At 33.2% G+C, this 72,089-nt stretch overlaps 2 protein-coding genes across 4 annotated transcripts in view; both read right to left on the bottom strand.

The window, feature by feature from the left end:
- LOC148950981 (uncharacterized) overlaps window positions 1-14,484 on the bottom strand; it is a 226,722-nt gene extending 212,238 nt beyond the window's left edge. The window contains exons 1-2 of one of the 3 annotated variants that reach the window (XM_089090082.1): window positions 14,399-14,484; window positions 5,646-6,597 (exon numbers count right to left, since the gene is read on the bottom strand). In XM_089090082.1, coding sequence (XP_088946208.1) covers window positions 5,646-6,472 — 827 coding nt within the window. In that variant the 5' untranslated portion in view covers window positions 6,473-6,597; window positions 14,399-14,484. Of the gene's footprint in view, window positions 1-5,645; window positions 6,691-14,398 lie in introns of all 3 variants that reach the window. The other 2 variants (XM_089090083.1, XM_089090084.1) reach the window with 2 other exon arrangements.
- Window positions 14,485-24,738: 10,254 nt separating this feature from the next.
- MED28 (mediator complex subunit 28) lies at window positions 24,739-71,884 on the bottom strand. Its single transcript, XM_089090081.1, has 5 exons — window positions 71,857-71,884; window positions 67,252-67,349; window positions 64,526-64,708; window positions 38,497-38,763; window positions 24,739-26,754 (listed from the first exon to the last, which is right to left on the bottom strand). Exons 2-5 carry the CDS (start codon window positions 67,300-67,302, stop codon window positions 26,590-26,592), a joined length of 666 nt encoding a protein of 221 aa, XP_088946207.1. The 5' UTR covers window positions 67,303-67,349; window positions 71,857-71,884; the 3' UTR covers window positions 24,739-26,589.
- Window positions 71,885-72,089: the final 205 nt, after the last annotated feature.

The following is a 72,089-nucleotide window of genomic DNA, read 5'->3' as shown; positions in this document are numbered from 1 at the left end:
ATTCTTCAGGCAAAAAATGCTAAATTCCACATTTTTGTATGTAGGAGCTTGAAACTTCTACAGTAAGGTTCTCTTACATTCTGAATCTAATGGACTGATTTTTACCAGGATCACTTGATAATGTGGGGTGTTTCCCTGTTTTTCAAAAATTAGGGAAATTTTCTCAGGCTCGTAACTTTTGATGGGAAACATTAAACTTGATAGATTTCGTGTATTTGGAATAAGCATCAAAATTTGGTTATTTTGATGCATCTATTATTATCAAGACTCCGTTTCTTAGAGTTTTGGTTACTATTGAGTAGCATCGCTCGTTACTTACAGTTCGTTACCACGAAACTGCTTGATGACTATTATTGTAATTTCTGTTAGTTTCAGGCTTCATTTATTTATTGATAGTGATTACTGTTAGTCTTACGCTTGAATTACTATTAACTATTTCTGCTCGTCTTTGACTTAATGTAGCTCTTTACTTTTCTTTGAAAACCTTCTTTTGAGGAAAATTTTCTTCTAATTACCGCCATAAAAGAATCAAAGTCATAAGGCAGGAACACAGGGATTTATTTTTAACCGGGCTTGACGTTTTGTGAGAGGGGGCGGAAACTTGAGATGTCGTAAAAAATGTGCGAATAGTGTCAAAATGTAATAAAATAAACGAAAGGTTTCTAGATTTTGATACGGTCCACCCTCCAACGTGCCTAAGGGATGTCCTCGACCTATTTCGAAAATTCCCAAGGCCAACAAGAAGTTTCAATATAAATTTCTGCTCTTAAATATAAACCTTTATTTTCTCCAAAGTGGTGATTTTAGGAGACCAGGCCCCGATCCGACTCCCATGAGTAAGTTCTGGTAAGAAATTTTTTCAAAGGCTGGGTGGGATACTTTCTTCAGAAACAGGATGATAGGTAAGCTATGTAGAAATACTGGAAATTATAGAAAAAAAAATGGTAAAAATCATAATATTTCTAGGAACTGATCCAGGTCCAAAGGCCTCCAACTATGAATGTGTTTGCACAGAAAGCAGTTTAGCAGACGCATTATTTTCTAGAACAAAGGGGTAGTGAACCGATACAAGTACATTTTTAAACCAGCATTTTTCCTTTTTTTTCAAAGGAGGGTACTTATGGGCCAAGTATCAAGAAAGAATTCTCCCTACACTGCCCATGAGTGTAGGTGTGTGTTCTATGTGTTTATTTATTGAAATTGTGATACAGATGCCCATCTTAAAAACCAACCTAACCTAAAACAATTATAAATACTAAATTGAACCTGGTGAAATTCAAATTAATTCAAATAATCCTTTTTTGCCCACTGATTGACAATCAACTAAAAGTTCATTAAGAATTACCACAAGCTTTAGTTGCCAGCTCCGTCCCAGTATAGAATTTAACAAAGCTCATTTTTAGAAATGTACATATAAGATTCGGGAGATATCGAATTTTATCTTACACTCTTCAGATACAGAACCAGAAGGCTCGGCCGACATTTACTTGGCGGAGACCGTTGCCCACATATTTTTTTTTTGCAGCAGCTTCACTAACACTGACGGCCTGCATATAAATCTCAAAGGCATCCAAAGCCATAGGGCCATATAAAATTGAAAATACAATTCAATCAGAAAATTATAAGTTGGTTTACGATTAAATAAAAAAAGAACCGCAAGAGATTCCAGTACAAAATCACTAAACAAATTAAATTAGTCTTTGGCTTAATTTTGAGTCTTTTTTTCGGAGAAAGGTGGGAGGGGGAGGGGTGGTGTATGCTTATTTGATGCCTACAGTAATACAGATTGAAAATATTTCCATGATGACACTTCAAACAAGGTTCACAATACCTTCCTTTCAGCTAAAAAGCTGGAGGGTTGGGGTGTCGGAAAGACCAACAGTCTCCAATCATAGAAATTGAAAAACCATCTTCAATTCCAGTTCAGAAAAATTCCGCATGCCCATATTTCAACTAAAAATTCCACGGGGATAGAGGGGCCAAAAAGGCAATGTTGGTCCAACAAAAGCCAATTGGCTTTTCTTTTAAAATCATCAAACCCATCTTTAAATTTATCAAATAGTTTCTAGTAGAGCACGATTATTTATTTGAACTGTTATAGAATTAACTATTTAGACATTTGACCCTAAATATTATAAATAAATAAAAGAATATTCAGGAAAAAAGTTAATCATTACAAAAAATCTACTTACCATCCTGTTAAAAACATATTGCTTTTAAAACTTCAAAAACATCAACAGGGTATCCAAAAAACTTTAATATATCTCTGGCTGGAAATATTTTCCTAGCGATAACGATAAAGGTATTGTCTTAAGAAACAGAAAAGTAGCCAATTTATCAAATACTTACTACTACCTTGTGGTGTCGTCTCATTAAAAAACATCTCATTCCATTGTGAGACGGAACTAAAATTATGTACATAACAATCAGACACAAGTGCCAAAATCTTCTAACAATATTTCTGATATGCCCTAAGGTTAAATCTGTCTTAAAGGGGGTTTAGGGCCATTGGGTTGCAGGGGTGCCAATTAAGGGGAAAGAATACCTGTCATCCTAGATTCTGAAAAATAGTTCTTTTGTATCTGCCTGATGTAAAAATTAAAAAATCCCTTTCCCCTCCTACACTTTTTATGAACTTAACCCACTATTCGGTTGAAGATACAGAAGCCAACTCAAGGGATAAGATTCTAACCTTCATATTTTTCTTCTCATTTGTAACATTAAACTTATAAGTAACATTAAAACTTAAAATGAACAGAAATTATCCCGTATATGAGGGTGGCTGCCCCCTCCTCAATCTCTTGCTCTTCACGCTAAAGTTTCTTAGTACTTTGAAAAAGCTTATTATTCCAACTAAACGGCCCTTGTGGTTCAAGAGTCATTCTTAAGGAATCGGGACAAAATTTCAAACTTTAGCGTAAAGAACGACGCATTGAGGAGGGGGTAGCCCCCCTTATATACATAATGAGTTCCTTTCGTTTTAAGTTTTTATGTTTCTCCTTACTTTCAATTGAAAAAGCTGTTTTTTAGTCAATTTCTTATCGTTTTTTAAATCATGTCGGAAATCCCCCCCTCTGTGGAAATTTTTCCTGGAAATCCCCCCAGAAGAAGGCTTCTCCTGCCGAAAATACCCCCTCGAAGAATTTACTCCACGGAACCCCCTCCCCCACGAAAACATCCCCCCGACAATTGGCACGTGGCAGACTTTTACATGTGGACTCTTATTGTCGCTTATCTTCTAACCGCAGACAATTTGAGCCTTTTCTTGATGTCATGACGGTTCACCATAGGTTTTATACAGCCACCCTGGGAAAAACACAAAATATTTCTTAAAGTTTTGACCTATTTAGATCGTTCTTGTGGCCAGAAATGTCAATTTACCAGTTTCAAGAAGAAGAAAAAAAACTATGTAGCCAATTTTTAGGCCGGGCCTCGGCATGGTTACGCGATAGGCTTGTATATATTGATTCTCATTGTCACTTATCTTGTAACCGCAGTATTTATTTGTATTTATCCAACACCCTCCCCCTCCTAGAAAGAGTTTCTTCTTTTTCATATAAAACACAATAGAAAATAATTAATAGATCGCGGTCACATTTTTATTTGAAAATTTTGTCTATGTAATGTTATTCAAGGATCTATTTCAATTTACTCGCTCACAGGGTGGGAATAAATTAGTATGGATTAATCGACATAAAAGACACACTAATTCGCTTGCACAAAGCAATTTAAATCCCCCCTCCTCCTGAAAAGAGTTCCTTCTTTTTCATGATAAAAACAATATAAAACAATTAATAGATTATGGTCACATTTGTTAAAAGATTTTTTTTATATGTATTGTCAGTCAAGCACCTATTTTATCTTACTCGCATACAGAGAGGGACTAAATTAGTATGGATTAGTCGACATATAAGACATACTAGTTCGCTTGCACAAAGCCATTTACAAAGACTGATCAACTTGGGTCACTCATATTCATAATGCTATCTTGTATAACTTTGGTTTTGCTGTCAACTCGTTTGAACGATGCAATTTCTGTCGATTGGTCTGGTCTGTTTTCATGTCTTATTTAGTTCTTAATACATTTATGTTTTTTCAATGAAATGTCATATCCAGTATTGCAAGGGGGTGGGGGCGGTACCCGTTTTGACTCCCCCCCCCGAAATTTTTGACTGAGTCGAAAATTAGTAAAACCTTTGTAAAAATTAGTAAAATTGGTCGAAAACCGTGTCGAAAATTAGTAACCCCCCCCCCCTAAAAAAATCCTGGACCCGCTCTTGCAGTATTGTCACTTGCATAATTTGTTGGGAGATGGAGCTTTTTCGTAAAGACCTCCTTTTCACTAATTCAAGTCTTATGACCATATTTTCAATTTTATCACTAATCTCTGTTTCTAAATACTGTTGCGAATTTGGATATTAATTTTCTTAGTAACTATTGTGACTCTTGTTCCGAGGCTTTTTGTGCCTTCTGATTTTCCCTCTTCTGTAAAATTCGTGTGTTTTAATACACCAAGGTGCTTCCATAATTTCCAAAATTTTCGGGATTTGCCCAAATGACCCCAAAAGAAAATCAGATTTTCTGAGATCTCCCTGAAAATCAACGTTAACAAATATTAAAGATTTGTATTTCGTGTTAACGCTCGTCTACTTACGAATGTATATTTTGAGGAGATTCCGAAGATCCCAATTTTCTTTTAAGGAAATTCGGAGAAACCCAGAGAAATTCAGACATTGAGGAGGCACTGATGTACCGCTTTAGGAGTTGCCGCAACCAAAATCCAGATAGAGTTTCTAGTTTTAACGTACATAACAGTGAAATTTTCGGTTTTAACTGGTGTGCAAAAATAGCTCAGAAATTCACAGGGGGTGGGAGGGGAGCTAAAGAAGGGGAAAATGTCTAGCTCTAATAGTTGAAAAAAAAATTGGATTTCACTCTGTACTACTACACATTACCACTTATATATATATATATATATATATATATACTCGTATATATATATATATATATATATATATATATATATATATATATATATATATATATATATATATATATATAGAAAAATTTTTTATTCTAGGGCATTTTCGGGAAGATTTTGGTAATCCTATTTTTTCTTAAGGACATTTGGAGAAAACACTAGAAATTTAGAAATAGAGGAGGAACTGATAAACCGCTTAATGAGTTGCCGCAACCAAGATAGAGTTTCTAGTTCTAATGTACATAAAAGTAAAGTTTCGGTTCTAATTAATATGTAAAAATAGCTAAGAAATGAAGAGGAGATGGCAGGGGGCTCAAGAAGGGGGGTATTTCTTGTTCTAAAAAATAAGGGTTTAAAAAGGTTGGATCTCTTTCGGCACTACTACACATCAGCGTTTAAAAATATAGGGGGAAATTGTATCCTATTTTGGTAACAAGACATACTAATCTGGCTTTGATATCAATCCAGGCGGGGAAATTCTTGTAATAGACATCTCACAGAGAGGAACAACAGGTTTATAATCTTAGCTCGGAATATTCAAACTACTGGAAATGGAAGTTTCGGCCCGCAAAGGCGCTATTCCATAACCAGTTTTAATATAATTCCTGCAAAAGAAAAACAGCGTTGAGGAAAATAGGGTAAAACTACTTGCTAATTCACTTACCGAATATCTAGGGATGCCGTGCTACAAATTGGCATATCTGCCGTATCCGTTGCTGGCTCTAAAGAAGGTAAAGGCGACGCACTTTGTTCATCATTAATTTTTTCTCTTTCTTCAATAATGGATGGATGCATCTTGAGAATCATTTCAAGTTCCTCATCTATCCCTCGCTCATATTCAATATCCCTGCGCGGAGACTGATCGATTCTCCTTCCTATTCCACTTGATACTCTCAACTCTGGGATAGGAAGCAGACGCTGTCCTGCTGGACTAGAGGGAACACTATGCACCGGTGTATTATATCTAGAAATGAGAGGACTCTGTCCACCAGGACTTGGTGGTCTTGAATGATTTGGACTAGGCAACTGTGAGCAATATGGACTAACTGAATTAGACGGGCTTGCTTGATGAGAGCCAATAGGACTATGAACAACTGAGCCGATAGGACTATGCAATGGTGTTTGATAAGGTGTGCCAAATGGACTGAGGGTGTTCCCGTAATGGGACGTCATTATATTTCGCCACTGTTTATTTCTATGCATATCCAGTGACACTCTTCTATGTTCATGAGGATATGGAGGTGGCAGCCCAGAGCTATTTTGCCGCATGATTTTGACATCTGAGCTGTCTAAGCTTTCATCAAAACTACATCTTTTACTTATTCTTCGGTTCACTGGCTCGTGCTCAGGAAGACTTAACGAGATATCACTTAAATCAAGAACACATCCACTCTCACATGGTATTGGCTCATCGTTCCATGCCGCCATATCAATGGTATCATAAGCGTAATTATCAGCTTTAGAGTTAATTTCTCCTCTTTGTATTTCCATTTTTCCGCACTTTTTCTAATTACTACACTTAACTTCAGTTAATGGATCGTCTTCCATATTATGGTTATGGATTGTCTGTGTTGAATGCTAATTTAAGCATGTTCTTTAACATGTAATCAGAGGATCTGAAAAAAAGTTGTTGGTTCAGACCGTGAATGGCTGCTTCAAGAGCTGTGCAACTCAATGAGGAAGGACTAAAAGATTAATTTTCAATATAGCTCAAAAAAGAGAGATAAGGAAACTAGTGCTTAACTTAAAAAAAAAATAATAATAATCTAGCGAGTATAAGCCACTGGAATTTGTATTAGCAACAATGTAAAAGTGGAGTCAAAAAACCCAAGAGGTGAACTTATTTTATTATTAAAAGAATTATTCTTATTACATAGGTATATAGTACATGACTGTGTGTTTCTACTATTACCACTAAAAACTCGCCCAAGCCACTTGAGGTCAATACAGCTGCATATGCTCCTGGTGGCCAGCGTGTACCCCACCCCCCGGCAATTACCCCCGGGAAAATAACCCCCGGAAAATACCCCCCGGAAAATACCCACCCGGAAAATACCCCCCGCCCCCACGGAAAATACGCCCCCGGGAAAATACCCCCGCGGAAAATGCCCCCTGGAAAATACACCCACGGAAAGCACCCCCCCCCCCCTCGGAAAATAAGGTTTTCCAAATTTGAGAATTGTATTTGAGTTTTTTTTTATTTCCGTAGGGGGAAGGAATTTTGGTAAATATTTATTATGCGCCACTGACTCAAGTTTACGAAGTGTAAAATTCAAGAACACATCGGGTTTTTCGTTAGTTTCTTCTTTATTCTAGAAATAGATTTGGGCTATATATTTGCATATTAGGGGGGAGGGGTAAAGTATAACGGGTCGGCATGCAAAATGTGTTTGGTAAAATTATTCTGCATATTAGATAGATAGACAAATAAGTGTATTTTAAAGCCAAATACGGCCATAATACGGCCATGAACACAGTAAAATAACATAAATGAAAGGCATAAACAACATAAACTTTGATCATCGATCAGACAGTTCGCGGTAACGAACTGTAAGTAAGGAGCGACCCGGCTCAATAGTAACCGAAACTATAAAAAACGAAATCCTGATACCAGTAGATGCATCAAAAGAATCAAATCTTAATGCTGATTTCAAATATATAAGTTTCATCAAGTCTAGTCTTACTCATCAAAAGTTACGAGCCCGAAAAAATTTTCCTTATTTTCCAAAAAAGGGGAAAACACCCCCTAAAAGTGATAGAATTTTAATGAAAATCAAATCACAAGATTCATCATTACAGAAAACCCTACTGTAAATTTTTCAAGCTCCTGTCTGCAAAATGTGGAATTTTGTATTTTTTGCCAGATGAACGATTACGGATGCGTGTTTATTTGCTTTTTTCCCCAGGGGTGATCGTATCGATCCAGTAGTCGTAGAATATTGTGAGAGGGCCCATTCAAACGGAAATTAAAAGTTCTAGTGCCCTTTTTAAGTGACCCAAAAATTGGAGTGCAACGTGGCCCCCTCCCACGCTAATTTTTTCCCCGAAGTCACCCAATCAAAATTTTGAGATAACCATTTTGTTCAAAATGTCGAAAATCTAATAAATATGTTTTTGAGGATGACTTAATCCCCTACAGTTCCCGGGGGAAGGGCTGAAAGTTATTAACTTTGCCCATTTTTTACAAATAGTCTTGATTATTGGGAAGTGTACAGCCGTTTTCAGGAAGGATTTTTTCTGGTGTGGGGGTGGGGGAGGGGGTTACGTGGGAAGATCTTTCCATGGAGGATTTTTGCGAGGGAGGTGCTGGATTTCCCAGCATTATTTAAAAAACAATCAGAAATTAAATTTAAAAAAAAGTTTCTTCAACTGAAAGTAAGGAGCAGCATTAAAACCTAAAAAGAGAGAAATTATTACGTATATGAGGTGGTTTGCCCCCTAGTCAATACCTCGCTCTTTACGCTAAAGCTTTTTTTTAGTACTTTCAAAAGAGCTATGTAGCCTAACTAAACAGCCTTTGTGATTCAGAGATTTGTGATTCGAACAAAATTCGAACTTTAGCGCGAAGAGCGAGGTATTGACTAAGGGGCGAACCCCCCCATATATCTAGTAATTTCTATTCGTTTTAATTTTTAATGTTGCTCCTTACTTTCAGTTGAAAAAACTTGTTTTTCTATTCTTTCATCATAAAACACTTAAATGAGACACTACATTAACCTAATAATAGTATTTAATACTTGAAAAACAGTCATTGAAACAAAAAACATTAAAAATACTTGGAAAAAACCCTTAAATGAAACATTACATTCACTTTATACTGGGACTTTTTTTTTTCTTATTCTTTTTTTAGTTAACAAAATTTCCAGATACCTCGCTATTCTTCTGTAATTTTTTAGTGGCCATATACCTAGAAAGAATTTTTTTCTGGCTCCAAACTATCCAAATAATTTATCCCCCCCCCTTCCAAGTGCAAATATATAGCCCAAATTATATATTTCCCACATATTCTGTCACTTGTCTTTTTCTTGTCTCGCGCTAAGCTGAAAAAAAGTAACGAAGAAACCGGTTTTGTTCTTGAGTTTTACACAGCGCAAACTTGACTGAGTTGCCCATAATACACAAGTAACAAAACTCCTTCCCCCTACGTAAATTAAAAAAAATAAAACTCAAATAAAATTCTCTAATTTGGAAAGCCTTCTTTTCTCTGGAAGGGGGGGGGGTATTTTCCGGGGGTGAGGTATTTACCGGGGGAAAAGTATTTGGACAGTTTGAAGTCATAAAACAATTCTTTTAGGTATATAGCCACTAAAATTCTCATAAAATTCTCAAATTTGGAAAGCCTTGTTTTCTGTGAGGGGGGGGGGTATTTTCCGGGGGTGAGGTATTTACCGGGGGCAAAGTATTTGGACAGTTTGAAGTCATAAAACAATTCTTTTAGGTATATAGCCACTAAAAAATTACAGAAGAATAGCAAGGTAAAAAAAAAAAAAAAAAAAAAATCCCAGTAGGCTATAAAGTAAATATAATATTTCATTTAAGTGTTTTTTTCCAAGTGTGTTTTTTTAGTGACCGTTTTTCGAAGTATTTAATACTATTGTTAGGTTAATGTAGTGTTTCATTTAAGTGTTTTATGATGATCGCCATGGGCTCCGGCAAGGGGGGCCATGGCCACTCTAGAAATTCGGGACTATAAAGTAACTATAAGGAAACCAACGGAAAAAGAGCAGAATAGGAAAAAAACATGGAAAAAATGTGTTATACCCCATTTTTATAAACAGTTGAGTCTAAAGGCATTAAATATTTTGGTGTTTGATAACCAAGTTCAAAACTGTCGATATTGTTAAAAAATATCCGTCCAACGCTTCGGCATTGCTCAGCTGATCTATGATATGATTAAATAAAAAAAAAACAAGTTTTTTTTTAAACTGAAAGTAAGGAGCGACATTAAAACTTAAAACGAACAGAAATTATTCCGTATATGAAAGGGGCTGTCCCCTCCTCAACGCCTCGCTCTTTACTCTAAAGTGTTTTATTGTTTTAAAAATAAAGTTTTGAGACAGAGTCAAACTTTAGCGTAAAGAGCGAGGCGTTGAGGAGGGGACAGCCCCTTTCATATACGGAATAATTTCTGTTCGTTTTAATGTCGCTCTTTACTTTCAGTTTAAAAAACTTGTTTTTTTTTATTTAATTTCTGATCGTTTTTTAGTTAATGCAGCTTTTATTTGTATAAAAATTTTACTTTTCTTTTGCTAAATGGATGTCTTTAGAAATTAACTTACGTAACTAACTTCTATATTCGTATATTTGTCTTCTGGCAAAAAATACAAAGTTGCAGATTTTTGCAGATATGAGCTTGAAACCAATGTAATAGGGTTTACTGATACTCTGAATCTGACGGCGTGATTTTCATTAAAGTTCTTTCACTTGTAGGGGATGTTTCCCCCCTCTTTAAAAAATCGAGTAAAGTTTCTGAGGCTCGTAGCCTTTGATGAGTAATACTAAACTTAATAAATTTTATATATTTAGAATCAGCATTATAAAAACATTCTTTTGATACATTTATTAACATCAAAATTTCGTTTTTAAAAGTTTCGATTACTATTGAGCCGTATCGCTTGTTTTTTTATTGTTTTTTTTTATTACGTATATGTTATTACGTATATGAGGGGGTTCTCCCCTTAGTCAATACCACGCTCATTACGTTAAAAGTTAAAAAATTTTATTAAGAAAACACAGAAAAACAAAAGCCGGTTAATTAGAATAGATAGCTCTTTTGAAAGCACTAAAAAAAAACTGTAGCGTAAAGAGTGAGGTATTGACTTGGGGGAGAACCCCCTCACATACGTTATAATTTCTGTTCGTTTTAAGTTTTAATATTCCTTCTTACATTTCAGTTGAAATTACTTGTTTTTTTTTATTTAATTTCTGATCGTTTCTTAAATAATGCTTGGAAATCCGGCGCCCCCTTCATAGCAATTTCCCTTACCCCAAGGAAACATCCTCCAAGGAAATATTCTCCAGAGTAACTCCCTCCTCTAGCCCCCCCTCCAGAAAAAATCATTCCTGAAAATGTTTGTATACTTCCCAATAACCAATAAATAATGCTGGCAAGTCTGGTGCCCCCTTCATGGCAATTTCCCTTCCCCCATGAAAACTTCCATCATGAACAGATCCTCCAATATAATCCCCGACCCACCCCACCCAACCCCCAACACAAAAAAAACCACCAGAAAACATATGTATAAATACCCATAACCAATACTATATGTTAACATTGGGTAAAGTTCATAACTTTTAGCCCTCCTTCTGGGAACTTCGGGGGATTAAGTCATCCTAAAAGACATATTTATCATATTTTTGACCATGCTGAACAAAATGGCTATCTCAAAATTTTGATCGGATGACTTTGGGAAAAAAATGAGCGTGGGAGGGGGCCTAGTTACCCTCCATTTTTTTTGGCCACTTAAAAAGGGCGCTAGAACTTTTAATTTCCGTTCCAATGAGCCCTCCCAAGATATTATAGGACCACTGGGTCGATACGATCACTCCTTGAAAAAAAAACAAAAAAAAAAAAAAACAAACAAACAAACGAACCCGTCCCCATGATATTTCTTTTGGCAAAAAATGTAAAAGTCCGCATTTTTCTAGAGAGGGGTTTGGAAACTCTCCAGTTGAGCTCTCTCATGAACTGAATATGATGGTGTAACTTTCATTAGGGTTCTCTAATTTGTAAGGAGCCTATCACCCTTTTTTGAAAATCAGCCAAATATTCTCAGGCGCGTAACTTTTTATGGGTAGCACTAAACTTGATGAAAGTTATATATTTGAAATCAGCATTAAAATCTGATTCTTTTGATATATCTAATGGTATCAATAAACCGTTTTCTAGAGTTTCGGTTACCATTGAGCCGGGTCGCTCCTTACTTACAGTTCGTTACCACGAACTGTTTGATGTATCTAATAAAGGGATTTTCAATAAGATCGCTTGCTTTTTTGGGGGTGTTTTTCCTTTTTTCAAAATTAGGTAAACTTTTTCAGATTTTTGGTTTTAGGTGGGTAACAAATGTAACTATAAACTGAAAGAATTTTATATATTTAGAGGCAGCATAAAAAGCAAATAATGCCGGTGTAATAATTGTCCTGAGATTTCCAGTTTTAGTTTTGGTGAATATTCGTACAAGTCACTTTTTACTTCCAGTTTTTTTTTATCACAAACTATTTGATAAGATGCTCTTGTGACGAGTTTTTTCTTTTTTTACCAGTTCATTTTATTTTTATTGAATAGGACACTAAAAACAAATTCATTTAACGGTTTGCCAAACAGTGGAAAATTCATTGTATATACGATTCAGGGTAAATATTTGGACATTAGAAGGTGGTGGGGGGCAAAGTTCATTTTTGACGCAAATGAATGTTTTACTTGGATCCGGGATAAAATTCTGATTCTAAAGGTATGTGTGTTTCTTACAGACAGGTATAAACCTATCTAAATTTACACAAAAACTGTTTTAACTTAATTTTGGGGTTTCAAGCTCTTTTTCATTTCACGTATGTCTATTTCATAGCTAATATCAATGTTAGAGCAACTTCTGCTGCGGTGGCGTTAATAGGTAAGTACCACTAAATAAATTAAATAGACTAAATAGATTCCAGTTACTCCTCTGCAAAAAAGAGAAAAAAAGAGCAAAAGAAAAAACTTCTAAAGAGCCAAAAACCTTTTAATCACCATTACTATATTGACGGTTTTAATCAATCGATCGAGCAAGCGATTTAATGAGGATTTCTATAAATTTTTTTCCAGAAATTTTCAAGAAAATCTATAAATTTTTCCAGAAACGGGAAATAAAGCCTTTGAAATTAAAAAGTCTTTCTTCCGGAACTGACAACAGACAACAGGGGAAGAAGGCAGTTCCCTTCAACTCGTTGAGTTCTAAGAAAGAGCTCATTATGCTTCCGAAATATGGAAGAGCTAAAGAAACTTATAACATCTTCTTGTGATGTATTCCTAATTTTCTGTCATTGATTTATTTAGGTTAAAATGGTAGTACGCAATTGGTCCCTATTGCATGCTAGTATTTTAACCGAGCAAACGTAATGAAATGACTAATTGACGGTGAATTTGTAATTCTTTCTTTCTAGTTTATAAATACACCAATTAAGTTAGACACCCGTGAGATTCAAGTTTTTTTCCAAGACATCAATTTCATTAGTAAAGAAAAACCTAAAAAGAAAAATCGAGATCTACGGAAACAACATAAAAAAATTATTGTGAAAAATACACCGAATTTTTGTACTAATATCTTGGCTAATTGAAGAATTCAAATGTCAAATTGAGATTAAAATAAGAAAATTCATTTAAGAGAGACCCTCTCACTAATGCTTTAAATTTCTAAAACTATGTGGAAAAATGATAAATTTCCAGAAAACTTAGTAGTCACGAAGTTTTCTTTGAATTTTAGCACCCCTCCAACCGCCCTGTCAAATGACAAAATGAAAAAAAAAATTATCTGTGAAAGACTTTCTAAGACCTTTCTAAGACCTTCTAAGACTTTCTAAGACCATTTGTATTTTGTTTAGAGTAGCTCTCTAGAACAAAGCCTCCTTAAAGTCTTTGAATGCTTAATAACAGTAAACAGTGGGCAATGCTAGAATCAAAAGAAAGATGTAACCCTTTAAAATGAACTCATTTTAATACTAAGAATCTATAAGCATTTCAAAATTTTCCCTGTAATTTCTTACATTGTCTGTATATTTTACCGTTTTATATCGCCCCAAAAACACCAAGTTGGAAATTTCGAATTTCAACTATTATTCTTTCTGTATCTCCCAAAAAATATGTTGAACTATACTTCAGGCTTTTGAATAACCTTCAAAGCCTTTCAAGGGGGGGGGGGGACCGGGTCAGCTTCTCAGGGCCCCGCATTTGGAAGGGCTCCACGACTGGAAGATGCCTAAATTGATAAATTTTTTCACTTTGATTCGGCCTTTTTTTCTTATATTTGAGCCGGGAGAAGGTGCTGTAATTAATTTTGCCCCGGGCACCACCAACCCTAAGAATGACTCTAAGCTTAGCATGGATTTATGAGCTGTATATAAAAATAAAGCGATTTATTATTTTCATTTGAACTTTGTAATCATATCGAAAACAGTAAGCCATCGATACTACACAGTGTTGTAGCTTTGAGTAAAGAACTTTCAAGAAATGTTCATATAAATCAGCCGAGATCGATAAATCTAAATGCAAATATCAGTAAATTTAATTAGCAATGATTTACTAATATTAAGCAATCTTTATTAACAATCATGAACAATAAATCACAAACAAAAAATAATTAGTTTGAGTGAATAACGATTACTGAAAGCACTTAATTAGCCTTTCGATACTGAAGAACTGGCCATTATACACTTTTTACTTACAAGAACCCTTAATCGCTATACAGCTTAAGCCATTTACAATCAAAATAGCCTGAAACGTGGTCTATCACAAAAGGTTATGGATAAACTAACAATATACTGGCAACAGGTTGCAAAAAGATGTCCAAGAATAAACTGACTTGTAGCCAAAGAGCGCGGAAGGAATGGAACGGTCATCGAAGTTCCTGAGTAACGCATCCTCTAATAAAACACTTTTTGTCTTAATGGGGATAGCTATTGTGCCGATTTTTTATTAAAGCTTAATTTTTATATAATAACACTTTGATCATTCCTGAACGATAATTATCCCTAAAAATACACTTATTAATTATATATAATTATTTTTTGTATTGATTAATATTATTTTGATTAGATCTTTTCTCCGACAGGAAAAATTCCTCCATGGAAAGTTCTTCCCGCGTGAAATCCGCAAGGAAAATACCATCCTCGCTGAAATTTCCCCGAAAAATTTCCTGCGGACAATTCTCCCTGGAAAATTCTCCTTTGCCTACTTCCATCTGAAAGAAAGACCTACTTTTCATTTAGTTTGTTATGGTTTTTCAAATCATGCCGAAAATCCCCCCTCTGTGAAACATTTTTCCGAGAAGTTTTCCTCCTCTCCAAAGGAAAGTTTCTCCAGTGGAAACCTCGAAAAATTTTTCCATGGAGAATTCCTCACAAGAAAAAATCACACAAACAATTCCAACCCCGCTGAAAATTTTCCCCGGAACACCTGCACATGTAAAATTTAGTCGCCATGAAAGCAAGACAGACAAAAAGAATTATATATAGGAATTCTGGCAAACTCCCCTCGTGTGAAGTTTTCTCTGGAAATTTCACCCCAGGAAACTTACCTACCCAATGAAAATTTTCGCAGTGGAAAATTACCCTAAAAAAAATTCTTCCTCCCGAAAAAAGTATGTATACTCTTCAATAATAGATACTATATGTATCTATATATAATAATGGATACTATATGTAGATTAAACAAATAACAAGTTTTTTTTAACTGAAAGTAAGGAGCAACATTAAAACTTAAAACGAACAGAAATTATTCCGTATATGAAAGGGGCTGTCCCCTCCTCAACGCCTTGCTCTTTACTCTAAAGTTGTTTATTGTTTTAAAAAATAAAGTTGTGTGAAAGAGCCTCCCTTTAGCGTATAGAGCGAGGCGTTGAGGAGGGGACAGCCACTTTCATATATGGAATAATTTCTGTTCGTTTTAAGTTATAGTGTTGCTCCTTACTTTCAGTTAAAAAACTTGTTTTTATATTTAATTTTTGATACGTTTTTGAATTAATGGAGGTTTTGATTTTGGCTCACCGTACATGAATATTTAAAAAAAAATTGCATATTGATTTTACTTTTATTTGGTTAAATGGCTTTCTCGAAAGTTGTTTAATTTTATTTACGAACATTTTTATTAGTAACAAATATACGTAACTTACGAATTAACTTACTTAACGAACTTCTATATCCATATATTTTTAATACGTATATTAGGGGGCTCGCCTTTTAGTCAATTCCTCGCTCTTTACGCTAAAGTTCGAATTTTGTTCCAATTCTTTAAAAATTACCCCTTAATCACTAAGGCCGTTAATTAGAATAAATAGCTCATACGAAAGTACTTAAAAATCTTTGGCTTAAAGAGCGAGCTATTGACTAGGGGGCGAACTCAATCATCTACTTAATAATTTCTGTTCGTTTTAAGTTTTGATGTTGCTCCTTACTTTCAGTTGAAAAACCTTTATGCTAAGGTACGAATTTTGTCCCAATTCTTTAAGAATTACTCCTGAATTGCAAAAGCTGTTTAATTAGAATAAATAGTTCATTTGAAAGTAGTAAAAAAAACTTTAGCGTAAAGAGCAAGGTATTGACAAAGGGTGACAGCCCTCATATACGTAATAATTTCTTTTCGTTTTAAGTTTTAATGTTTCTCTTTACTTGCAGTTGAAAAAACTTTTTTTATTTAATTTCTTATTGTTATTCAAATAATGCTGGGAAATCTGGCTCCCCCTCCATGGATAATTCCCTTCCTTCATGAGGAATTTCTCCATTGAAAGATCCTCCAACGTAACCCACCCCCCACCCCCATAAGATAAATCCCCCCTGAAAACGTCTGTTTACTTCCCATTAACAAAGTTCATAGGTTGCAGCCCTCCTCTGGGGGCAGTGGAAGTCATCTTCAAAGACATAGTTATTAGGTTTTGTGACTATGCTGAACAAATGGCTATCTCAAAATTTTGATCAGGTGAATTTGGGAATAAAATGAGCGTGAGAGCTAGCTGCCCTCCAATATTTTTGTTCACTTAAAAGGGGCACTATAATTTTTGATTTCCGATCAATTGAGTCCTCTCCCTTTCTTCTGCTACCACTGGTTCGATATGATCACCCCTGAAAAAAGAAGAAGAAAAAACAAATAAACACGCATCCGTGATCTTTCTTCCGGCAAAAAACGCAAAATTCGACATTTTCGTACATAGGAGCTTGAAACCTTTACAGTAGGGTTCTCTAGTATGCTGAATCTGATGGAGTGATTTTCATTAAGATCACTTGATGTTTTGGCGGTGTTAAATTTGGCAAGTGTTATATATTTTGAACAAGCATCAAAATTTGATTTTTTTTTTTATGAATATATTGTTATCAAGACTCAGTTTCTTAGAGTTTCGGTTACTATTCAGCAGCGAAGCTCCATACTTACAGTTCGTTACCACGAACTGATTGACGAATACTTTTAAATACATTTTAAACGGACGGGATCGAATCAGCTTCTAGGAAATATTCACTGTTCTGTTTAAAGTAGATTTTTCTCGTTATTTTTTTGGATCAGTCTTTAGATTTAGGTAATATCTCTGTAGCACTTCAAGTTGAAAGCCAATCATATTTCTTAGTGCTAAGGTCTGAAACGAAAGGAAACTTCATGAGGCTGGTTTCTGAACGGCTCATTTAGTATTGATAACTCAACTATAAGTCCTTTTGATAAGTGCTCCTTTCATAGCTTATTATTTAGAGGTTGAATTCCTAACTTTATTTTAAATACACTGATAATTATGTGTAAATGGCGTGAAAATGGTTAGAACCGTGAAAAGGGCTGCATATTTTTTTACTTACGCCCGCCTTTAACAGCTTGCAATCTTTTTTGGCCTTGATTTGCACTCTTTTTGACGTCGGCAGTTGGTAACCCCGATTAGTGCGTATAACTGTCTTCGACTTTCGCTTCAGTGTAGGCATTGTATATTTCCGAAACCCGTCATTACTAGGCATGGGTCATGGGCCTAATATGCTTTTAATTTTCTTTAAACAATATTCATTTTTTTTGGAAAAGTTTGAAGCTAATCTTATTCGTTTTTTACTGACATAGTTTATCATTAGATAAAACTAGTCCTATTTGTAAACTTATTTTAAGGTTTACTGCCTAAGAATTCTAATGGCCAATTGTAATTAGAAATTTGCACAAAACATGTATTCAGCAAAAATATCAGCAATGTTTTTGTGCTATGATTTTTAGGATTAACTTTAATATATAATTTCGAATGAATGGGGAGGGGTAATATTATTCAAATGAATAGAAAATCTGTTTCTTTTAAAGGGCTGAAGCCGTCTTATACACGTATCTTATTCCACAAATTTATTATACTTTATTATGCATAAATCAGTCGAATTTGTGGAAGGTTTAATTGCAAATGTGGAAAATAAGGACGCGTCACCTGCTTGCATTTTAAACTGAAAAAAATTGTTTTGACTGTTATATACAATTAATATATTCTTAAACAATTTAAAATATATTTTAGATTGTAAAAAAATATTTGATATTTAATATTAATTAGAAAATATTCAGTAACTTAATAATATAAGTTTTAAAATTATCTTTGCTTTGCATTTGTTTATTAGCAACCTTTTTACGTAAAATTGTATATATAGCCAAGAAGTTCCATTAATGGCTTGAAGAAATCAATCTGCTGACTAGTTTTTTTTCAAGTTTTTATTGTAATTTTTGAAGCGCTCTTAAATCATAAGAGTGTGCCCAACCCAACTGCCTTCAATTCTCGCCATAATGTAGGAATTGTAGATATCCTAAACCCGTAATTACCAACAAAGGGGCATGTGCACTGTTCTGTGTTTCGGAAGAAATGGAAAAAAATAAACAGGGCTTGAATGAAATAGAACAGAAACAAAACACGTTAACCTAAAGCAGAAGACCTGTTTCTGTTCTATTTTTTGGTAAAACAGATAACAACTATCTTCGTTCAAAAAATAGCTGTTTTTATAACACTTGAAGTTTAAAGAAAGTATTGGTTTATTACCACATAGATAATAATAGCATCATTTTTTCAAGTCTAAAAGTTTATCATTTAAAAACATGCACGTTTCTAGCGTTTTGGACATTGTCCAGGCATACTGTTTTCGCGTGAAATAATCAGCGATCAAAAATCCTGGATCGCTCGATACAGTAGTATTAGGCCTAAGTACGCTAAGATGCCTCAGAGCGATATATGGCAGTTCCAGAAAGATTTCATCGTTTTGAGTCCAGAAAATAAATGGGTCTCCAATCTGAAAATATTAGCTTTTAGTCTCTCATTAACTTCTTGTCAAGATTGCCACGGGTAGTACTTTTCTCTAAAAGTAACACTTTTAGAAATCGCACGGTAGTTTTGCACCACTTTCTACGCCAAAAACGAACAGTTTTTCTAATAAAAGGGCAAAAAATTTTCTGTGCACGCAAACACGGCCATCTTTTTTTATGGTTGTTTTCTTCCAATTTCCTGCTCTTTTTCCGAAAAATGCGCAATTAGGTTTATACAGCATCTTGTCGAACTTCCCAGAAAAGCATACTAATTATCAGAGACATTTCGATAATAAAATAATTTTCGTCATCAATTTATGCAGTCAGTTCAAAATCACTAGCGCTTAAGCACAGCCTATAGTTGTTTTGAGATGGGGCAATCTCCCTCTCTAGACTATGCTTTGCCCCCCTACCCCATTCTGATAATCAGAAGCCATCTTAAACAAAAGTATGATAGGATAAAAATGTACGGGAAAAAGACACTTTTTACTGCCAACAATCCAAAATATTTTTGTTGCCTCGCAGCTTAAAACAGCCTTTTAAAATGCTGTTTTAAACAACCAAATGTATGTGAGAAACAAACTAAAAGAAAAAAAAAACAAGGTTTGAGGGTGGTTTGCATATTTTGACGACACTTCTTGCCAGAAAATATTTCTCTAGGCCATCTACTGAATTCACTCATTGATTCAATTGATTCATTTGGCAAATAAGTAAAATGAAATGTCTCTAATTCTGAATTTCAAAGAAACGTAGACCCTTTGCTGAATAATACTTTCTTTGAGTATTTGCTTTTTTGGATAGATTTTCAAAGGGATGCAAATACCAGGACAATTGCATTTTTTGATAACTTGTTTCAAAAATTTTGGTCACTTTGCGGTAGAAAATACTTTCTCCAACCCATACACTTGCTTCACTATAATTTAAATAAAAAAAACAAGATATTTCAACTGAAATTAAGGAGCAACATTAAAACTCATAACGAACAGAAATTATTCCACAAATGAAGGGGTTGGCTCTTCCTCATTACCTTGCTTTTCATGCTAAAGTTTTAGAGCTTATAAAAAAGCTTCCTATTGTAATTAACAGCCCTCGTGTTTTAGAAGCCGTTCTTAAAAAAATTCCTCACACGTAAAAAAGTTCCTTGCATGTAAAAAACATCCCCCCCCCCCAAAAAAAATTCCTTCCGGATAATTCCATCGCTAAAACCTCCTCCCTCCTCCGAAAAGTTTCTTGTAGAATATTCAGCCACAAGGATTTTTCATAGCATAATTCGTTTAAAACAGACTTTAAGTTCTAATCGTTTTTAAGATCACCCCGGATATCCCCCTTTCCGTCGAAACCATTTCCTAGAATTTCAAACTTGCTGAAATTTTCCCCATGACAATTCTCCCGGACATCCTCACATGCAAAGTTGAGTAGCCAAAAAGACAGTAAGACAAATAGAAACCATTTTGTACAGGAATTCTGTCAAATCTTTCCAGTGTAAAATTTCCCCTGGAAGGTTCCTCCCTTGAAATTCCCTTCCAAACAGATAATTATCCCCATGGAAACTCAACCCAAGCACAAAATCACCCCCTCCCCTGAAAAATATTCGTATGCTACGCAATAAAAATACTATAGGTAAACAGTGGCCAAATTTTATAACGATTTTGGGAAGAAAATGGGCTTGGGAGGCTATTTGCTCTCCAATCTTTTTGGTTGATCCAATCTATTTCTGGCACTTAAACATTTAATTGTTCTTTCAAATGAGCCTTCTCCCGATATCTCAGAACCATTGGCTTGATATGATTACCACAGATGAAAAAAACTAATTAACACGCATCTAGTAAATAAATAACTTTATTTATAACCCGCAGTATTACAAAAATAAATGCAGATTAAAGAACAAATATATATATATATATATATATATATATATATATATATATATATATATATATATATATATATATTCGGTTACTATTGAGCCGGGTCGCTCCTTACTTACATTTCGTTACCACGAACTGTTAGATGCCATATGTAACAATGGGCAAATTTCATAACTTTAAGCCTTTTCCTCGGGGTCTGTGGCGGGGGGGGGGGTCATATCATTCCCAAAAGTATTGTTATTGGATCTTTCAACTATGCTGAACCAAAGAGCAATATCAGAATTCTGATTGGATGACTTTTGGAAAAAATAGGAATGGGAGGGGGTTAGTGGCCCTCCAATCTTTTTGGTTACTTCAAAATGGCACTAGAACTTATAATTTCGTTCTAATGAGCCTTCTCCCGATCTTCTAGGACTATTGGTTTCATACGATCATTCACGAAAAAAAAAAAAAAAAAAAAAAAAAAAAAAAAACATCCGTGATCTGGCAAATCTGGCAAAAGAATACAAAATTCCAAATTTTGGCTGATATGCTGACTCTAATAGTTCAAGTTTCATTAAGATTCCTTGACTTTTTGAGGGTTTCGAAAATCACGCAAATTTTCTCAGACTCGCAACTTTTAATCGGTAATATTAAACTCAATGAATTTGGTATATTTGGTATCAGCGCAAAAGTAAATTCTTTTGATGTATCTATTGTTATCATAATTCAGTTTTTTAGAGTTTTGGCAACTATTTGGCCGAGTCACTCCTTACTTACGGTTCGTTACCACGAACTCTTTGATTTTTACATTCCCCTCCTTATCCTTTAAAACACAGGTTTGATCATTCCAAATAAGACAATTTTTTTCAATAATATGAATATGAAACGCCCCAAATTTTGGAAAAATTTAGGATGCGGGGAGTGGGCCTCAAGGCCCCATCTATACCTTCATTATCTCAAAAAGACTCTAGGCTAAGACGGACAATAAAATGTTCATTCACACTATCCGGAATCAGCGGCGTCAATTCACGAAAATTAGGTGGAGGTCAAAATTTATTTTTAATATTTTAGTATTTTAATCATAATGAATATTGTTAAGTTTTTAGTATCGAACAAGTGAATGTCCTTTTGTCGATATTTCAATAATTTGCTAATTTTTTTTTTTATATATACTCGGGTTTTTCAACATTAATGTTTTTATGTGCACAGCTATTCCAAAGCTGCCTCCTATTCTATTTTCAGAAATATCAGCGTTTTTAAGATTGTCTAATGGATCTGTAGTTTATTTCAAATAGGAATTTTTGGAGTTATGCAAACACTTAAAAGCAGTACATAACTATGTCTGTAAATATTAGAAGTTGGCGCTTGCTTATAGGTGACAATGCGTCTTAAAGGGATGCATTGTTTATGCATGTTTGGTTAGTTGTAGAACCATAGGTGCAATTAACAGAAATGTGCGGAGTGGGGGGAGGACGAATGACTTTTTTCACTTTTTATATCAGGATATCCAAGATATTTGTTTCGAAAATTTAGGGGAATTTTGTTGTTTTTCGTTTTTTATCAATGAAGACACCAAAGAACGGTATTTTTCAAAACCTAGAAAGGGGGGCAAAACAAATCTAGGGGTTCATGTCTCAATAGGTTATGGACTATCATGCCATAACTGTTTACGAAAGTGTCTCATTACCCAATTATAACATTGCAAGGATTAAAAAAAGGGTGTTTTATAATATTTTAAAACCATTTGTGAAATAGGCTTTGGTGGCCAAGTTGGAGGTATTTTCGGCAACCTAACACAATGTCTAATCAACCGTCGAGCTGCCTGGCCCTTTTTATTTGGGGGGGGGTCTTCTTCGAAATGTGCCCTTTTTGTTTTTTCATAAAAATTATAACAAGTTTGCCCCCCCCCCCTAGATTTTGAAAATCAAAAATGGCTTCCAACTGAATTCTCGTGATTTGAGGCCGCTGGGAACGAATGGGCTTGGTAGAATTTGATAAGAAAACTAGAAGAAAAAAAAATTAAAATAGCTGGCAGTTGGCAACACGAATATTCCTTTGCAGTCAGCACTCAACTCCGTAGCGGTTCCAATTCCAAAGAATTGGAACCAGCATAAAATAAACAAATAAGTCATATATATAGTCAGAAACACACGAGCTCTTATTTAGTAGGAGCTTTATAAGAAGCTTCGCTTAAAGCATAAATAATTCCCAACAATCGCAGCTCTGTGTTTTCTGTTGATAGTCATTGTGTTGCGAATCAACACAACTGCTTTCACAGCTATTTTTTTCCGTGGTCAGCGGCCTGGAATCTCCGGGAACTGTAGGATGCAGTTGCAGTTAACGGAGCTGCAGATATAGTTCCCTTAACTATACCGTGGTTGTCTAGAGGAGTCTTGTTCATGTTGGGGTTATCTGTAGTTTGCAATCTGTTGTAGTTTGGAATAAATTTAGTATCTTTATTTCCAGTTTTCTATATCATAGTAAGTAGTTGAGAATAAAGCAAGTCCTTGACTTTCAGAGTTTGAACCTACTACCTCTGAACATATACTAGGGACACACTACTTGATACCTATTATCGCTAGCTTTCCACCAGCAACAGAGTAGACTTAGTAAGCAACCGAAAATGTGAATCGATGGAATTTTCGAATTAACCGTTGAATTAACAAACGAAAGTAAAGCTTCATGAAAAACTCCAAACAAAAAATAATTATCAAGATTCCTGGCACTACATATAAAAAATACAAGTTCCAAATTTCAAAAACTTTTGGGGAAACTTTCTTTCAAACATCTCAAAGCCTACTTCCCTTCCCAAAATACAAATTGATAGTTGTGAGCTCTTTAGCGGCATTGGATTAATGTCACTTCCTATCCAATCCCTAAAGATGATACTTCAAATTGTTCTACTACAAATACAACCATACTAATAGAAAGGTTAGTTGACTGTTCTATTCCAATTTTTTCCGCTTCCTTCTCTTTTTTTCCCTCTCTTGCTTGTTTTCTATTGATCTCTCTCTCTCTCTCTCTCTTCAATTTATTATTAAAATCAAACTGCCTTTACCAAAAAATAAGTAGCGGGAAGTAGGCTAGAACCTTCTATCCGTTTTGACGAAAATTTTAGCCTTGAAACTTACCTCGAAGTCTTTAGCCAATCGTACTGCCAATATTAACTGTATAAACGGCTAGCCTACTATAAAAGTACTTCTAGCCAACTATAAAAGTATTTAAGTCCTAACTATCAAAATGCGAGTTTTCGAAGTTAAATTGATTTTATTTAAATTAATTCAGTCAAGACTAGAAATGGACAAGAAGAAAAATCGGATCTTTTATTCTTTGCCACTTTGGCTCCTAATACACCTAAGACCAATAGCACCACAGACAATGACAGGTTACCGTTACTAATTAGGATTAAAGAAGTCAAAACGCTTCTTACACTAGCACTATAAGTAGTGTAGCGGTTGTCTCGTGCAAACCTCGTTCTTTCAGTTTTTTATAAACTCCGAACTTTTATTGGATAAGCTCTGCTTCAAATTTTATTATTAATTTCTGATGCTCTTTTGATACTACATAAAGAAATAAAAACGAGCAAAAACGGGGTTTTGAAAGGCCAAATTAAAATACTGAAAAAACACAACAAAGTTAATACTTCTAGAGGAAAAACGCCTCTCCTCTTCAGCGCGAAACGAAATAATATATCCAAGGAAAGTGCCGAAGAAAAAAACAACAAAAAAAAACGCGGAAAATCAATGTGAAAAGAACCAAAAACCAAAGAAAAAACCAAAAACTTAAAAGATGAATAAAATTCAATAAAAGCCAAAAATTATAAGAATTAAAAACAATTTTTTGGCTCTTATTGAATTTTATTCATCTTTTAAGTTTTTGGTTTTTTCTTTGGTTATATTCGCTTTGTTGTGTTTTTTCAGTATTTTCATTTGGCCTTTAAAAACCCCATTTTTGCTCGTTTTTCTTTCTTTATGTGATGTCAGGCCAATGGGGTTTAAGGAATTATCTTCTTTTGATATTTCTATATGAAAATGAAAAAATTATGGCTCCCGTGTGCACACCTCGTGTAGTTTTGGCGGAATTTAGCGAATAGGCTCTTTAAGGTTAGTTTTCAAGCAGAGTTAATTGGTAACTACAAAACACTTTAAAATCTCGTTTAAAAGATATGTCAAAAGGAAAATTTTCTTTGTAAATTATATCTGTTATTTATTATTTAGCAAACCTGATGTTCCTTTGAGACTTCTATGTGAAAATGAAATAGTTATGACTATTCCCATGTAATTTTGGTGACATTTTGCTAAGGGACGGTCTAATTTTAGTTTTTTTTTTAAACCAGGATTAAATGGTAATTACAAAACCTTTCAAGCCTCATTAAATATATTGTACAAGAAAAACGATGTTTTGATCTAGTAAACACGCATAACTTTACGCCAAATCCTTTAAAAAAAAACTTAAAATATTCATGAAAACTTTTGAACCTTTTTTCCACCATTTTTTTTCATTCATAATCAAAAGAATAATTAAGAAATTTGATATTTCCTCTGCTGGCAAAATTATGGTTTTTTACACAGAGATGTGGACGCAAGTGCTACGATATAGCACCCTTTTTTTTCCAAACCAGCTTGAGTTTCCTGTATGTTGAGTTTCCTACGCCATCTCTGGTTAAAACTTTTAGTATAATTTATCATTTTAAAAAAAGATTATTTAAGACAGCTTTGAACTAGATTTATGACCAAAAAGAGTTGTTACAAGAAGTTTGGGCATACTAGTTCCAAGTCTTCTAGAAAAAAATTAGACTTGGTTCACTTTGGCACTGAACCCTCCATTAAATCATATACCTTAAGCACAACCCAAAGAATAGTGTTTAGCCTAGAGCTTAATCATCAGAAATTGCTTTCGGAGCAGCCCCAAAGAATTTAAATCTTGTTAGACGCTCCACATCAAAAACGCCAAACAATGCTATTTTAAGCGATCCTAATGCGTCATCTCTTTGTGGTTGGCAAACACCTTAGTAAAGGGCTTCATCTCAAAAGGCACAGAGCACATCCATAATAATAATCTTCAATGCTCTAAGAGCTCCAGGGCCATGGCGATACAAAATGAAAAATTCCATTCTAATTAATTCAAACTATATAAAGCAAAAACATTGCACAAATTACAGAAGTCTATTTCTGTGCTCCATTGCTAGCCTGAGATCCTTTCTAATACTTACAAAACATTCATCACTCACTTTACTCACCAACTATCTCTTGTAAAACCTAAGCTCTCCTTACAATTCTTTTTGCAACTCACACAATCTTTCACAATAACACGCCACTAGACTCGCAGCTATCTCTTATCAAACCTACTCTCTCCATACATTTCTTTTCACAACTCACACAGTTCTCAACACTCACAAACCAAGTGACCCACAACCATGTACACAACAAACTTTTTAACGAGATGCGTCAATAAATGCCATAACCTTATCTTGGGTAATATTTACCAAGATTTGGAGTCTAGTTTATAGACTCCAACAAGCAAAAAGCTAGTTGTCGTTAACCGCCCTCACAAAGAAGGGGGAAAGAAAAGACAGTGATCCGAAAATCGATAAATATAACAAAAAAGAATTTATATCCAATGTAAAAGACCTTTCTTAAAACAGTGTTTGTGGCAAAAGAACTACAATACTATTCACTATCCTTGCTTTATCAGATTCTAAACTTTAAATAACACTCGCTTCCGACTGAACTTCTTCTTATCAAACTAGAATTCAATACGAGCCAAAAATCACAGGTAGTTCAACGACCCATCCCAATATTTGAAGTAGTTTTTTCCAGATACGCAAGTGGTCCTTGTAATCCAGTATTAGCCCCTTGCATTCCTGGATGAGACATGCGGTTCATCGCACCTTGCATGTTACCATACCCTGGTTGCATCTGTGGACCTCCAGGGCTCATACCAACCTGAAATGGTATGTTTTAAATATCAACAATTTCAAGGTAGAAAACTGAATGTGGCATCTACTAAATCGGGCTACACAAAAAAAAAAAGTTCGTAATGGTCAGCGAGAAAGATTGAAAAGCTATATACTACAATTTATTTACAGAGTAAACATATGCGTAGCTAGATTTCATTTCGGGAAGGGGGAGTTTTCTTTTATCAAGTGGGTTGCTTCAGATAATTGAGTTAGTTAAACAACAGACGACAGAGAAATGGAGGGTCAACTTGTAAAAAAAAAACGTCACAAAAATGAGCCAGTGAAATCAAAGCACAATTTTTACTACGGAAGTACATGAGAAGGATATGTCTTTTTATCTTTGGTTTGATTATATCAGATAGTTCAACTAAGGATAACTATCTAAATGTCCACTTTAAAAATCATAGTTTTTTAACACACATTTTATTCATAGAGAGGAGCCCAGCAAAAGAAGCATCATTTGGGTTAGCAGGTGCGGGTGGGGGCAATTCCTTACGCTTTAAATTTAGAAAAATACCTTTTTAATTATTTTCACTGAAAAAAAAACGAAAAAAACTAAATTACACCTCCCTCTCCCTAGATTCTGAAAAATAATTTTTTCCTATTTTCATTTTAAAAAAACCTGAAAACGAGCCCCTGCTCAGCAGTAAAATAATTGGGCTCCTCAATAGATTAAACTGAAAAAATAAGGTTTTCAATTAATGTAAAAAGATATATTTAAACTAAAACAAAAACAACCTAAACGAACAGAATTAAAAATGAATAATAAGGTGAAACTGAAAATGAATGCAATATACTATGAACAAAGGGTAGGGCTACAGCTCATTCTGATTGTCGATAGGACTACCGCCTGGCAAACAAGATGTAACTTGTCTACTGTCTACCTTTTTACTAAATGGATCTATGAAGCCAGTGGTTTAAATAGCTGCTTAACTGGTGTACACGTCTGCACGTCTCCAGTATTTACACACATAATTTTATGTTCAAAGGCATTTTTACAAGACTTTCCTACTGCTGTGATTAAACGGTCGTTTTGATCCAATACTAAGAGCCACGGGCAAAAAAAAAACGACAGGGCGCAGTCTGATCCTTCTTGTAACTCAAGGGTGCTACAACTCCAAAAGAGCCCTCCCTCAACTTTCTGCAAACATTTATAATAAACGAGGCCATGAAAAAGATATGAGAAAGATATCGCTTCTCAAAAAGCCATTGGGTGAACTATTAAAAACCATACTTCCCTTAGAAATGATCTGCAATTCCCAGCAAAACAGGATCTATCCAGAATCAGATTACGACCTTGCACGACCCTTAAGCTAATTAAATTGCGGGATTCGTTTTATTAGAGATCCTTCTATCAAAATACCAAAATAACAATATATTACCTGCCAATGGAGGCATATTATGCAAAATGTGGAACTTCAGACAGATGTCCGTATATAATTAATTATGGGTCTCCCATATGGGTGAACATTAGGGACAGTTTTCCATTAGATACATATATATATATATATATATATATATATATATATATATATATATATATATATATATATATATATATATATATATATATATATATATATATATATATATATGTCGTTTACCCTTAGTCTGACAGTGTACTGTTTACGATGCTAGTATCTGTTTTACTCTTGGAGGAGCCTTATTAAACCTGAAAAGCTTCCTAGATTCCTGGCTCCGATATTTGGCAAGCAAAAGAGATTTTGAGCCGCAAGTTATATTCCCCAATGTCAAAATAACAAAATATATTTGTCATATTTATTTCGTTTTCATATCAATGCCTGGAAGGATACATCAAATTTGTGAAATTAGTAAACGACATTACACCAGACCCTTATCAAATTGAAGTATACAATTTATGAAAGAATGAAAATAAACAACTCATAAATTACATAAATGAGCATACAACATACAAGTTGTAGACACAATAAAGCAGAATGAAGATGAAAACAAGACTAGAAAAAGATAGAAGTGACAAAAAAAACCTAACCGAGACCATAAACTAGGCTTGAGAAGAGAAAAATAGAGGTACATAGATTTTATGGGCACATAGATCGAGATAGAGGAACATAGATAGAATTTTCAAATTTTAGGACCAATGCAGCTTAGATTGTCATTCTTTTTTTTGGTAAACAGTTCCCAAAAAAGTGTTAACATGATTGTTGGACATTTACCAAAATGATGACATTTACCACAATAACAAACCACAGAAATTGAAAAACGAATTTGCGTAGCCCGCAAAATTTAAAAATTAACCTTTTTGCTTGAACGAACACTGTATTACGATTATAATAATTATAAACATCTTGAAAACAAAATAAATAGAATTAGACTTGACGAAGCTTAGAGGGTTGAGCTCTAAATGTCAGTTTTAAGGAAGTGGAAATTACCACCTTTTGGATTAGCCGAGCCGATATGAACATAAGCCCAAATGTTGCCGCAAAACTTATTTTGTTCGAGGAGCAATTTCCGCGTTTTCAATCATCTATAGTCTGTTTCAGCGCGTTAGGGTGACTTATCCGCTAAGCAAAATTAATTACCCTTGCCACTTAAAACAAGGACGTGTCAACGCCCAGTAAAATGCCCAGACAAAGATAGGCAACGTATGAAACGTTGATGCTTCTCCAGCGTTGCAACGGGGTGATTTTGGGTTTCCGTTCCGTCATAGGGCGATGTTTCTTTCCGTATCCTGGGAAGGAGAGTCTCTGTGGCCTCACAGTGGCACCGGGGTGGACCTTCCACGAAGTCCCAAGCTAGAACCTTTACAACAGTGTTGCAGGTTGACCTTCGGAAGTGGCAACTCTCGAGTTATAGCCTAGTAAACGAAACAGCATTGGTATTTGCTTCGGGTAATAAATAAATCTTCTCGGTCTCGTTTGGAGGGCCCAGAGTAAGTTTTGATAAGCAGCTAGTGTTATAAATTACAAGTCAAATCCCCAGAGTCGGAGTCAGTCAAATTAGCAGCCCTTCCTGAAACCGATCTCAGCCAAATTATAAACAATAAAACTTGTCATCTTTGAGGATCGGATTAATAATGAATCTTAGAGCATAAAAATACATTACAGTCGGGGTTATAGCCAAAGAGAAGATGCTGTTAAAAACTATGGAAGAAATAAAAAAAAAACCACAAGATTTTAGGAATGGGGTCTTTAACCCCCTAATACTTAAATGTCTGGGCGACGTTAATCATACATAAAACAGACAACGGGCAATCTCTGGCGTCAATTGACTGATAAGAATTATTGAGGTAGTATAGATCAACCAGGAAAATCAACTAAAACAATTTAGATTTTTTTTATGTTTGTGTTTTAAGTCTTTTCATTCTTGTTCTTTCAACTTTTCTGTGTCGTTTTAGATTTTTATTTCATGTGTGGGTGATTACTTTTAAGTAAATTGAACTTAATTATCTAATGTTCCCAAAATGTGTCCTGTCTGGTCATAAGTTTGAGAAGTTAAAAATTGTAAGGGTACTCAAATTGTAGTCAAATTTCACCTCTGCCAGTTATTGCCATGGTTAAAACCCATCTTGAAGGTAAATAATTTAGAACTTCCATTTATCAAAGAATTAAAATTTTGAAGAGAGACAGCAATACAGAACACAATTCACAATTAAATAAACAAAACTGTCAATTTAAGTAATCTATTTATATTTCAATAAAAGGCAAATGATCACAAAACTGTATCTTTACTGAATACTGGAGACCATTTAGTACTGAAAAAACGTAAAAAGTGAAATGTATAGTACTCCGCAATATCCTGAAAATAAAACTTAAATACCTTGGTCTTGTTAAAAATTTAACCATGTTGGCATGGTTCCCCAAAATATTGAATATGGACCCTAATAACGAAAGAGCAATAGATTCCCCCTTAAGGTTCCAAAAAACTCAGATGTTGCAGAGCATTTATTTGATCTTTCCCATCATACTACAGTAAGTAAGTAAGCAAGTAAAATAAATGCGGAGCAAAAAAAAAAGAAAAAACTAAATAATATCATCCACAAGGAAATAATAAAGAAAACATAGCATAAATAACTTAAAATATCTATGGAAACACTAATCTGAAAAAAAATAAGTGAGGGGGTCACTGGCACATATCTTCCTTGGAGAATTGGTTCTCAGGTCCTTTGCGATGTTGTCAAGCAGCACTAAAGGGTCGATAAGTCCAAAATGAGAAATAATCTTGTGATTTCTGCACCCCCTTGGTAAGTGTAGCAATATAGCAATATTTAAAATAGCCTCTCCTTAGCCGAAGACGGTACTTTTTGCACATTAGAGGCTGCAAACCGGAAAGAAAAAGAATTGCAAAAGAACAAAAACTATGGTAAAGTTTACATAAGCCTCGACGGCTGTAACCGCCTCTTTTAGGAGAGATTTTACCATATGAGAATTGAATGCACTGCAGAGCGCTACCAACCAGAGACAAGAATGTAGTCAAAAGTATATCAGAAAAATTAATCCCAAGAAATCTCAACTCTGAGACACATTTGAGTAGCATTGTACCCATTTGTAAAGAAGGAGCAGGGTTAGAAGTATTAAAACACAGAAACTCATATTTTGGAGCATTTACAGAAAGCCCAATCACACTCAAAGCATTAATCAGAACATTTAGGTTCTTTATGAGGCCTGACCTATTATGACTAACTAGCAGAATATCATCAGCATAGGAAATGTGACTAACAGCAGCATTTTCTAAAAACACAGTAGGAGACAGCATTCGCAAACAGTCCGCACGCACAGTTTTAAAAATATATGGAGACAACACATCGCCTTGCCTGACTCCCTTCTTTACTGACATAGGCTCGGATATATCAGACCTCCATTTTAACCAAACCAACGAATTGGAATGCCAATATTGAAGAACTTTTACTACCGAACAATTAACTCCTGCTTTAACTCAGCAGCGAAGCGCTTGCGAATGTACAAAGTTGTCAAATGTGCCCAAAATATCAACCGAGCAAAAATAAAGTGGTCTTTTTTGCATTTTTGCCGAGACTAGCACTTGACAAAGAATATGATGGGCTTTATAAAAACAAAACCCGGCTCTGAACCCAACCTGATAATCAGAAAAATCACATTTAGTCAAAACTTCTGGCAATACGACGTACTCAAACAGCTTCCTCATGGAACGGGACACTGTATTTGGTCGATAACTGGAAAACTAATATGTACCCTTGCCTTTTTTCAAATCAGATGTTACGATTCCTAAAATAACATTATCTAGAACTAATACATCTAAACTAGTAGCTGAATGTGTGCTAACAACAATAGAAACTTAATGGTGAAGTGATTGTAACACAGACCATCCATATCAGGAGCACTTGATTTCTTAACGTTCTTAAAAGCCCGATAGGTATCACCACTAGATATTGACAATATATGGACTTGCCAAAGAACTCGAGGAACATGCAATACGGAAGAAAACATGGACTTAATAGAATGATTAAATGTATAAGTAACACGGGTAAAATGAGTAACAAAATCAGTAATTGTAATTACTAACACGTTAGTGGACAAACAATTGCTGTTGATAATGATACAGAAGAAACAATTTCGATCAGAGGGGCCATTAAAACTATCGGGGTGGCCTTGACGCAAAGAAGATCTAGACTGAAGTTTCGAATTTTGCTTAATTTTAAATACTTTACCAGACTTGGGCCGATCACAAGCAATCTAAAGGCGAAGCCAAAACTTTGCGGGTTGTTTAGCCTTTTTTACTTCTGGGCACACATTCGACAACAGTTTTCTGGTGTCAAATCTGAAAGGTTCCACAATAACTGAAGCTAAAGTAGTTTACTTCAAACAAGATATAAGATGGTAAAAGCAACAATTCTGAATTTCTCTAGCCTACGGTGACTTTACGGAAGTTTGTAAAAGATAGAAAGCTACTTTCAGGATTGACATGACCGAGCTAAAAACATACAAATAAACTTCAGAATTTACTCGTCTCCAATTTGGATTATCAAACCATTTATTATGGTAAGAAAAACGGTTATAAGCCAGTAGAGGAGGCGACTCAATTTCACAAGTTAAAGGCAAGTGATCATCGTCAATTTTATCATCCAAAACAATGACAGGAGGAACCACGAGAGATCCCCTTGAAACTATAATATGATCAAGGTTTGATTTAGAACCATCACGGTTATGAATATAGTTAAACTGTTTATCTTTATTGACTAACTGATAACCACTAGGCAAAGCATCGAAAATAGGTCACTTCCTCTAGACTAAGACTGAAGATAATTATTAATATTACCAGCCACAATACAATTTAATCCCTTATTGGTCACTCTTAGCAGAAGGGCTCTGAGTCGCTTACAAGAACCCACGGAGATAGATAGAGAAGAAATGTTCTTGCGATTGCATGGCATATAGACATTGACGAGGACCATATTACCGCATTTTATTGCCAGTAAATTATGATCAGAAGAAATAAGCTCAGGTTTCTTAGCGAGATGAACAAAAGTTGCATGGCCCCCAGAGGGTTAACCGCGCGTTTTTTAGCTTCACGTACAAACGTGTGATGGGTGGGTGACCGTTTAAGAGTATCTCTATTGGCTTTAGTTAGAAAATGTTCCTGTAGGAAAACTATATCAAAATCAAGAAGCTCATCAATAAGAAGATCTTTGTCTATGGTTCCGTTAATATTAAGTGAAACAGAACGAAATCTATTGCCCCTAACAATCATTTTTTATCCTTATTCAGAGCTTTTTTTAACACTGGGCATCTGAGACTATAGGAAACATGATTTCCACCGCAGTTGGCACAATTCGGGCTTTCAGTGCAAGGATTATCACATGTATTGCTATGTCCAGCAACGCACCGTGAACAGTTTTGATTAGTCAGTAGAAGTGTGCATTTTCCGACAATGTGGTTCGGTGATTGACAACGGTAACATCTAGGAGGTAACTTCTGAAAACGTCTAATTTTAAAAAGCTCGTATCCCAAACACAAACCCTCGTTTATAGCTTTATTTAAGGCAGCATCATCTAGAAATTCAAGGCGGAAGGATCAGGAACTTCCAATTTTAGTTGCATCAACGAGACCGGGAATCATACTAATAAGCTCTGATTATTTAGCTGACTAGTTGCAGCGGCGGCGAGAGAGACGGCTGAGGCTTTATCTCGGGTATGGACTACCCACCTTTTCTTGACAGGATCAGATCTCACACTTACGATACCATCCAGGGTATCAAGGGTCTCTTTGCGCTCAATAGGATTTTTGAGGTCAGTAGGTGGGTTTTTTAGAATAACTGCAAAGGACGGTTTTGGAGAGACAGTACATTCTTGCATTAACGACGGAGGACATCCAATTGTTCCAGGCAGGAAGTTCTCACACACTCAGACAAAGAGCGTAGCTCAGATATTCAGGAGTTTACACGGCAACTCAACGGACAAAAAGCATCCGCAGGAATAAGTGGTACTTCACTAGGGTGGCGGATAACAAAGACTGGCAGACCAACATCATCAGCATCATACTTTGCAATAGCATCGATAATATCAGAGACACTATTAATAAACGCATTTGTACCCACTCTCTTGCGCTGAATTTCCCCAGGATGGCAAAACTGGAAGATTTGCCTCCTTGCTTCAGAAACCTGGGCGAGTGTGACAAATTCAGACATGTTTCTTCATAATATCTGCAGACAAGCCTTTTTCGATACTGTTTTGGACAAAATTCAGAACAGGAAATAAACGAGCATTCCAGCGGTCCACGCCATCAGCACCGAATCGCTGAATACATACAGAATGAAGGAACCTAGGAGCAAGGGAAGTGTAAGGACCCCCTTAACTGTCCCCCGCAATTTACAGGTAGCTTAATACCTGCGGGTACAATACGTCACTTGCGGGAGGTTCCTTCCCCTCTTCTGCTAGTTCCCAGTACGCTTCTTAACGATAAGAAATCAAAAATACCGCTATAGAAAATTGCGACTACAGATGGCGTGCCAATCTACTCGAAATAAAAGACGGCGCTGGTCAAAATACCCAGGGAAAAGGGCTTATTCTAATAATTGGAGAAGGTCATACAAACACTACTTGACAAAAAAATCTATCTTTAGAGGGTAAACAACAACAGGAAAAGACCTCAAAATAATTCAGCAAAGTTACCAGCAAAGATGCCAACTCAGACACAATGGCATTGAATATACTATAGATGGCATGTGTTGGTCAGTGAATTTTATTACATTGTCTGTGAATTTTACTAAGCCTTAGAAAAATTATGGGTAAAGGTGTAGATTAAAAGACCATTTGAAGGATACCCTCCAAAAATTCTGAAAAATAATTTGAAAAAACCAAAAATATTTATATATTTCATTCCTAAACTGATCCATTTTACCCACTTCACAACCCCTTAATTGTTCTATATCTTATCTTTCTGGAAAATGATTTGAGTGTGTTGATAAATCCCGTAAATTTCGTTCTGATGCTTTCCCTATTACCTTGGAAGTACCTCAGGGATCTGTCCTACATTATTTTTTCTTTTTATAAATGACCTGCCTGTAGCTTTGCCTCTTTGTAGAATTATAATGTTTGCAAATGACGAATTAAAATTTGCTTTTTCACTGAGACCTATCACTTTTTTTCCATAAACTTGGAAATGCATTACTAACCGTATCTGACTGGTATTCGAACAGTTTACTAGTTCTTAATAAAAAAACATGCTAATACATATTATTTTCATGAACTGAATTATTCGTTTCAGATGTGTTCCCTCTTTTTTTTAAATGGTTTTGAAGTACAAAGGGTTGACCAGTTTAAATACACTGATCTTATTCTGGATGAAAATTTGTCGTTTCACTAGCAGGTGAAAAGACTATCTTTAAAAGTTTCCCGAAATACTGGCAAGCTATCACGCCTTGCTATTTTTTCCTAAATAACATTCTAAAAACCATTTATTATTCCTTGATTCATCCATATTTTCTTTATTATATTTCTTTATGGGCTTCTACCTTTCTAGCTATTTTCAAATACTTCAAAATAAGCCAATCAGAATACTTTCTAATATTGATTATAGTTCATTAGTCAAATATCTCTACGGAACTTGCGGGAATTTTTTCGCTAGACCAACTGCATTTAATTTCTATTTCTAATATTTGTCATGATTATTTGTACGCTATGTTGCCTTCTAATCCCAATGACCATAATTACCCGACAACTCATAGATCAGATTTTTCGTGTTAAATACGTCCAACATTGAGAGCGTGTTTCAAGATTCGTCACACTGGGCCAAAATCTGGAACTCAATTCCAACTAAAATCAGGGAGTATTCTGATAAACGTTTGTTTCAGAGGTTGGTGAAAAACTATCTGAAAGTTAAATCTGCACGGCGACAGTTCCAATTCTTTCTTTTTTCCTTTCGGTTTTGTTTGATAAGTTAGTTTAAGGCGGCGTTAGCTTATGTTTCATTTAACTGGCAGTCATGAAGCATGCCATTACGCATGTGCGCTGTTTTTTTTAATATTGTATATACATTTTAGTGTTTAAATAAAAGTGTTCTAGTCTAGTTCTAATATAACTGTAAAATGTACTAGGAGTCTACAAAATGGGCAATAAATTTGTCCATTAGTGGGGTGGGGGAGGGGGGGGGGTAAAGTGAAGCAATAAGCCTTTAGGAATGACCAAAGTAGATATGTATGATTGTTTCAAAGTAGTTTTCAGAACTGTTTAGGGTTCCCTTCAAATGATCCCTAGATGTGCACATTTAACAAGTTATAGAAATAAAAAAAAACTATCTTTTTAGTTATAAATACAAACAAGAGATGAGATTAAAAATCAAATTCTATTTAGAATTGTTTATGTAAAAACAAGCTATATGCTCTTAAATACTAGTTAAAAAAAAGATTCAACAAAAAGTTAAAATTTATCTACTACTACTACTACTAACAACTCACCGCAGCACCAAGCCGCCTGAGGCCAACACAGCTACGCACGCTCCTCCTCCACCCAATCTATTCAAAGCATCCCTTTTTACACCCGCCCACGAAGTTCCCATTTCCTACAAATTTTTCTTTATGAGGTCCTCCCACCCCAAACGAGGACGACCTGCTTTCCAGTTAGCCCTAGACGGTTGGCCGAAAAGATCAATCTCCGGCAATCTATCATCCTTCATCCGCAGAACACGCCCTAACCACCTCAACCTTTCTTTCATTATAGCCCTAGAGAGCGGTATTGAAACGCATTTTTCCTATAGCCTATTATCTGAAATACGGTCAGTCAGCCAGGTACCCAGAACTAAATACCAATACGATTGAATAAAGTTTAGATGTTAATGTTAATCTAAGCAGTCAAGGAACTTCTTCGGGGGTAGCAAGCGAAACTGTAGATTCATTTCTTTTTTGTTTACTTAAATTAAAAGTCCTTTAACCTGTTCGTAGTATAATTAGATTTAATTGTGCCAATCTAAGAGTTTTGCACACAAAAAAATATTTAACTCGTTAATTTTTCATTTCAGAAGACAATTTTGAGCGCGTCGAATCAATGAATTTCTTTTTTATTCAGTTGACTTGTTCAACCTGAAAAATCACCTAGTATTTTCTTTTATCTTCTCTTTCAGGTAAATAGTTTACTAGATCACACTGCCTTTCCATTTTTAAATAAATGAGATATGAAAATACATTTATTCATTTTTTTCATATTCAGTTTCATTTAAAGGCGTTATACCTATTCTTCATTTAATCGATTGGATGAACCAAGGATATATACAAAATCCTTAGAATAATTGCTTGCCTTTGTTAGAATTTTACATTGGAGGACAATTTTGATAGTACAGGAACTGTGCACGGTTATTGGTTCAGTTTGATTGGCATATCATTTCAAGCTGTGTTTGTGGTCAGTTTTGTATCATTAAGGGGTGACATTTTGATAGTGCACCAATTTTGATAGTGTAGGACCTGTACAATATTTTAGCATATCATTTTGAGCTATATTTATGTTCAGTATTGTAACATTTTGAGGAGTGTTCTGAAGTTTTAGCCAATAATTAGAAGAAAAAAAAACAATGCTCGTAATTTTTTTTTTGTATGAAGTTATTTCCCTTCTCCCTTTCCGTTTATAAGGGTTTCCAGATAAGGGACCAAAATATTCAGGATTTTTCATTTTATTTTGTTCACTGTCTTTACTAAAAATTCTACCCGCTGTTATATAATTTATGGTGTCATTTTATTTTAAAAGAAAATGCAATGTGGTCCAAAAAAATGTTTTAATGTAATTTATCTTGTTTTCGACCTTTAGTCTATTACCCCAACTTTTTAATATGATGTTCTTTACTGTCTTAATTAAAAGTGTTACCTTGTTATCCATTTCTATATTTTTGCTTTAGCCGTAAGTGGAGAGATGGTGTGGTCTGTTGCAATTAACCTATAGCAAAAGCTTACACCGAAAGGACAAGATTATATATATCAAAGGATTCATAAGTTTCTTATCGGTCAATTCACTGCGCTAGTTTTCTGCTATTGCTTAGACCTTTTTTTAGAGGATAATCCAAACTTACTTGAAAAATCGGAAATTTTTTTCTATTTTCGCAGTGTTACAAAATTTTCCTTTTTAAAAAAATTACAAAGCAAATGAGGAAGATTTTATTTGGTAGACAGACAGAAATGATATATCAAATGATAACAAAGTTATCATTACTAAGTGTGCCGGTTCGTAGTGGCAGCAAAATGCACTGCGATATGTATTTTACCTAAGAAAAGGGGTATGAGCATCACTTACTTGAACTGGTTGAGGCATGCCCGAAACAAATTGAGGGTTAACACCACCTTGCATTGGTATTTGATTCATCCCTGGTTGTATAGGGATTGACGGTCGTTGAGCTTGTTGTGAAAGTGGTGATTGCTGCGGTGCAGCTAGCTGCTGACTCGGCCCTTGTTGGCCAGGAGTCCCATCAGAGAGGCGGGCTTGCCAATTTGAAACTCTTTCATAATGTTTTTTTAGCAAATGATCCTTCCTTTCCAGTTCTTGTCGCATCTCAGTAATATCCTGTCAAAGAAAAAATACGATGAAAAGGCAGTACCAAAGGATTATAAATAAATAACGAAGGTCTGACATAATGAACAAACTTCTTTCTTTCTCAGATCCAAGACCACATGCATGCTTCCTTATCCCTTCGAGCAGATCTCCTGAAGATTAAGAAACGATCATGGCATTTGAATGGTAAACTTCCATTGAATGCTATTCTTCCTGTTGAAGGGTACAGGTCATCATTTACCGCGAACTTCTTTCTCAAATTCGCCATTCCTTAGACCCATTTCAGTACGGTTGTCTAAAGGGAAGTACCACTACTCACCATTTGGTGAAACTATTCCACCTCATAACTGAATGTCTAGATCAAAGGAATACTATTGTGGACTTGCTTTTAGCTGATTATCGAAAAGCGTTTGACCTAATCCGCCATATTACCGCTGCCGAGAACTTGAAGGCGATGGGTGCAAAGAAGCATAATCCGCTACTGGTTATCGATTTTCTTCGCGGCCGTTATCAGTGTGTATACGCGCTCTTCCAGGGAGATCTTGAATAAGAATGGGCCGAAATTACGTGTGGTGCACCTCGGGGCATCAAACTAGCGGTCCTTCTATTTCAAGCAGTGATAAATTTCGTGCTTTCGGGAGTTGACGATCGGTTTAAAAACGTTGACGACTTATCTAGCCTGCTGAAATACCTGGTTGACAAGCTCCAAGTCGTTCCAGAGTTCAGTAGTGACCTCAAGTCAACTTTCGTCAGCCAGTGTGACACGTATGGGCTGCAAATTGACGAGAGTAAAACAAAAGTGATGAGGTTCAACCTTCTAAAGCGTTATCTCTCCTGTCCTGAGCCATGGTACCCAACCACCTCAACCGCAGTTATACTCGGTGTCACTTTTAGCTCACACTGCTCCTTTAGTCCGCATGTTGTAAATCTAGTGAAAAAAGGAAATTACGCTTTAAGATCGTTAGTGACTTTGCGGCACCTAGGTTTTTTCTACAACACAACTCAGACTGGCATATTTGTGTTATGTAAGGTCATTACTCGAGTACGCATGCTCAGTCTGGGGCCCACAAGTGCACAATACTGAATACCTAAGTAGTGGCATTGAAACTTTGCAAAAACTTGCTACAAAAATCAGATTAGGTCCAAATCACATGTCTAATGAGTCCGCTCTCGAGTTGCGGAAAAATTCGTCTCCGGATGTGCCGAAACGAACAACTTCTCGTAAAAATTTTGACATTAGGCAAAAGTATTCGTAAATCAACATTTATTTAAAACCGCACCTTTTAATAAAACGGTGAATAAACGAAGCAAAAACAATCTTGAACCCACCTTGTGCCATACAAACCGCTTCGTGAACTCTTTTGTCCCTTATTTTTGTTAGTGCATTTAATCGTTCGTAATTTTTTTTTTGTTCTTTCTTTCACTTTAGTGACCAATGTTGTAACAAAATAGCGTTATTTAGTCGCGGCCTAGGCCAAAACTATGAAAGCTCTTTTTATTAAATAAATCTATTCTATTTATATTCTATCATGCCAGTTTTATATTTAATAATAAAGTAATCAAGAGAGGTAATGAACTCCATATCCTGACAATCTATTTCTCAGGTGATCTTTCAGCTGTCCGTTAGCTCAAACCTTTACCCCAGCTCGATCATTCCTCTATTAAAGTCCTGTTGCTGAATATCCTTGCCCGCTTTATACTAAGCCTCTCAAGACACGCTTGGCACCACTCAAGAGGCTTGTAGGACGGACTTTAGGTTCATCCAATACCAACTGCCGTCTTTATATGTAAAGTCTGATGTGGCGTTAACGACTGTCTATTATAAGCAGACCCCATTGCTTCCTTAGGAGGAACTTTCTCTCCTTGCGCCACCGATTATCCATCGATTGCACCACCAGTGGAAAGGCAAGAATACTGGTGTATAGTCCGTTCGGATTAACCGACAAAGGAAACCAAGGAAATCAGATTCTACTAACGAAATTTCAGCTCTGTTCAGCACTGTAGACCTATCCGTAAATGTCATCCAAAAAAGAGTTATCTGATCAAAGCAATCTTATTGATTCCTTCAAGTGGAAGTTCAAAAGATGCATAAACTCTAGTGATTAAGCAGGGTAGATAACTAGAAGTTTTTTACTAAATATTCTGAATTTCCTGAAAAAGTTATTTATTGATTTTACGGAATATTTTGGGTAAATACCAGAGCTCCTTCCGAAATGAAAAAAAGAAGTAAGATCTTGGTTTGTTAAATATAATTTTGATAACGAATAAGAAGAGGAAATTTTCGGAGTCAAAATAATAGCATGGCAGTGTTACGAAGCATCACTCAGGTTTCCCGACTATGAAAGGTTTAAGACAATCTTTCCACAGCGTTGATTTTCACAGTTTTAAGTTCAACACCTAGTTTGAAAAATACGTTTATGAACAGATAGAAGGGATCTGTCTAAAAGGCAGATGGAGCCTTTTCTCTCATTTTTTCTGAAGTGATGATTTTCAATTGCTCACTTTAATCCCAAATTATGCTAAAAACTCAATATGTTTTTTTTTTATTTTCATGAATACACTAATTGTGGCAAGAAATTTTGAACCGGACTATCTATAACGTAATTCTGTTTTTTTCCCATTTTCATCTTAATTTCTCCTATAGGCTTAATGACTAGATTCCTTAAGAAAAATTAACGATTTCCATAAAATATTAAAATAAACTTGTCAAACTGTGACGAAAGAGAGATAAAGAGAGGGAAGGAATAGGAATATAATAACACGCTTTAGACGGCATAGTTCATAATTTAACATATCAGCTTAGTTCCAAGAAGACATACGACAAAAATAAATAATTAACGCGTAAAACTTTTAATTACCACAGTGAATCAAACGCTCAAAAATTTCCAATAGTGAGATTTAATGTTAAAAAAGCCCAAATATTTTGGCTTCACATTCGGAAACTTCTATAAACGAAAACAAAGAAAAGAAAAAAAAACATGTAAGAAAACAAAAATAAAAGGGTTAAAAACTCTATATAGAGAAAAGTGAGAAAAAACCGAAGGAAGTTACATGACAAAATGGCAATTCACTGCATTATCATTACAGTGTCTTGACAATACACCGTACGACAATACACTATCAAGCTGAATCAATAACGTTGCAGAGATCAGACAGAATGTATAATGTGCTCCCGTGTGATGTCCCACCAAAATAAAATAATCTTTGATATAAAGGTATTATGCATAACCAAGGGTAAAACAGTTATTACTAAGTTAAATAGGATCAAGTTTAAGCCTTTTAATATAACTAAGTTTGAAAAGGTGAATTCTTCTACCCTGGCGGGAGTACATCAGCTTGCTAAATTAGCATTAATATTTTTCAAATTTATTCGAACAGGTGTACTTTAATAGGTAGATTCAAACTTTTGGAGGGTGATTTTCCAAATTTACACTTTTTTATTCATATATAAAAAGCTATACATGGGTTTCACACGGGTTTCATTCGCACGGGATCCCGACTAATGGATAATTCTTCTGGGCTTGGTATGTTTTGACGGGCGTCTTCGGGCTTAAAAACCTCTTCCTAGCTAATTTATCTATTATGGGCTGCCTCCCTGTAGTAGCATAATAGCCTATTAGTGGGCATGAATATATAATGAGTCGGAGGTAATAGGCTTGAGATCGTCTGCGCAAGATTCCAAATGTACCTGAAGGAAGAACATGGCCAAGTGCTGGAAACCATGTTGTGACAAAGATGGGTCCAGGATTGCACATAGTCCCCATTCATGGATGTTCTAAAGACTCCTTGCTGCCCGGTTCTAGGCTGGCTTAAGAACATCAATGTAGACTTGAGAAGATATGTGATCCCCATCCTACACTGGTATCCGGGATGATTGCTTTTCCTGAGGCGAAAATAATTTCAGTGATTTAAAGAACATGAAAATTAGAACTTGGAATGTTACGACGTTAAAAAATGACTATCGTATCGACATTTTGACTGACGAATTCAGACGATTCGAACTGGATTTATTAGGAATTTCAGAAACTCATATCCCAGGGATAGGAAGTATGAAATTAGGCGATATAGAATTTGTTTACTCAATCAAGAAGGATGGGGTACATAGACAGGGAGTAGGGCTCATGATGAATAAGGAAGCTGCTAAGTCTTGTTTAGGCTGGGAAGGTATTAATAATAGAGTACTAATTGCTCATTTTATGACTAAAAAGTTCAGGGTATCAGTTATAGTAATATATATCCCCCTGTAGAACCGACTGACGGAGATTCTAGTTACTCAGATGAATTTTACTTAGAGTTACAGAAGCAAATAGACAGTGTCCCAGGTAGAAATATGATGTTTTTACTAGGAGATTATAACACCCAGGTCGGTAGAAATAGGGATAGATGGTATCCTAGCCTAGGTAAATTTGGTGTAGGAAAAGAAAACAGTAATGGATACAGACTTTTGTAATTTTGTAGGTATAACAATCTAGTTGTAACCAATACAGTGTTTGGTCAAAAATGGCTCATAAATTAACATGGTATTCACGTGACGGTAAGACAGCAAACCTTATTGATTATATTATTGGAAACCGAAGACTGGCAGGATCTACACAAGATACTAGGGTACATAGGAGTGCCGTTATTGATGTTAAAAGTAAAGATCATCATCTAGTAGCGTCTAGGGATAATTTAAAGCTGAAATATCAGAAGGGTAACTACCTCCCGGGAAGTTATGATGTTGGTGGACTCCAGGATGATAATTTGAGAGAAATTTTCCAGGAACAGTTGAATACTAAACTTGAGAGTTTAAAATTTGACAATGTGGAAGATAGTTGGAATAATTTTAGAAAAATAATTTGTGAAGTTGCTGAAGGTGTCTTAGGGAAGAAAGTTCGGACTGCAGCTAAGAATTTTAGTGAAAAAGCTTTATGTTTGATAGAAAAGAGAAATGACTTTTTACGAAAATGATCTTAGTGATAGACCACCCGAAAATAATAGTAATGCACAGAAAGTTGAGAAGGTATCTGAGTATGGATATTGGGAAGTATAGATTAAAGACAAAATTACTAAGGATCTGTAATATGCAAATAGGCGGTGCATATAGTAAATAATTATTATAGCATGACAATAGCTTGAGAGGGAGTAGGCAATGCCAACTCGGCCCAGAAATAGATAGGAATGGGGCCGCAATTACCGATAAGTAAAAAATTCAAGAGAGATGGGCCGAACATTTTGAGAATTCGCTTAAACGAGATAGAATTGAAGGAAGATTTGTTTTTTGAGGAGGAATTAGCGACAGTACTAAAAGGACTAAAAAATAACAAGGCTCCAGGTGCTGATAGGTTGGTAAATGAGTTTCTTAAATATGATGGCTCTGAGGTTAGAAATAAATTACTGAAGATTTTGAATATGATTTTTGAAAAAGGGGAAGTACCTAACGATTTTAGGAAAACCTTAATTAAGCCACGGTATAAGAAAGGTGATAAAAGTGAGTGTGGTAATTATCGAGGGATTAGTCATGTCTCTATAGGTAGTAAATTACTTAGTAATATGATACTTTTTATACTGAAAGATGCCGTAGACAAAGTTTTAAGAGAAGAACAGCGCGGTTTTAGAAAAGGTAGTAGACCACTGTTTCACTCTTGGGTTAATAACTGAGAAGTCCCTTAGTTGTCAAAGACTTTTGGTCTTCAGTGTTATCGACTATGAGCAAACATTCGATTAGGTTGACAGAAGAGCTTTAGTAAAGGTTTTATCCTTGTATGGTATACCAGGCAAATACATTAAAATGATTAGTGCTATGTACGAGAATAACACTGCTGCGGTTAAGGACATTAGCAGCTGGTTTTGTATTAAATCAGGAGTTAAGCAGGGTTGCCTCCTATCCTCATTTATATGGATTATTTGGATTAATTTTGTCTTAAGGAGTCAGAAAAAAGGCAATGAAAGGCCGCGGAATCAAATAGGGAGGAAAAATTCTGCTGGACTTAGATTATACTGATGATTTAAGCATCCTAGATGAAAGTGTGAGCAAAATGAATGAAGTTTTAGAGGTTTTGCGAATTCAGGGTGCTAGAATAGGCCTAAAAATTAATGTTAAGAAGACTAAGTCACTAAGGCTAGCAATAAGGGAAGATGAAAAGGTGAAGTTGGGTAATGAAAAGATTGATCAGGTGGACAGCTTCACTTACCTTGGTAGTATTATTAGTAAAGATGGTGGGAGCAGTGAAGATGTCAAAAGTAGAATAGCCAAGGCTCAGGGTGTTTTTCACAGTTAAAAAAAGTTTGGAAGAATAGGAAGATAAGTCTGCAAATAAAGATTAGAATATTGGAAAGTACAATGATGACAGTAGTCAGATATGGCTCTCAAGCATGGACGCTCCGAAAAGTGGATGAAGATCTGCTAGATGTTTTCAAGAGAAATTGCCTAAGGATTGTTCTGGGCACTCGGCTGACTTACCGTATTTGAAACAATAGGCTATACAAAAAATGTGGTTCAATACTGCTCTCTAGGGCTATAATGAAAAGAAAGGTTGAGGTGTCTAGGGCACGTTGTGCGGATGAAGGATGAAAAATTACCGAAGATTGTTCTTTTCGGCAGACCGTTTAGGGCTAAACAGAAGGTAGGTCGTCCTTGTCTGGGGTGGGAGAACGTCATAAAGAAAGATTTAAAGGAAATGAAAACTTCTTGGGCGGGTGTAAAAAGGAAGGCTTTGAATAGATTGGGATGGAGGAGGAGCGTGCGTAGCTGTGTTGGCCTCAGGCGGCTTGGTGCTGCGGTGAGTTGTTAGTAGTAGTAGTAGTAGTATAGCTTATTGTCTAATAAAAACAATAATATCTACCAGTAATGTTTGTGATAACAACACCTAAACGACCAAAAGTCAAAATAGGTATAGCCTATATAGGCCTATATTTTCAGAGTGATTGGGTGTGTTAGAGGGAGAGAGGCCCTAAGACCCCCACTTAGTGATTTCTCATAATGAATATGACTGTTTTAAACAAAGCGTAATGCATCCACCTTCTTATAAAGAAATAGAAGTGGGACAGGTTGGAGGGGGTGGAGGCTCCCGTGCCGGTCCTTGCATGACTGACTCAAGATCCCTGTGCGACCCTGGATCCATCAATATGTAAAACTTCCAATTTTCTATTTATTAGGTAAATATTTATTTCTACTATCCATGTATTTACAGTGTAAATTTATTTCGAATTGTAAGATGAAGGATATTAGGATGCTTATGCTTAGAATCAGTCCCCAGAGATCCATATTTTTCATCGTTTAGACAACCGGAAAAGTCAAAATGAAAATAATTTTTTGGCGTAATTTTGAAAATGTAGGAAACTTTTAAATAGAATGGTAAGCTTAAGGATAATAAGATACTTATATTTAGAATCAGTCCCGGGAGATCCATATTTTCCATGGTTCAGACAAATGAAAAAGTCAAAATTAAAATAGTCTTTTTGGTGTAATTTGGAAAATTTAGTCAAACTTTTACAGAAACTTAGATGGTTTAAACTTCCAGAATTCATTTTTTTTTTGGACGAACCAGATTAGGGAACAGAAGCGGAGCGTAACTTCAAAAAAGGTTTCTTTGGGGCGCCCTAATAATTGGCAAGTCATCCTTTTCAAGAGGACACATTTGTTGGCGGTGGCCTATACTTTAACTAGTGACGCAGACGAAAGGTGTAAATCGGCAGTGATGCAACAGCCAATGTGTATCCAAAATCCTTGACGTTTACTTATTTAATGCATGCAGAATGTTGTTAAGAGCATTCACAAAGGTGTTGATTAAATTACTTTCTAAGAAAAAAATAAAAAAAGAGTGTTTTAAAGTGAAAAATTAAACTTAGAACCGAGTGACATTAAAACTCAAAGCGGACAGAAATTATCTTGTATATGAAAAGGGTCTGTCACCTCCTAAGCCCCCCGATCTTTAACCCAAAGTTTGACTCTTTTATCTCAATGTATTCAAAATGAAGAGTCTATTTTTTACAAGAACACTGTAACAAAGGTTTGATGAATCTTTGAGAAATAAATAGTTTGATCAGCTGTTTGCTTTGTACAATAAAACTTTGTATGCTGAAAGGCAATTGGCTAGTAGAGCACTTGTTTTTTTCTAACTTGCTAAATTTTTCATATTTTAACATGCTTTCAGATAAACAATAGTCAAACTTAAGAATAAAGAGCAGAAAGTTTAGGGGAAGTAGCCCACCCCCTACAAACAGGTATTTCTATACATTTTAAGCCAAACATTTTAAGCACGTTGACAGAAAAGTCGAAAATAAGTTTCACAATAATCATTTTAACATTTTTAAAATAAAGTTCTTTTGATGTAGCTTGAACTTGGGAATTACCCGGATAAGTCCCCCACCCCATGTTTATCTGGGGGTTTTCCCACTGAAATTTAGATTTTAAGGCTGAAAATGCACTTCTGAGGCTTTCGGTCCCATCCTTCCCCAACCCACCGACAGACCCATTGATAGACCCACCCACCCCCGTGATAACTGGTGTGAAACTAAACACTAACATACATAACCTGATGAAGCCTCTCAAATGAATCAACTCAATCAATTGAAGCTTGAAATAATCTCCTGTAGCCGTTTATTTTGTATTAGCGCATGCGTGTTTAAGGACGGGTACGCCACAACGCGGCATCATAGCCTCTGAAACTAGTACAGACTATATAAATAGATTATCGATAGTTCTACATCAATTGGCTATCTCAGAAGTTAACTATATAGCATTTTGGCACTCTCCGCACTCAAATCGTTGTTTTGTGCAACAAAATGGCAGAAATCCCCCCCTGCTATTGCGTGAGCTGTTTGTTTTTTTTTTTTTTTGCATAAAAAGGGCACTAGAACTTTCAATCTTCATATAAATGAGGCCTTTTACGGGTATTCTACTGCCACAGGTTTGATTACCCCAGATAAAAGAAAAGAGCAAATAAACACGAAACCATTAACATCCTTCTTGCAACAAATAAAAGTTTAGTTTTTTTTGTAAATATGGGCATGAAACCTTAGCTCTTCATTTCACATTCATGTTGAATCCGGTAGCGTATCTTTCATCATGATCTCCCCTACTCTTTGAGTGATTTCCCTTTTTTTCTAAAACTATGCTTCTTTTGTTAGGGTAGTAATATTTTATGGATAGCTTTAAATTTAGCGAAATTTATATACTCGGCACATAGAAATTAGATCGTTTTCATGTAGATAATGTTACTAAACTCCTATTTGTTTTACTCTTTTCTTAAAAAAAACTGTTTGATTTGGTATTTTTTAGCAAAAAGATATTTAATTTGTGGGTATTAATCCTCACTTTTAAGAAAGTAGATCGTTTTCATGTAGGTAATGTTACTAAACTCCTATTTGTTTTACTCTTTTCTTAAAAATAACTGTTTGATTTGGTATTTTTTTAGCAAAAAAAAGAAATTTTAATTTGTGGGTATTAATACTCACTTTTAAGAAATTAGATCGTTTTTCATATAGATAATGTTACAAAAATCCTGTTTGTTTTACTCTTTTCTTAAAAAGAACTGTTTGATTTGGTATTTTTTAGCAAAAAGATATTTAATTTGTGGGTATTAATCCTCGCTTTTAAGAAAGTAGATCGTTTTCATGTAGATAATGTTACTAAACTCCTATTTGTTTTACTCTTTTCTTAAAAACAACTGTTTGATTTGGTATTTTTTATCAAAAAAAAAGATATTTAACTTGTGGGTATTAATCCTCACTTTTAAGAAAGTAGATCGTTTTCATGTAGGTAATGTTACTAAACTCCGATGTGTTTTACTCTTTTCTTAAAAAGAACTATTTGATTGGGTATTTTTTAGCAAAAAGATATTTAACTTGTGGGTATTAATCCTCACTTTTAAGAAAGTAGATCGTTTTCATGTAGGTAATGTTACTAAACTCCTATTTTTTTTACTCTTTTATTAAAAAGAACTGTTTGATTTTTTCTTTTTTTAGCAAAAAAAAAGAAATTTTAATTTGTGTGTATTAATACTCACTTTTAAGAAAGTAGATCGTTTTCATGTAGATAATGTTAATAAACTTAGATTTGTTTTAATCTTTTATTAAAAAGAAATGTTTGATTTGGTATTTTTTAGCAAAAAGATATTTAATTTGTGGGTATTAATCCTCACTTATAAGAAAGTAGATCGTTTTCATGTACTTAATGTTACTAAACTCCTATTTGTTTTACTCTTTTCTTAAAAAGAACTGTTTGATTTGGTCTTTTTTTAGCAAAAAATATAAATTTTAATTTGTGGGTATTAATACTCACTTTTAAGAAAGTAGATCGTTTTCATGTAGATAATGTTACTAAAATCCTATTTGTTTTACTCTTTTCTTAAAAAGAACTGTTTGATTTGGTATTTTTTAGCAAAAAAAAAGATATTTAATTTGTGGGTATTAATCCTCACTTTTAAGAAAGTAGATCGTTTTCATGTAGATAATGTTACTAAACTATTATTTGTTTTACTCTTTTCTCAAAAATAACTGATTTGTTTGATATTTTTTAGCAAAGAGATATTTATTTTGTGTGTATTACTACTCGCTTTTAAGAAAGTAGATAGTTTTCATGTAGGTAATTTTACTAAAATCAGATTTGTTTGAATCTTTTCTCAAATAGATCTGTTTTATTTTTTATTTTTTATCAAAAAGATATTTAATTTGTGGGTATTAATCCTCGCTTTTAAGAAAGTAGATCTTTTTCATGTAGTTAATGTTACTAAACTCCTATTTGTTTTACTCTTTTCTTAAAAAGAACTGTGTGATTGGGTATTTTTTTAGCAAAAAAAAAGAAATTTTAATTTGTGGGTATTAATACTCACTTTTAAGAAAGTAGATCGTTTTTCATATAGATAATGTTACAAAAATCCTGTTTGTTTTACTCTTTTCTTAAAAAGAACTGTTTGATTTGGTATTTTTTAGTAAAAAGATATTTAATTTGTGGGTATTAATCCTCACTTTTAAGAAAGTAGATCGTTTTCATGTAGATAATGTTACTAAACTCTTATTTGTTTTACTCTTTTCTCAAAAAGAACTGTTTGATTTGGTACTTTTTAGAAAAAAGATATTTAACTTGTGGGTATTAATCCTCACTTTTAAGAAAGTATATAGTTTTCATGTAGATAATGTTACTAAACTCCTATTTGTTTGACTCTTTTCTCAAAAACAACTGTTTGATTTGGTATTTTTTAGCAAAAAGATATTTAACTTGTGGGTATTAATCCTCACTTTTAAGAAAGTAGACCGTTTTCATGTAGGTAATGTTACTAAACTCCGATTTGTTTTACTCTTTTCTTAAAAAGAACTATTTGATTGGGTATTTTTTAGCAAAAATATATTTAACTTGTGGGTATTAATCCTCACTTTTAAGAAAGTAGATCGTTTTCATGTAGTTAATGTTACTAAACTCTTATTTGTTTTACTCTTTTCTTAAAAAGAACTGATTTATTTGGTATTTTTTAGCAAAAAAAAAGATATTTAATTTGTGGGTATTAATCCTCGCTTTTAAGAAACTAGATCGTTTTCATGTAGATAATGTTACTAAACTCCTCTTTGTTTTACTCTTTTCTTAAAAAGAACTCTTTGGTTTGGTATTTTTTAGCAAAAAAAAAGATATTTAACTTGTGGGTATTAATCCTCGCTTTTAAGAAACTAGATCGTTTTCATGTAGATAATGTTACTAAACTCCTATTTGTTTTACTCTTTTCTTAAAAAGAACTGTTTGATTTGGTATTTTTTAGCAAAAAGATATTTAATTTGTGGGTATTAATCCTCACTTTTAAGAAAGTAGATCGTTTTCATGTAGATAATGTTACTAAACTCCGATTTGTTTTACTCTTTTCTTAAAAAGAACTGTTTGATTGGTTATTTTTTAGCAAAAAGATATTTAACTTGTGGGTATTAATCCTCACTTTTAAGAAAGTAGATCGTTTTCATGTAGATAATGTTACTAAACTCTTATTTGTTTTACTCTTTTCTTAAAAACAACTGTTTTATTGGTTATTTTTTAGAAAAAAGATATTTAATTTGTGGGTATTAATCCTCGCTTTTAAGAAATTAGATCGTTTTCATGTAGATAATGTTACTAAACTCATATTTGTTTTACTCTTTTCTTAAAAAGAACTGTTTGATTTGGTATTTTTTATCAAAAAGATATTTAATTTGTGGGTATTAATACTCATTTTTAAGAAGGTAGATCGTTTTCATGTAGGTAATGTTACTAAACTCCTATTTGTTTTACTCTTTTCTTATAAAGAACTTTTTGATTTGGTATTTTTTAGCAAAAAAAAGAAATTTTAATTTGTGGGTATTAATCCTCACTTTTAAGAAGGTATATAGTTTTCATGTAGATAATGTTACTAAACTCCTATTTGTTTTACTCTTTTCTTAAAAAGAACTGTTTGATTTGGTATTTTTTAGCAAAAAGATATTTAATTTGTGTGTATTAATCATCACTTTTAAGAAAGTAGATCGTTTTCATGTAGGTAATGTTACTAAACTCCTATTTGTTTTACTCTTTTCTTAAAAAGAACTGTTTGATTTGGTATTTTTTTAGCAAAAAAAAGAAATTTTAATTTGTGGGTATTAATACTCACTTTTAAGAAAGTAGATCGTTTTTCATATAGATAATGTTACAAAAATCCTGTTTGTTTTACTCTTTTCTTAAAAAGAACTGTTTGATTTGTTATTTTTTAGCAAACAAAGATATTTAATTTGTGGGTATTAATCCTCACTTTTAAGAAAGTAGATCGTTTTCATGTAGATAATGTTAATGAACTCATTGTTTTAATCTTTTCTTAAAAAGAACTGTTTGATTTGGTATTTTTTAGCAAAAAAAAAGATATTTTAATTTGTGGGTATTAATCCTCACTTTTAAGAAAGTAGATCGTTTTCATGTAGGTAATGTTACTGAACTCACAGTTGTTTTACTCTTTTCTTAAAAAGAACTGTTTGATTTGGTATTTTTTATCAAACAAAGATATTTTAATTTGTGGGTATTAATCCTCACTTTTAAGAAAGTAGATCGTTTTCATGTAGATTATGTAACTAAACTACTATTTTTTTTACTCTTTTCTTAAAAAGAACTGTTTGATTTGGTATTTTTTAGCAAAAAGATATTTAATTTGTGGGTATTAATCCTCACTTTTAAGAAAGTAGATCGATATCATGTAGATAATGTTAATAAACTCCTATTTGTTTTACTCTTTTCTTAAAAAGAACTGTTTGATTGGATATTTTTTAGCAAATAGATATTTAATTTGTGGGTATTAATCCTCACTTTTAAGAAATTAGATCTTTTTCATGTAGATAATTTTACTAAACTACTATTTGTTTTACTCTTTTCTTAAAAAGAACTGTTTGATTTGGTATTTTTTATCAAAAAGATATTTAATTTGTGGGTATTAATCCTCACTTTTAAGAAAGTAGATCGTTTTCATGTAGATAATGTTACTAAACTCCTATTTGTTTTACTCTTTTCTTAAAAAGAACTGTTTGATTTGGTATTTTTTAGCAAAGAGATATTTAATTTGTGGGTATTAATCCTCACTTTTAAGAAAGTAGATCGTTTTCATGTAGGTAATGTTACTAAACTCCTATTTGTTTTACTCTTTTCTTAAAAAGAACTGTTTGATTTGGTATTTTTTTAGCAAAAAAAATAAATTTTAATTTGTGGTTATTAATAATAACTTTTAAGAAATTAGATCGTTTTTCATATAGATAAAGTTAAAAAACATCTAATTTTTTGACTCTTGTCTTAAAAAGAAGTTATATGTGGTGTACTTTTGATCAAAGAGATATTTTAATTTGGGTTTATTAATCCTCGCTTTTAAGAAACTATATATTTTTAGTGTAGGTCATTGTACGGCAATACTCTTTTATGGAATATATTATTAAAATGAAATGTGTTGGACGGTCCTTTTTATAAAAAAGATATTTAATTTGTGGGTATTAATCCTCGCTTTTAAGAAAGTAGATCGTTTTCAGGTAGTTAATGTTACTAAACTCCCATTTGTTTTACTCTTTTCTTAAAAAGAATTGTTTGATTTGGTATTTTTTTTAGCAAAAAAAAGAAATTTTAATTTGTGGGTATTAATACTCACTTTTAAGAAAGTAGATCGTTTTTCATATAGATAATGTTACAAAAATCCCGTTTGTTTTACTCTTTTCTTAAAAAGAAATGTTTGATTTGGTATTTTTTAGCAAAAAGATATTTAATTTGTGGGTATTAATCCTCACTTTTAAGAAAGTAGATCGTTTTCATGTAGGTAATGTTACTAAACTCGCATTTGTTTTACTCTTTTCTTAAAAAGAACTGTTTGATTTGGTATTTTTTTATAAAAAAAAAGAAATTTTAATTTGTGGGTATTAATACTCACTTTTAAGAAAGTAGATCGTTTTTCATATAGATAATGTTACAAAAATTCTTTTTGTTTTACTCTTTTCTTAAAAAGAACTGTTTGATTTGGTATTTTTTAGCAAAAAGATATTTAATTTGTGGGTATTAATCCTCACTTTTAAGAAAGTAGATCGTTTTCATGTAGATAATGTTACTAAACTCCTATTTGTTTTACTCTTTTCTTAAAAAGAACTGTTTGATTTGGTATTTTTTTAGCAAAAAAAAGAAATTTTAATTTGTGGGTATTAATACTCACTTTTAAGAAAGTAGATCGTTTTTCATATAGATAATGTTACAAAAATCCTGTTTGTTTTACTCTTTTCTTAAAAAGAACTGTTTGATTTTGTATTTTTTAGCAAAATGATATTTAATTTGTGGGTATTAATCCTCACTTTTAAGAAAGTAGATCGTTTTCATGTAGATAATGTTACTAAACTCCTATTTGTTTTACTCTTTTCTTAAAAAGAACTGTTTGATTTGGTATTTTTTTAGCAAAAAAAGGAAATTTTTATTTGTGGGTATTAATACTCACTTTTAAGAAAGTAGATCGTTTTTCATATAGATAATGTTACAAAAATCCTGTTTGTTTTACTCTTTTCTTAAAAAGAACTGTTTGATTTGGTATTTTTTAGAAAAAAGATATTTAATTTGTGGGTATTAATCCTCACTTTTAAGAAAGTAGATCTTTTTCATGTAGATAATGTTACTAAACTCCTATTTGTTTTACTCTTTTCTTAAAAAGAACTGTTTGATTTGGTATTTTTTTAGCAAAAAAAGGAAATTTTAATTTGTGGGTATTAATACTAACTTTTAAGAAATTAGATCGTTTTTCATATAGAAAATGTTACAAAAATTCTGTTTGTTTTACTCTTTTCTTAAAAAGAACTGTTTGATTTGGTATTTTTTAGTAAAAAGATATTTAATTTGTGGGTATTAATCCTCACTTTTAAGAAAGTAGATCGTTTTCATGTAGCTAATGTTAGTAAAATCCTATTTGTTTTACTCTTTTCTTAAAAAGAACTGTTTGATTTGGTATTTTTTAGCAAAAAGATATTTAATTTGTGGGTATTAATCCTCACTTTTAAGAAAGTAGATCGTTTTCATTTAGATAATGTTAATAAACTCCTATTTGTTTTACTCTTTTCTTAAAAAGAACTGATTGATTTGGTATTTTTTAGCAAAAAGATATTTAATTTGTGGGTATTAATCCTCACTTTTAAGAAAGTAGATCGTTTTCATGTAGGTAATGTTACTAAACTCCTATTTGTTTTACTCTTTTCTTAAAAAGAACTGTTTGATTTGGTATTTTTTTTAGCAAAAAAAAGAAATTTTAATTTGTGGGTATTAATACTCACTTTTAAGAAAGTAGATCGTTTTTCATATAGATAATGTTACAAAAATCCTGTTTGTTTTACTCTTTTCTTAAAAAGAACTTTTTGAGTTTGTACTTTTTAGCAAAAAAAAAGATATTTTAATTTGTGGGTATTAATCCTCACTTTTAAGAAAGTAGATCGTTTTCATGTAGTTAATGTTACTAAACTCCCATTTGTTTTACTCTTTTCTTAAAAAGAACTGTTTGATTTGGTATTTTTCAGCAAACAAAGATATTTAATTTGTGGGTATTAATCCTCACTTTTAAGAAAGTAGATCGTTTTCATGTAGATAATGTTACTAAACTCCGATTTGTTTTACTCTTTTCTTAAAAAGAACTATTTGATTGGGTATTTTTTAGCAAAAAGATATTTAATTTGTGGGTATTAATCCTCATTTTTAAGAAAGTAGATCGTTTTCATGTAGGTAATGTTACTAAACTCCCATTTGTTTTACTCTTTTCTTAAAAAGAACTGTTTGATTTGGTATTTTTTAGCAAACAAAGATATTTTAATTTGTGGGTATTAATACTCACTTTTAAGAAAGTAGATCGTTTTTCATATAGATAATGTTACAAAAATCCTGTTTGTTTTACTCTTTTCTTAAAATTAACTGTTTGATTTGTTATTTTTTAGCAAATAGATATTTAATTTGTGTGTATTAATACTCACTATTAAGAAATTAGATATTTTTCATGTAGGTAATTTAAATAAAATCCTATTTGTTAGACTCTTTTCTCAAAAACAACTGATTTGTTTGTTATTTTTTAGCAAAAAGATATTTAATTTGTGTGTATTAATCCTCATTTTTAATAAATTAGATCGTTTTCATGTAGATAATGTTACTAAACTCCCATTTGTTTTACTCTTTTCTTAAAAAGATCTGTTTGATTTGGTATTTTTTAGCAAAAAGATATTTAACTTGTGGGTATTAATCCTCACTTTTAAGAAAGTAGACCGTTTTCATGTAGTTAATGTTACTAAACTCCTATTTGTTTTAATCTTTTCTTAAAAAGAACTATGTGATTGGATATTTTTTAGCAAAGAGATATTTAATTTGTGGGTATTAATCCTCACTTTTAAGAAAGTAGACCTTTTTCATGTAGGTAATGTTACTAAACTCCCATTTGTTTTACTCTTTTCTTAAAAAGAACTGTGTGATTGGGTATACTTTAGCAAAATGATATTTAATTTGTTGGTATTAATCCTCGCTTTTAAGAAAGTAGATCGTTTTCATGTAGATAATGTTACTAAACTCCTATTTGTTTTACTCTTTTCTTAAAAAGAACTGTTTGATTTGGTATTTTTTAGCAAAAAGATATTTAATTTGTGGGTATTAATCCTCATTTTTAAGAAAGTAGATCGTTTTCATGTAGGTAATGTTACTAAACTCCTATTTGTTTTACTCTTTTCTTAAAAAGAACTGTTTGATTTGGTATTTTTTAGCAAAGAGATATTTAATTTGTGGGTATTAATCCTCACTTTTAAGAAAGTAGATCGTTTTCATGTAGGTAATGTTACTAAACTCACATTTGTTTTACTCTTTTCTTAAAAAGAACTGTTTGATTTGGTATTTTTTAGCAAAGAGATATTTAATTTGTGGGTATTAATCCTCACTTTTAAGAAAGTAGATCGTTTTCATGTAGTTAATGTTACTAAACTCCTATTTGTTTTACTCTTTTCTTAAAAAGAACTGTTTGATTTGGTATTTTTTAGCAAAGAGATATTTAATTTGTGGGTATTAATCCTCACTTTTAAGAAAGTAGATCGTTTTCATGTAGATAATGTTACTAAACTCTTATTTGTTTTACTCTTTTCTTAAAAACAACTGTTTTATTTGGTATTTTTTAGAAAAAAGATATTTAACTTGTGGGTATTAATCCTCACTTTTAAGAAAGTAGATCGTTTTCATGTAGATAATGTTACTAAACTCCTATTTGTTTTACTCTTTTCTTAAAAAGAACTGTTTGATTTGGTATTTTTTTAGCAAAAAGATATTTAATTTGTGGGTATTAATCCTCACTTTTAAGAAAGTAGATCGTTTTCATGTAGGTAATGTTACTAAACTCATATTTGTTTTACTCTTTTCTTAAAAAGAACTGTTTGATTTGGTATTTTTTAGCAAAGAGATATTTAATTTGTGGGTATTAATCCTCACTTTTAAGAAAGTAGATCGTTTTCATGTAGGTAATGTTACTAAACTCCTATTTGTTTTACTCTTTTCTTAAAAAGAACTGTTTTATTTGGTATTTTTTTAGCAAAAAAAATAAATTTTAATTTGTGGGTATTAATACTCACTTTTAAGAAAGTAGATCGTTTTTCATATAGATAATGTTACAAAAATTCTGTTTGTTTTACTCTTTTCTTAAAAAGAACTGTTTGATTTGGTATTTTTTAGCAAAAAGATATTTAATTTGTGGGTATTAATCCTCACTTTTAAGAAACTATATCGTTTTCATTTAGATACTTTTACTAAACTCCTATTTTTTTTACTCTTTTCTTAAAAATAACTGTTTGATTTGGTATTTTTTAGCAAAAAGATATTTAATTTTTGGGTATTAATCCTCGCTTTTAATAAAGTAGATCGTTTTCATGTAGATAATGTTACTGAACTCCGATTTGTTTTACTCTTTTCTTAAAAAGAACTGTTTGATTTCGTATTTTTTAGCAAAAAGATATTTAATTTGTGGGTATTAATCCTCACTTTTAAGAAAGTAGATCGTTTTCATGTAGATAATGTTACTAAACTCCAATTTGTTTTACTCTTTTCTTAAAAAGAACTGTTTGATTTGGTATTTTTTTAGCAAAAAAAAGAAATTTTAATTTGTGGGTATTAATACTCACTTTTAAGAAAGTAGATCGTTTTTCATATAGATAATGTTACAAAAATCCTGTTTGTTTTACTCTTTTCTTAAAAAGAACTGTTTGATTTGGTACTTTTTAGCAAAAAGATATTTAATTTGTGGGTATTAATCCTCACTTTTAAGAAAGTAGATCGTTTTCATGTAGGTAATGTTACTAAACTCCTATTTGTTTTACTCTTTTCTTAAAAAGAACTGTTTGATTTGGTATTTTTTAGCAAAAAGATATTTAATTTGTGGGTATTAATCCTCACTTCTAAGAAAGTAGATCGTTTTCATGTAGATAATGTTACTGAACTCCTATTTGTTTTACTCTTTTCTTAAAAAGAACTGTTTGATTTGGTATTTTTTAGCAAAAAAAAAGATATTTAATTTGTGGGTATTAATCCTCGCTTTTAAGAAACTAGATCGTTTTCATGTAGATAATGTTACTAAACTCCTATTTGTTTTACTCTTTTCTTAAAAAGAACTGTTTGATTTGGTATTTTTTAGCAAAAAAAAAGATATTTAATTTGTTGGTATTAATCCTCATTTTTAAGAAAGTAGATCGTTTTCATGTAGATAATGTTACTAAACTACTCGTTGTTTTACTATTTTCTTAAAAAGAAATGATTGATTCGTTATTTTTTAGCAAAGATATATTTAATTTGTGGGTATTAATACTCACTTTTAAGAAAGTAGATAGTTTTCATGTAGATAATGTTACTAAACTCCTATTTGTTTTACTCTTTCAAACAGTTCGTGGTAACGAACTGTAAGTAAGGAGCGACCCGGCTCAATGGTAACCGAAACTCTAAAAAACGGGACTTTGATACCAAAAGATACATCAAAAGAATCAGATTTTAATTCTGATTTCAAATATATAAGTTTCATTAAGTTTAATCTTACCCATCAAAAGTTACGTTCCTGAGAAAATTTGGCTGATTTTCGAAAAAAGGGGGAAAGACCCCCTAAAAGTTATATAACCTTAATGAAAATCCCACCATAAAATTCAGAGTATCATACAACCCCGTTGTTTTGGTTTCAATCTCCTATCTACAAAAGTGTGGAATTTTCCATTTTTTGCCGTAAGAAAGATCATGGGTGCGGGTTGAGTTGGTTGTTTGTTTTTTTTTTTTTTTTTTTTTCCCCAGGGGTGATCGTATCGACCCAGTGGTCCTAAAACATCGTGGGAGGGCTCATTGGAACGCAAATTAAAAGTTATAGTGCCCTTTTTAAGTGACCAAAAAAATGGAGGGCAACTAGGCCCCCTCCCACGCTCATTTTTTCCCCGAAGTCACCCGATCAAAGTTTTGAGATAGCCATTTTGTTCAGCATGGTCGAAAATATGATAAAAATGTCTTTTAGGATGACTTGATCCCCCAAAGTCCCCAGGGGGAGGGCTGAAAGTTATGAACTTTACTCAATGTTAACATATAGTCTTGGTTTTTGGGAAGTAGACAGACTTTGTCCGAGGTGCTGTGGTCGGGGAGGGGGGGGAAGGCGCGGGTCGGGGGCAATATGGAAGGATCTTTCCATGAAGGAAGTTTTCATGGGGGAAGGGACATTGCTATGAAGGGGGCACCGGATTTCCCAGCATTATTAAAGAAAAAGATCAGAAATTAAATAAAAAAAAAACAAGTTTTTCAACTGGTCAAATGATTGTGATTAAGAGGTCAATTTAAAAGAACGGAAAAAAAATTTGAGCTATAGTTCAAAGAACAGGGTATTGACTAGGGGGGAAACCCCCTAATATACGTGTTAAAAATTTAGGAATATAGAAGTTCGTTACGTAAATTAATTCTAAGTTACGTATATTTATTACTAATAAAAACGTTCGTAAATAAAATTAAACAAGTTTCGAGAAAGCCATTTAACCAAATAAAAATAAATTAATATTCAATTTTTTTTTTAATTATGAATGTTAGGTGAGCAAAAATAAAAACATTCATTAATTAAAAAACATTCAAAAATTAAATAAAAAAAAAGTTTTTTTTACTTAAAGTAAGGAACGACGTTAAAGCTTAAAACGAGCAGAAATTATTCCGTATATGAAGGGGCTGTCCCCTCCTCAATGCCTCGCTATTTACGCTAAATTTTGACTTTCTCACAACTATATTTTTTTAAAAAATAAAAAAAAATTATCGTAAATAGAGAGGCGGTGAGGAGGGGACAGCCCCCTTCAAATAATGAATAATTTATGTTCGTTTTAAGTTTTAACGTCGTTCCTTACTTTCAGTTAAAAAAACTTGTTTTTTTTATTTAATTCTTAAAAAGAACTGTTTGATTTGGTATTTTTTAGCAAAGAGATATTTAATTTGTGTTTATTAATACTCTCTTTTAAGAAACTATATCGTTTTCTTGGAGGTAATTTTACTGAACTCCTATTTGTTTGACTCTTTTCTCAAAAACAACAGTTTTATTTTTTACTTTTTAGCAAAAAGATATTTAATTTTTGTGTATTAATCATCAATATTAATAAAGTAGATAGTTTTCATGTAGATAATTTTAATAAACTCCTATTTGTTTTACTCTTTTCTTAAAAAGAACTGTTTGATTTGGTATTTTTTAGCAAAAAGATATTTAATTTGTGGGTATTAATCCTCACTTTTAAGAAAGTAGATCGTTTTCATGTAGATAATGTTACTAAACTCATAGTTGTTTTACTCTTTTCTTAAAAAGAACTGTTTGATTTGTTATTTTTTATAAAAAAGATATTTAACTTGTGGGTATTAATCATCACTTTTAAGAAAGTAGATCGTTTTCATGTAGGTAATGTTACTAAACTCCCATTTGTTTTACTCTTTTCTTAAAAAGAACTGTTTGATGTGGTATTTTTTAGCAAATAGATATTTAATTTGTGGGTATTAATCCTCACTTTTAAGAAAGTAGATCGTTTTCATGTAGGTAATGTTACTAAACTCCTATTTGTTTTACTCTTTTCTTAAAAAGAACTGTTTGATTTGGTATTTTTTTAGCAAAAAAAATAAATTTTAATTTGTGGGTATTAATAATCACTTTTAATAAAGTATATAGTTTTTCATGTAGATAATGTTACAAAAAACCTGTTTGTTTTACTCTTTTCTTAAAAAGAACTGTTTGATTGGGTATTTTTTAGCAAAAAGATATTTAATTTGTGGGTATTAATCCTCACTTTTAAGAAAGTAGATCGTTTTCATGTAGATAATGTTACTAAACTCCTATTTGTTTTACTCTTTTCTTAAAAAGAACTGTTTGATTTGGTATTTTTTAGCAAAAAGATATTTAATTTGTGGGTATTAATCCTCACTTTTAAGAAAGTAGACCGTTTTCATGTAGGTAATGTTACTAAACTCCGATTTGTTTTACTCTTTTCTTAAAAAGAACTGTTTGATTGGATATTTTTTATCAAAAAGATATTTAATTTGTGGGTATTAATCCTCACTTTTAAGAAAGTAGATCGTTTTCATGTAGATAATGTTACTAAACTCCAATTTGTTTTACTCTTTTCTTAAAAAGAAATGTTTGATTTGGTATTTTTTTAGAAAAAAAAGGAAATTTTAATTTGTGGGTATTAATACTCACTTTTAAGAAAGTAGATCGTTTTTCATATAGATAATGTTACAAAAATACTGTTTGTTTTACTCTTTTCTTAAAAAGAACTGTTTGATTTGGTATTTTTTAGCAAAAAGATATTTAATTTGTGGGTATTAATCCTCACTTTTAAGAAAGTAGATCGTTTTCATGTAGGTAATGTTACTAAACTCCGATTTGTTTTACTCTTTTCTTAAAAAGAACTGTTTGATTGGATATTTTTTAGCAAAAAGATATTTAATTTGTGGGTATTAATCCTCACTTTTAAGAAACTAGATCGTTTTCATGTAGATAATGTTACTAAACTCTTATTTGTTTTACTCTTTTCTCAAAAAGAACTGTTTGATTGGGTATTTTTTAGAAAAAAGATATTTAATTTGTGGGTATTAATCCTCACTTTTAAGAAACTAGATCGTTTTCATGTAGATAATGTTACTAAACTCATCTTTGTTTGACTCTTTTCTCAAAATGAACTTATTTATTGGGTATTTTTTAGCAAAAAGATATTTAATTTGTGGGTATTAATCCTCACTTTTAAGAAAGTAGATCGTTTTCATGTAGATAATGTTACTAAACTCCTATTTGTTTTACTCTTTTCTTAAAAAGAACTTTTTTATTTGGTACTTTTTAGCAAAAAGATATTTAATTTGTGGGTATTAATCCTCACTTTTAATAAAGTAGACCGTTTTCATGTAGATAATGTTACTAAACTCCTATTTGTTTTACTCTTTTCTTAAAATGAACTGTTTGATTGGGTATTTTTTAGCAAATAGATATTTAATTTGTGGGTATTAATCCTCACTTTTAAGAATGTAGATCGTTTTCATGTAGATAATGTTACTAAACTACTATATGTTTTAATCTTTTCTTAAAAATAACTTTTTGATTGGGTACTTTTTAGAAAAAAAATATTTAATTTGTGGGTATTAATCCTCACTTTTAAGAAAGTAGATCGTTTTCATGTAGTTAATGTTACTAAACTCCTATTTGTTTTACTCTTTTCTTAAAAAGAACTGTTTGATTGGATATTTTTTAGCAAAAAGATATTTAACTTGTGGGTATTAATCCTCACTTTTAAGAAAGTAGATCGTTTTCATGTAGGTAATGTTACTAAACTCCTATTTTTTTTACTCTTTTCTTAAAAAGAACTGTTTGATTTGGTATTTTTTAGCAAAAAGATATTTAATTTGTGGGTATTAATGCTCACTTTTAAGAAAGTAGATCGTTTTCATGTAGATAATGTTACTAAACTCCTATTTGTTTTACTCTTTCAAACAGTTCGTGGTAACGAACTGTAAGTAAGGAGCGACCCGGCTCAATGGTAACCGAAACTCTAAAAAACGGGATTTTGATACCAATAGATACATCAAAAGAATCAGATTTTAATTCTGATTTCAAATATATAAGTTTCATTAAGTTTAATCTTACCCATCAAAAGTTACGTGCCTGAGAAAATTTGGCTGATTTTCGAAAAAAGGGGGAAAGACCCCTAAAAGTTATAGAACCTTAATGAAAATCACACCATCATATTCAGCGTATTAGAGAACCATACTGGATAGGTTTCAATCACCTATCTACAAAAATGTGGAAGTTTCCATTTTTTGCCAGAAGAAAGATCACGGATGCGTGGGGAGGGAGGGGGGTGTTTTTGGTTTTTTTTTTTTTTATTTCCCGGGAATTTCTTATTGAATCATTGATCCGATAATATTGCGATAGCGCTAAGTCGAACTTAGAAGTACTTGTGCTCTTTTTTGGTGACCCACAATAATGTAGCACAGATATACCATCTTCCGCACTCATTTTTTCCAAACATCATCTGAGCAAAAGTTTAAGATAGCTATTTTGTTCAACATGGTTGAAAATATGATAAAAATGTCTTTTAGGATGACTTGATCCCCCAAAGTCCCCAGGGGAGGGCTGAAAGTTATGAACTTTACTCAATGTTAACAAATAGTATTGGTTATTGGGAAGTATACAGACTTTTTCAGAGGAGATTTTTTCTGGTAGGTGGGGGAAGGAGAGGGTCGGGGGCTATATGGAAGGATCTTTCCATGATGGAAGTTTTCATGGGGGAAGGGACATTGCTATGACGGGGGTGCCGGATTTCCCAGCATTATTAAAGAAAAAGATCACGAATTAAATAAAAAAAAAACAAGTTTTTCAACTGATCAACTGATTGTGATTAAGAGGTCATTTTTAAAGAACTGGAAAAAAAATTCGAACTATAGTTTAAAGAGCAGGGTATTGACTAGGGGGCGAACCCCCTAATATACGTGTTAAAAATTTATGAATATAGAAGGTCGTTACGTAAGTTAATTCTAAGTTACGTATATTTATTACTAATAAAAACGTTCGTAAATAAAATTAAACAAGTTTCGAGAAAGCCATTTAACCAAATATAATATTCAAATTTTGTTTTAATTATTCATGTACGGTGAGCCAAAATCAAAACCTGCATTAATTCAAAATCGTTCAAAAATTAAATAAAAAAAACAAGTTTTTTTAACTGAAAGTAAGGAACGACGTTAAAACTTAAAACGAACAGAAATTATTCCGTATATGAAGGGGCTGTCCCCTCCTCAACGCCTCGCTCTTTACGCTAAAGTTTGACTTTCTCACAACTCTATTTTTTAAACAATAAAAAAACTTTAGCGTAAAGAGCGAGGCGTTGAGGAGGACAGCCCCCTTCATATACGGAATAATTTCTGTTCGTTTTAAGTTTTAACGTCGTTCCTTACTTTCAGTTAAAAAAACTTGTTTGTTTTACTCTTAATTCTTAAAAAGAACTGTTTGATTTGGTATTTTTTATCAAACAAAGATATTTTAATTTGTGGGTATTAATCCTCACTTTTAAGAAAGTAGATCGTTTTCATGTAGATAATGTTACTAAACTCCCATTTGTTTTACTCTTTTCTTAAAAAGAACTGTTTGATTTGGTATTTTTTAGCAAAAAGATATTTTAATTTGTGGGTATTAATCCTCACTTTTAAGAAAGTAGATCGTTTTCATGTAGATAATGTTACTAAACTCCCATTTGTTTTACTCTTTTCTTAAAAAGAACTGTTTGATTTGGTATTTTTTAGCAAACAAAGATATTTTAATCTGTGGGTATTAATCCTCACTTTTAAGAAAGTAGATCGTTTTCATGTAGATAATGTTACTGAACTCATTGTTTTACTCTTTTCTTAAAAAGAACTGTTTGATTTGGTATTTTTTAGCAAACAAAGATATTTTAATTTGTGGGTATTAATCCTCACTTTTAAGAAAGTAGATCGTTTTCATGTAGATAATGTTACTAAACTCCTGTTTGTTTACTCTTTTCTTAAAGAACTGTCTGATTTGGTGTTTTTGGCAAAGAAGGGTGTTTTAATTTGTGGGTATTAATCCTTACTTTTAAGAAATGTCACTATTACTGCATAAAGTTGAGTCTGTTAATTTCTCCAACGCCAAAACTTAAAAAAAAAATGGATACAGTCAGATTGGCTTCTGAACAGTTCACTACTTTGTTCAGAATTGATTTCTATTTAAACCAATTATCCAAGACAAGCGACAACACTTCACAAATTGTCGATTAGTCAATAATTAAAGAGATCCATCTCTACCTCTCTTAGAATCCTTTCTGGTTTAGTGAGAGAAATCTGAAACCTTTTTTGGAAGAAGTAAATTTCCAACTTTTTCGCGCAATCAATGAAATGAATCACTGACTGTTCTGCATGATGCTTCAATTCTTCTTTGTCACACCTCGGAGTGGATGTGTCATCACAAGACAGGATATTCAGCACTCCCTATAAAAGGAACAAAAAATAGAATAATTACTACACACTACTCAGCTTTTTTCATTACATGCTCTATTAAATTAGATTTTAGAGAATGTTTATTTTGTACAGTGATAAAGTTTGGAGCATTGAAGCTGCTATTTGAAATTGAAATACTTACAACATACAACCAAAAGTCTACTAAAAAAAAAACTATATGTTGTATTATTTACTTTTTCAAGCGTAAATTATGAGTTTTTTCAAACGAAAGTAAAGAGCAACATTAAAACTAAAATGAACAGAAATCATTCTGAATTCAAGGGGGACTGCCCCCCCTCCTGCCACACAACCCCTGCTCTTTATGCTAGAGTTTTACTAGGACTTTACGGAAAGTATTTTTGAGTGCAGCAAATACTGTCACAAGTAATTACAAACTTGTTTATCTACTGATAAACACGTTTAAAAACATTCGAATGGATTTTTCTTCAAGCAAATACATATCAATAAACCCTTCAATTGTTAAGGCATTGTAAAAACTGCTTTTTTTCATTACAATGGTCCTTTTGTTTGAGGCATTTGTTTTTGAAATATTTGGGGCAAAAAGTCAAACTTAAGCGTTAAGAGCAGGGAGTTGAGAAAAGGGCATCACCCCTCACATGCGAAATAATTTCTGTTCACCCCTCCCCACATTTTCCAATACGATTTAGACCCCCCCCCCCTTTTTTCCAATACAGTTTAATTTTCGCATTATAAGTTGATATTTCGTTAAAAAGGGCTTATTTAGCGAATTTGTTTCCCAAAATAAAATAAGTATTACAAGGTAAAATTTCATTTCCTCAAAAAGAAGCTTTAACCCCTCCAGCACTCATACATTGGCTACGTCAAAATTTTCCCTTGGCAGCGTTTTGGCCCTCTGTTGGCCGAAATTATTATTTTACGCAATTAAACAGTAGGTAGCACCACTTTTTCATGGCGCAATCTTTTTTTTTTTTAAAGGGCTCTAGAATTTACTATTCCTGTTCGAATGAGCCTTCTTCCAAGATTCTAGGACCATTTATTTGATACAATTACCCCTAGGAAATAAAATATAAACACACATCGGCGATCATCCTTCACAGGAAAAATGCAAAACTTTGCATTTGAATAGGATTTCACAGAATTGGAAACAAAGCAATAGGTTTCTCTTATATGCTAAATTTTACGATAATTTTACGACATAAAGTTCATCAACGCTACCCCCATTTTTTTTCAAATAGCTTTGAATAAGCAACTTTAAACTTCAAGAATTCTGTATATTTCGGATCATTATAACAAGCCACTTCGTTTTATATATATATATCGTAATCGATTTTTTTTTAGTTTGGGTTTCTACTAGAACAAGTTGCTCCTTAATTACGTGTTACTAATTAGTAATTTTTGTACCAATTGCTTTAGGATACTATTTTACAAAAACCATAATTATGAGTATTTTCGAATTCTTTCCAACCCGGCAATTATTGCCATAGGCTAGATTAGTTCGAACGTCACTAGTAGCAGTCAAGTAATTGTAGATTGTGATAGGGCGTATCCAACTGGATCGAGGTTCGGCCCTCAAAGACCCATTGCCTCCACACCCAGGCAGATGAGCTTCCAGAGTCAAACACTTGACCCCCACCCAAAGCCAGGACTTGGGTCATGGCAAGACCGGGATTTGAATCTGCACCCCAAAGGACACAGGATTGCAAGTCTAGTATATTATCCACAAGGCTAGGTGGCTCAAGGAGTATTGCAGCAACTGTCCTGTAGCAACTATATACAAACAATGCATTTTTAGATTTGACTATATTATATGCCTGCAAAAAGTTCACAATTTCAGGTTCCAAAATAGAATATTTTGTTTCTTTATAAAGTTAATTTGTAATTGCCTCAATCAAAATATGGTCTTCTTTGTTTAGTCTTAAACATGAAGGTAAGAATATCGTTGTTCATTATCCGATTACAAATCTGCCAAATATTATATCCTCATTGTCAGATCTTTGAAGGTTTAGATTCCTTATCCAAGTTTTGGGTAATTTATTTTTCTGCAGTCCAATGAGAAAAGACAATTTTACTATCCATTGATAGGTGAAAATCATCTTCATTCACCTACTGAATTACTATTAGAAATTTGCTTTAATTTTTTTATTGAATACATGCAACAAACATGCAAAAATATGAAAAATTTCCCATTTTTAAACAAGTGTAGATCATTCTAACAGAAAAGTTCAAGCAATATCAGAATTTGGGCTTGGTGAATGGCCTGCAACTATTCTAGCTTGAAACTATTGAATCCAATGAGATCCATGTATTGCCCTTTCAGAGCTAGTAACAGCTGTAGTAGTCACACGTTTCACATGGAATACAACCTTAAACCAACTATTCTATTCCAAAGAAAGGCTCTCAATAGAATGGAACTTCTAATCGGTTTTGCCTTTCTTCAAATTAAAAAAAAAAAAAATAGGAATTGGGAGTTGTTTTTGATTAAAAAGTGTTAAGGAAAGCTGGGCAGAAAAACTTGAGAAAGTGTTAAACCATGATTCCATTCAGAAGCTTACCTGAAATGCTTCATCAAAATCAATTGCTAAAGAACTACTGCTTGAACTCATCTTCTATATCAGAAAAAATGCCTTCCTCTGTCTTAAACTTGTTGCACCTGAAAAAAAAAGAATGAAAGAAAAAAAACATAGATCACAGCAATTTCTCCTAAGAGCAATGAATTAATATCAATTGATCGATTTAAGTTGATTAGAAATAGATTAGAGCTTTCCAAAGGACCTATAAACATAAAAGTGCCTATAACATAAAAAAGTGCCTATAAGCATAATTTTTTTTTTAATACACAAAAATTACGTCACCCATAAAGAAACTCCCTGGGACTCCTCTTAAGAGTCTGACCTGCATGCATCTGACCATTGCTCAATATTAAAAGATGGGTAGGAAAGACAGTTCCACAATTGATGCATGATATGTTTTCTGTCGAAAGATCTAATCTTATTACAATGATGAGCAAAAGAACAGCCTTAGAGCTTCTAGGACCTCTGCAAAGCTTTTGGATAATCTATTTTCAAATGTACCTTTTAAACCACCAGGAGGGTGTACGGCGTGTACCGCCCCCCCCCCCAGAAAATAGCCCCCATGGAAAATAAGGATTTCCAAGTTTGAGAATTTTATTTGAGTTTTTTTTTCCGTAGAGGCAAGGAATTTTGGTACTTGTGTATTATAGGGCCTACGCCACTCACTCAAGTTTACACTGTGTAAAACTCGAGAACAAACCGGTTTCTTTGTTAGTTTCTTTCAGCTTAGCGTGAGACAAGACAAAGACAAATGACAAAATAGATGGGAAATACAAAAAACTGGGCTTTATATTTGCACATAGAGGGGGGGGGGGTAAATTATTTGGAAGTTTGAAGTCAGAAAATAATTCTTATAATCTTATCTAACACATTTTGCTTCCTGACCCGCTATACTTTACCACCACCCTCACCCCCCCCCAAATATGCAAATATATAGCCCAAATTTGTTTCTAAAGTAAGAAAGAAACTAACAAAAAAAACGGTCTGTTCTCGAGTTTTACACATCGTAAACTTGAGTGAGTGGCGTATAGTACACAAGTACCGGATTTTTTCACGGAGAGAGAGCCGGATTTCCTTGTATTATTTAAAAACAATCGGAAATCAAATTAAAAAAACAAGTGACACAAGTACCAGATGTTTTCATGGAGAGAGAGCCGGATTTCCTGGCATTATATAAAAATTATCAGAAATTAAAATAAAAAAAAAAACAAGTTTTTTTAACTGAAAATAAGGAGCAACATCAAACTTAAAACAAAGAGAAATTATTACATATACGAAAGGAGTTGCTCCTTCCACAAGACCTTACTCTTTACGCTAAAGTTTTGACATTTTGTCCTAATTCTTTAAGAACGATTCCTGAAACACAATGGCTGTTTATTTAGAATAATAAGCTTTGTTTTAAAATTAAAAAAAAACTTAGGCGTAAAGATCGAGGTCTTGAGGAAGAGGCAACCCCTTTCAAATTTGTAATAATTTCTGTTTGTTTTAAGTTTGCACCTTACTTTGCTCCTTACTTTCAGTTGATAAAAAAACTTTTTTTTAAATTTAATTTATGATTTCTTTTTATAAATAATACCAGAAATCTGGCTCTCTCTCCATTAAAAATTCTGGTACTTGTGTATTATATGCCACTCACTCAAGTTTATGATGTGTAAAGCTTGAGAACAAAACGGTTTCTTCATTAATTTCTTTGTTACTATAAAAACAAATTTGGGCTATATATTTGCATATTAGGGGAGGCGGTAAGGTATAGTGGGTCTGCATACAAAATGTGTTAGGTAAAATTATTCTGCATATTATGAGCTAAGAATTGTTTTCTGACTTCAAACTGTCCAAATACTTTACCCCCCCCCCTTATGTGCAAATATGTAGCCCAAATTATATATTTACCATCTATTCTGTTGCTTGTCTCATGCTAAGCTGAAAGAAAGTAATGAAGAAACTGATTTGTTCTCAAGTTTTACACAGCATAAACTTGAGTGAGTGGCATGCAATACACAAGCACCAAAATTCCTTCCCCCTATGGAAAATAAAAAAAGCTCAAATAAAATTCTCAAATTTGGAAAGCATTATTTTCCACGGTGGGGGGGGAGGTATTTTCCTTGGAAGATCTTTTTCCGGGGGGGGGGGGTAAAAGCCTAGAACCCACCAGGAGTTCTTGTAAATGTTTATTCTGGTCACTTAGTGTTGTTGCTGAATTTGCAGTATTTACCCGTAAGTGATAAATTTTAGAATTGAGCATAAGACATGTAAGTGTCTTTTTTCTGTGTTTGTCTATTATTTATACATATTTTACACTAGGTTACAAATAAATCACTATTTTATTAAGTTTGAGAAAATCTTCCATCTCTACTGATGTGAACAATGCCAGTTGCCCTAAGCATATATCACTTAAGTGCAAAATTTCAACAAAGGAAATTTGTTACTATGAAGTCCAGGGTAGATCAAAGTTACATACAATATACACTGGCAACACAGGCTACACAGTTGGAAAAGTTTTGAGCCATCCTTCTACTTGTGTAAGGCTTTGGAAGAGAATGGTGGATTTATATTTTTGAAACTGAAGAAAAGAATCAACAGCATATCTTTAAAAATCACATTTTCCTAAAAAAAGGAATAATATGGTACAATACCCAATTATAAAAATTAATTTTATTGTTTACATAGCCCCTTGAAAAACTCCATTACCTTTTTTTTATTGAAAGGTAGTGCAGTAACTCTTGTTAATTTTATTTGTGCATATTCTAAGAACAAAGCAGCTACACTGTGTGCTAGGATTTAATTTTTTGCATCTAGTTTTTTCAAATCTGGTGACAATTATCACATTAAATTGTATTTTCTAGCAACTAAGTTTATATAAACATGAAGATAGTAGAAGGAAGTGTTGACAAAGGTTGTTCTGCAGTTTATTTGCAAATTGCAAATAAACTGCAGTTTATTCACTTCATATGTATAAACAGGACAGTTGAGTATCAAAAAACACTTCATCAGCAAGGAATGTTGGAGGGTTAAGTAAGGCAGAGGGCTAAGGCAATGTAACCTCTGTAGTTTAAACCCACTTGATATACATCATACATCTAAAGGATGGCCATTATCAAGTGGTTTTAAGCCACACAGCTTTTATTATCTTTGAGACCAAGAGACATTATCTTTAACAAGCCAAATAGCAGACATTATAGAACCATAGCCTAATCAATGTCTAGGCCCTGTAAAGGATCTGATTCATTAATAACAATACCTTCAATATCAAGCAAAGCAGAAAATTATTCATTGTAGCCCTGTTAAATATATCAAGCTCTGTTTCAGATACATTTACACCAAAGCCAATAAACATACAAAGTGCAACAATCTTAGCAAGGTTATCCTGTAAACTGGAAACAGAAAAGTTAAGTAGAAGTAAGTCATCAGCACATGGCAAATAACAGATATTAAACCTAAGGTTGAAAGTTCCCTTTAGCTTTCTAGTGGCTGTGGGCTATATGTGGTGTACTTGAAAGCAGAAGGGTTTCAAAAAGAGCCCTGACTTAAACTTTAAGCAGAAGTACATCTGCCAAAAGCACCAGATAATTATTTTGCATATATGCACCTAATAGAATGTGGATACTATACCAAAACTGTAAAAGGGACACTATCTAAGGATCAACACTGTAATCCAGAAGTATTAACAATACTTGAGGATTCAAAATACCATAAAAAGCAGCAGGAATATAAACACAGAAAGATCTTTCACAGAAGCTCTGAGCATAATTATCCAAATAATGCAGTGAGCTGTGGCATAGTCAATATAAGTTTGCAACCCAAGCTGGTTGCTTCACACTATACATTTTTAAGCAATTAATATAATGACAGTTATTCAAGAACATTACTAAATAAGCTTGATGCTGTAATTGGTCTATACAAATGGCACAAGGTCATATCCTTATTTTTCTTTGATATATTAGTTGGAATCTCAACACAGAAATTGCTTGGAACAATCCTTTGCAAAAAAAAAAGAAAGAATGAAAAAGAAAAGCCAGGTGATCCATCAATAGATCAGATGCATTTTTGATGGATAAAGTATAGTGAGGCTGCATGCAAAGTGTGTTAGCTACAATTAGCCTATTCTGTATGTTCGGCTATGAACTATGAATTGTTTTCTTCTCTACAGGTCCTTCTCTAGGTATATATCATTTGGGCTATACATTTGCACATTAGGGGGGAGCACTGTAGCACAGCTGAATGCAGCATCATCTTTGAGGGTCCAAAAAAGACTTGAAGTTGAATTTTGGAGTGATATGACTACTATCTTCAGAAAGAGCTTAAAAAGGCATCAAGTGGTATGTTCACCTCATTTTTAGGTCAATAACGTAAATCCCCTTTTACCTAAAAAAGCACAAAATAAGGAACCTAATTTTAGCCTACCTAAAATTTCTATTTTAAAAATATGTTTATTTTAGAAGAGCAACTCTCCTAAAGTATTACCAATACACTAAATTACTGCTTTATGTTAAAGCTGATAGACCCAGCCTAATTAGTGTTTTGTATTCATGCCTGAAACTAAGGCTGAGTCCAAACAAAAATCACACAATTTAGTTAGAGAAATAAGACCTATTTTTGAACTTCCACTAACTTATGCTCTTAATTTAAATTTATTTTCGATAAGAGTCATCTGTTCTGCTTACAATGTAATACAAACATTTTGCACTATTTTTCGGCAAGTCAACCTAAAACTGAAACGAAGAAGATACAAATTAAATCATGCGCAATGGAACGTTTCGGGCTCCTACGACGTCAGGAAAGTTGATAAAGTTGTCAACAAAGACAATCTTTCACGTGTGACT

This window comes from Artemia sp. Qi Xiang Cuo, chromosome 6 (genome assembly GCF_049724085.1).
Source record: "Artemia sp. Qi Xiang Cuo chromosome 6, ASM4972408v1, whole genome shotgun sequence".
Lineage (NCBI taxonomy): Eukaryota > Metazoa > Arthropoda > Branchiopoda > Anostraca > Artemiidae > Artemia > Artemia sp. Qi Xiang Cuo.
Note: the sequence above shows the minus strand (reverse complement) of the source record. Positions and strands in the feature narration are given on the sequence as shown.

Excerpts from the sequence above, each read along its gene's own strand:
- MED28 (XM_089090081.1), bottom strand. The coding sequence starts at position 67,302 with ATGAGTTCAAGCAGTAGTTCTTTAGCAATTGATTTTGATGAAGCATTT. Across the intron at positions 38,764-64,525 it reads CAGAAAGGATTCTAAGAGAG|GATATTACTGAGATGCGACA; the intron begins GTAGAGATGGAT and ends TTTCTTTGACAG. Across the intron at positions 26,755-38,496 it reads GCATGCCTCAACCAGTTCAA|GTTGGTATGAGCCCTGGAGG; the intron begins GTAAGTGATGCT and ends ATACCATTTCAG.